Source organism: Salvia hispanica, chromosome 1 (assembly GCF_023119035.1).
Source record: "Salvia hispanica cultivar TCC Black 2014 chromosome 1, UniMelb_Shisp_WGS_1.0, whole genome shotgun sequence".
Classification (NCBI taxonomy): domain Eukaryota; kingdom Viridiplantae; phylum Streptophyta; class Magnoliopsida; order Lamiales; family Lamiaceae; genus Salvia; species Salvia hispanica.
Genome location: NC_062965.1, coordinates 15,127,307 through 15,194,816, shown reverse-complemented (window position 1 = coordinate 15,194,816; position 67,510 = coordinate 15,127,307). Strand labels below are relative to the sequence as shown.

General features: G+C 34.6%; 11 protein-coding genes, 1 long non-coding RNA gene and 2 other non-coding genes across 20 annotated transcripts in view; 3 read left to right on the top strand and 11 right to left on the bottom strand.

Moving 5' to 3' along the window:
* LOC125201029 (peroxisomal membrane protein PMP22-like) overlaps positions 1–688 on the top strand; it is a 2,188-nt gene extending 1,500 nt beyond the window's left edge. Inside the window, exons 5-7 of the mRNA XM_048098902.1 lie at positions 164–234; positions 321–406; positions 492–688. Coding sequence (XP_047954859.1) covers positions 164–234; positions 321–406; positions 492–543 — 209 coding nt within the window. The 3' untranslated portion in view covers positions 544–688. The remainder of the gene's footprint in view (positions 1–163; positions 235–320; positions 407–491) is intronic.
* Positions 689–1,142: 454 nt separating this feature from the next.
* Positions 1,143–3,646, top strand: LOC125201028 (B-cell receptor-associated protein 31-like). The gene is made up of 2 exons (XM_048098900.1): positions 1,143–1,546; positions 3,059–3,646. Exons 1-2 carry the CDS (start codon positions 1,261–1,263, stop codon positions 3,439–3,441), a joined length of 669 nt encoding a protein of 222 aa, XP_047954857.1. The 5' UTR covers positions 1,143–1,260; the 3' UTR covers positions 3,442–3,646.
* Positions 3,647–4,360: 714 nt separating this feature from the next.
* On the bottom strand, positions 4,361–6,524 carry LOC125217084 (S-type anion channel SLAH4-like). Its single transcript, XM_048118912.1, has 2 exons — positions 5,666–6,524; positions 4,361–4,874 (listed from the first exon to the last, which is right to left on the bottom strand). Exons 1-2 carry the CDS (start codon positions 6,500–6,502, stop codon positions 4,620–4,622), a joined length of 1,092 nt encoding a protein of 363 aa, XP_047974869.1. The 5' UTR covers positions 6,503–6,524; the 3' UTR covers positions 4,361–4,619.
* An 813-nt stretch (positions 6,525–7,337) lies between these two features.
* Positions 7,338–7,408, bottom strand: TRNAG-GCC. Its single transcript has one exon. It is a non-coding gene; the product is annotated as a tRNA-Gly (tRNA).
* A 369-nt stretch (positions 7,409–7,777) lies between these two features.
* Positions 7,778–12,662, bottom strand: LOC125201082 (aspartic proteinase-like). 3 transcript variants are annotated; one of them, XM_048098994.1, is made up of 15 exons: positions 12,440–12,662; positions 11,327–11,703; positions 11,177–11,237; positions 10,665–10,759; positions 10,472–10,584; positions 10,105–10,273; positions 9,981–10,020; positions 9,767–9,831; positions 9,203–9,316; positions 9,022–9,086; positions 8,702–8,855; positions 8,502–8,621; positions 8,197–8,285; positions 7,987–8,108; positions 7,778–7,904 (listed from the first exon to the last, which is right to left on the bottom strand). In XM_048098994.1, exons 1-14 carry the CDS (start codon positions 12,645–12,647, stop codon positions 8,024–8,026), a joined length of 1,755 nt encoding a protein of 584 aa, XP_047954951.1. In that variant the 5' UTR covers positions 12,648–12,662; the 3' UTR covers positions 7,778–7,904; positions 7,987–8,023. The 3 variants fall into 3 exon arrangements, with proteins under 3 accessions (XP_047954951.1, XP_047954952.1, XP_047954950.1); XM_048098995.1 differs by having other exon boundaries at positions 7,778–7,964; positions 8,047–8,108; XM_048098993.1 differs by having other exon boundaries at positions 7,778–8,108.
* Positions 12,663–16,646: 3,984 nt separating this feature from the next.
* Positions 16,647–19,011, bottom strand: LOC125201568 (probable WRKY transcription factor 31). Its single transcript, XM_048099740.1, has 5 exons — positions 18,618–19,011; positions 18,404–18,493; positions 18,093–18,242; positions 17,716–18,000; positions 16,647–17,586 (listed from the first exon to the last, which is right to left on the bottom strand). The coding sequence occupies exons 1-5, from the start codon at positions 18,840–18,842 to the stop codon at positions 16,885–16,887; spliced, it is 1,452 nt and encodes a 483-aa protein (XP_047955697.1). The 5' UTR covers positions 18,843–19,011; the 3' UTR covers positions 16,647–16,884.
* A 19,336-nt stretch (positions 19,012–38,347) lies between these two features.
* On the bottom strand, positions 38,348–41,689 carry LOC125201083 (protein THYLAKOID ASSEMBLY 8-like, chloroplastic). Of its 2 annotated transcripts, XR_007172841.1 has the most exons (4): positions 41,228–41,689; positions 39,965–40,355; positions 38,910–39,337; positions 38,348–38,804 (listed from the first exon to the last, which is right to left on the bottom strand). XR_007172841.1 is itself a non-coding variant. In XM_048099000.1 (3 exons), exons 1-2 carry the CDS (start codon positions 41,627–41,629, stop codon positions 39,966–39,968), a joined length of 792 nt encoding a protein of 263 aa, XP_047954957.1. In that variant the 5' UTR covers positions 41,630–41,689; the 3' UTR covers positions 38,348–39,337; position 39,965. The 2 variants fall into 2 exon arrangements, 1 of the variants encoding a protein (XP_047954957.1); XM_048099000.1 differs by having other exon boundaries at positions 38,348–39,337.
* Positions 41,690–42,047: 358 nt separating this feature from the next.
* On the bottom strand, positions 42,048–42,884 carry LOC125200983 (cytochrome b561 and DOMON domain-containing protein At3g25290-like). 2 transcript variants are annotated; one of them, XM_048098840.1, is made up of 3 exons: positions 42,725–42,884; positions 42,416–42,655; positions 42,048–42,355 (listed from the first exon to the last, which is right to left on the bottom strand). In XM_048098840.1, the coding sequence occupies exons 1-3, from the start codon at positions 42,869–42,871 to the stop codon at positions 42,125–42,127; spliced, it is 618 nt and encodes a 205-aa protein (XP_047954797.1). In that variant the 5' UTR covers positions 42,872–42,884; the 3' UTR covers positions 42,048–42,124. The 2 variants fall into 2 exon arrangements, with proteins under 2 accessions (XP_047954797.1, XP_047954805.1); XM_048098848.1 differs by having other exon boundaries at positions 42,048–42,348.
* Positions 42,885–43,189: 305 nt separating this feature from the next.
* Positions 43,190–47,945, bottom strand: LOC125201458 (EH domain-containing protein 1-like). Of its 2 annotated transcripts, none has more exons than XM_048099579.1 (16): positions 47,775–47,945; positions 47,594–47,673; positions 46,906–46,974; positions 46,749–46,806; positions 46,420–46,475; positions 46,299–46,341; positions 46,155–46,216; positions 45,755–45,880; positions 45,533–45,635; positions 45,353–45,402; positions 44,836–44,964; positions 44,497–44,748; positions 44,312–44,391; positions 43,857–43,983; positions 43,615–43,758; positions 43,190–43,535 (listed from the first exon to the last, which is right to left on the bottom strand). In XM_048099579.1, the coding sequence occupies exons 1-16, from the start codon at positions 47,857–47,859 to the stop codon at positions 43,350–43,352; spliced, it is 1,650 nt and encodes a 549-aa protein (XP_047955536.1). In that variant the 5' UTR covers positions 47,860–47,945; the 3' UTR covers positions 43,190–43,349. The 2 variants fall into 2 exon arrangements, with proteins under 2 accessions (XP_047955536.1, XP_047955537.1); XM_048099580.1 differs by having other exon boundaries at positions 45,755–45,874.
* A 1,276-nt stretch (positions 47,946–49,221) lies between these two features.
* LOC125208268 lies at positions 49,222–50,150 on the bottom strand. Its single transcript, XR_007174078.1, has 3 exons — positions 49,959–50,150; positions 49,484–49,681; positions 49,222–49,370 (listed from the first exon to the last, which is right to left on the bottom strand). It is a non-coding gene; the product is annotated as an uncharacterized LOC125208268 (long non-coding RNA).
* Positions 50,151–50,764: 614 nt separating this feature from the next.
* Positions 50,765–53,000, bottom strand: LOC125218338. The gene is made up of 4 exons (XM_048119991.1): positions 52,406–53,000; positions 51,788–52,237; positions 51,213–51,501; positions 50,765–51,140 (listed from the first exon to the last, which is right to left on the bottom strand). The coding sequence occupies exons 1-4, from the start codon at positions 52,823–52,825 to the stop codon at positions 51,004–51,006; spliced, it is 1,296 nt and encodes a 431-aa protein (XP_047975948.1). The 5' UTR covers positions 52,826–53,000; the 3' UTR covers positions 50,765–51,003.
* A 1,384-nt stretch (positions 53,001–54,384) lies between these two features.
* LOC125202789 (ubiquinol oxidase 4, chloroplastic/chromoplastic) lies at positions 54,385–57,480 on the top strand. 2 transcript variants are annotated; one of them, XM_048101254.1, is made up of 9 exons: positions 54,385–54,708; positions 54,975–55,179; positions 55,368–55,461; positions 55,808–55,923; positions 56,277–56,385; positions 56,667–56,735; positions 56,853–56,924; positions 57,009–57,056; positions 57,141–57,480. In XM_048101254.1, the coding sequence occupies exons 1-9, from the start codon at positions 54,548–54,550 to the stop codon at positions 57,362–57,364; spliced, it is 1,098 nt and encodes a 365-aa protein (XP_047957211.1). In that variant the 5' UTR covers positions 54,385–54,547; the 3' UTR covers positions 57,365–57,480. The 2 variants fall into 2 exon arrangements, with proteins under 2 accessions (XP_047957211.1, XP_047957212.1); XM_048101255.1 differs by having other exon boundaries at positions 54,386–54,708; positions 54,978–55,179.
* Positions 57,481–59,485: 2,005 nt separating this feature from the next.
* On the bottom strand, positions 59,486–61,784 carry LOC125205384 (tyrosine-protein phosphatase DSP1-like). The gene is made up of 5 exons (XM_048104279.1): positions 61,362–61,784; positions 60,659–60,752; positions 60,120–60,177; positions 60,000–60,043; positions 59,486–59,920 (listed from the first exon to the last, which is right to left on the bottom strand). Exons 1-5 carry the CDS (start codon positions 61,586–61,588, stop codon positions 59,741–59,743), a joined length of 603 nt encoding a protein of 200 aa, XP_047960236.1. The 5' UTR covers positions 61,589–61,784; the 3' UTR covers positions 59,486–59,740.
* A 2,685-nt stretch (positions 61,785–64,469) lies between these two features.
* Positions 64,470–64,595, bottom strand: LOC125202908. The gene has a single exon (XR_007173238.1). It is a non-coding gene; the product is annotated as a small nucleolar RNA snoR111 (small nucleolar RNA).
* Positions 64,596–67,510: the final 2,915 nt, after the last annotated feature.

The following is a 67,510-nucleotide window of genomic DNA, read 5'->3' as shown; positions in this document are numbered from 1 at the left end:
TACAATTCCCCGTTGTTATGGCTCCTTAGCGAAATACTGTCGAATTGCACAAGAATCAAGTTAGATGGTAGGAACATACGAATCTCACAAAATGGTGAACGAGAACGCATATAATTTGTATTCCGTGTACGATTTGATTAACTTGTATTTATAATTTGCACAGGGAGGTCCTGGTTCCAGACAAAATCTAAAATCAAGAAAGAATATCCGACTGTCCAGTATACTTCGTGGACAGTAAGTGAAGTTTGAAGTTAAACGTTTTGGTTTTAATGTTATGCTGTTAATTCATTGAGAAAGGCTTAAATATTTGATTTATGCAGTTCTGGCCTGTGGTTGGATGGGTGAATCATCAGTATGTGCCACTGCAGTTCCGTGTTATTCTCCAAAGTGTCGTTGCTTGTTTCTGGTACGGTATATTTGCTCGTCCGATCCCGGAGAGGGATGTGTTTCCATCAATGTTTCTTATTCTCATTTTGTTGTATGATTTACAGGGGAATATTTCTGAATCTAAGAGCCAAGTCTCTTGCAATTGCTAAACCTTGAGGAGATGAGGAAGTTATGTTGTTTGGTTTGGAAATTGTCACCTTGTTTAGCGTAGTCTATTATTTCTGCACTGAAAACTATAATATGTATTGTTTGAGCCATGGTGTTTTAAAACTAATTAAAATTATTCCTATATTATGTTGAATCGATCGACTATGAAAATTGCAATATTCTTGAAGCAAGAACAACACATCTTATGGAAAAAAATATTAATAATCTCTCAAAATCGCAACCTTATTATATACTATATGCAAATTGTTTGTATTTGTATTTAGGTTGTGATTTTATGACATTAAATTAAACTATGCACGTAGTTGTTGTTTTTTTCAAAATTTGACATGACTTTTATTGGATAAAGAATAATTACATATTGAAATGCAGAGTATATTGTAGTAGTATTCAAATTATGAGTTTAAATTGAATAGTAATTAGTAAAAGAATAATGGTGAAGTTCTGAATGACCGAAATCCAATTAAAATATAAACACCAAACGAGGGAAATACTAGAATCATAAAAAATTATTAATACGGGGATGAATTTGCAAATAAGAAGAAAGAAAGCCCCAATTCCCAAATAGCATAAAGAGGGCAAAAACGAATTTCAATTTTGAAACATGGATCCGTCTAATCAAAACCCCATTTCCCTTTCTCCGATTCTCCTCTCAATATGACTTTGCTGAAATTCGTGTGAAAATTGAAGAAATTGCAGAAGAAAAAGATGATCCAGTTGCTTTTCGGCCTTATATTTGCGGAGATGGCGCTGATCGTGGCGTTCGTGTTTAAGACTCCGCTGAGGAAGCTGGTCGTGATGGGGCTGGACCGCCTCAAGCGCGGCCGCGGACCGATCGTCGTCAAGACCGTCGCCGCCACTGTCTTCGTTCTCATGGTGGCCACCGTCTACAATGCGGTTGCGATTCAGAGGCGTTGGATCCAGGATGAGGCTGAAGTTAATCCTACCGATCAGGTCATCCTCGCCACGCGCCTTCTCGAAGCTTCTCTCATGGGTGAGAATTTCCTCTAATTGGATCCTTCTTATGTTTTCTCTAAAATTCCCAACTACGAACGCTTTATTTTCTGATTTGGATTTCGTAACTTTGTACGATTTCTCGGAGGATCAATTTCTGGGAATGGCTACGCTGAGGAAAAACAAAGAGCATAACTTATTGATGTTTATATTCAATTGTTCTTTTCTGTATGCACACTTTGTGAACCGGATTTCCTGTTCATCAACATATATTGTGTCTTTGTATGCCGTGAAATAACTCATTTTTCGGAATTGGTTGTGATGGTCTATGATGTTTTAGGTATAGCAATGGTTTCATGGTGCATCCTTCGAATTTCCTTTTTAAGGTTTTGATTTTGAACTAGAGTGTAAGATTGTGGATTTTAGAGGTCTCGTATGAGTGGAGGTTTTCTTTGTTCGATTAAGACAGTGTGCGGGTGTGAATTTGTATAGCATCCGGCCTTTCGGTAATAGGAAATGCCTTAGTTGGACTTTTATGGAAAATGTCATGCAATGACAGTTCAACTTAAACTGGCATGTGATCTGAATTGGTATACGACGTGCATTGTTTCATTAGCATAATGTAATCTAGTTCATTAGAGCAATGGCAGATGGCTAGCATGAATGTTTCTTATCCATGAATTATGTGCATGGATTGGGGGGACTAGGTGCAATGCTATATGGCTAATGATGTTGAGTTGAATAAAAACTTAATCTGGTTAGGGTCATCGATTTTCCTTGATGGGATCTTTGGCAATAAGTTTAAGTAACCAGCCTGCTTATTTTTATTCACTGGAAGTTGATATTAGCATAAGATCAAAATAATCTTTTGGTGCATACTGGAAAGTGGAAACAGAGTGATGTGAAGATGTAGGTGCTTAATTTATTGGTTAGTTTGCAGTATGCAGTTAACAGTAATCCAATAGGCGTCATGAATGGCTTGTTTTCAATTTGAGGTACCTTGACTTGTATTCTGATCTTGAAACTGAATGTTTTAAGCCGGGCATAATCGTATCACTATGCTCATATTTAGTTAATCTTAAGGACCTGAGAATGGACCTTGTATTTGGTATGCTCATCTTTACTTTAGGACCCAAATACTGACGATATAAAATTGATATTCTGAAAATAAACTCACTGTTTTATTGGTATTCGTTAGTTTGGTAGCAGTAAATATTGCCTCATAATTCGTGGAAGTGTATAATTTTGATGTTCTTAAATTTTTAAATGTTCTGAAGGTTCTTGGCTAATCCATGTTCTGGGACCACCATTATAAAAAATGGTGAACTTTACCTTCCTTTAGGCCTACCAACCTGCCATTTCAATTCTCTTTCACTTGAAAGCTAACATCAACACATTCTCCATGTTATTGTGGAAGGGTTTCTATACTTTTCACTTTAAGCATGCTCTCTTAACTGTCTTAACACATGCTATTACCTGGTTAAAAATTCATTCCATATTCTGGAATTTATTTACTTTCCCAAGAATTTAATATACATCAATTCTGGTGCAGGATTCTCCCTATTCCTCGCCCTGATGGTCGACAGGCTGCATCACTACATCCGGGAACTGCGTATAAGGAGGAAGAGCGCGGAAGCTGTTAAGAAACAAAATCGAGTGTTTGATGATAACAGGTCTCCAGCACCCGAGGAAATCAAAGTACTGGAAGACGAAATGAGTAAACTGCGTGGGATGATAAGTAGGCTGGAGAAACATCTTGCTGAAAAGAGTAAAGAGGCAAGCAGTGCAGAAGCCAATGCGGTGGCCTTGAAGAAGCAATCGGAAGGCTTTCTTCTTGAATACGACCGCTTGCTTGAAGAAAACCAAAACCTTCGAAGCCAACTTCAGTCTCTCGATCGACATTTTTCCTTTTCTGATAGCAAAAAAGTGATGTGAGGCATCGTTCTAGATATTGTGGCTTTCTTTTTTTTGGGTTTTTGGCACGCACTTGTGTTATACTATAGCAGCAGTTTCCCTCCACCTTCCAAGAAAGAGTCTCCAGTAGAAGAGGCTCCATTTTTTGTTTACCTTTTCTTGTTTTAGTCATTTCTACAATGAACAAATACAGATACCCAAAAATGTTAAAAGTCTTTTTATGAGATATCTTTACAATCAAACAATTTTATTTTGTATTAGTATATTTCTATAAGTGCATATGCAACGGCATAGGGCCAGCCAGTTCCGTGGGGACGTAATGAAAAGGCCATGATCAATTAAGGGAAGTGGCGAGTAAGGGATGCACATTGTGGATGAGTAGTAGGTTATCTCCAACCATTTTACACCAAAGTCAAACTAATTTTTAGTACATGTCACATTAAAAAGTGGTTTTACTCCAAGCATTTACACTAAATTCAAATTTTACATCATTTTTTAGTATGCATTAGCACCACCATATTTGGTGTTGTTCTATAAAAAATCCAAAATGGGTTTGGATTTGGTGTATGGTTGGAGAAATTTTCTATACCAAAAATGAGTTTTGGTGTATGGTTGGAGATAGTTTAACTTTGTAATTTTTAATTTCTACATTCTTAAGCTCATTAGTGTAGTAGATTTCTCTTGTTCTTTTGCCGTTGCTTGATCATCAATAGCAAGTTTTGCTATATTTGATTTTGTACATATTCAAGATGATGGTTGGATTTGAATGACACAAATATAGTATAATACTACTATATTATTGATTGTGTTGAGTGAATAGCATACGGATGTGTTATTTGCCTTGTGTGATTATTGTGATATGAGCTGGAATTTCAGAGCTGTTAACATGTTTATGGCCTAAGAATATCAAATAATGCAATTCTTGTTGAAATATCCAATGTATGAAATAAAACCCTTTCATTCTTTTTATAGGAGTAGAAAATAATAACATGTCTCTTTGATTTATGTACAGATTTTTGTAGTTGGTCTTTGGAGGCATGAAGAGGTGATTCTGCATGAAAAGGTGATTCTCCAAGTGTGAACATGAAAGTGTGTTACTGGTGGAAAGTAAGTGGTGATGACATTACACTTAATTTCTTATTAATTAACAAAATTTAGATAGTCAAAGAGGTAGGGCTAATCAAAGTACATGTTGATGTTCAAGTGAAACTGAGAGAAGAATCATTTTGTCTGAGAAGCCTATCAGTATTTAGAGCTGTGAGTATGAGCATTGCCACAAAAACCAACAAAGAGAGTGAAGAAAGTAGTAGCATAAGCCCACCCGCCGCCACACCCGTCACTTCTTCCGCGTACTGCGTTGATGCCACCGCCACGAAGCTAATGGGAAACGAGTACGCCCACCATGCCACGCTGAACTTCTTTATCGATTTCTTGAAATACGCCGGCCGACACATCTGTTCTCAGATCACACATATACGTACGAATTAGCAATCAGTCTCGTCTCTCAGTCTATGATATGATATGTTATGAGCACGAATGGACACATTGTACATACGAGGTCACGAGGATGGGCTTCATCTTTCTTTATATTTTCTACTATCAAATTTGGTAAATTTTTATATTCAGTCCTTACTAAATTGACGTAACTGAAGACCAAATTGCTAGAGGTTATAGGATTAAAAAGTACTGAAATTGCACGGGGAAAGAAAAAATAAAGAAACTTCATTGTTATATGAGTTTGTCTGATGAAGGAAAAGAATAGACGCAGAAAAAAATATTGGCAAATTGTCGGAAAACCCTCAAGTTTGTTTATTCGCAACTTTAAAAAATACTCCATCCGTCTGCGAATAAGAGTCTCATTTATTTCCATCACGGGTTTCGAAATATGAATGGAATAATTTAGTAGAATGTGGGGCATAGTAGCATTGTAAAAATGAACAGAGATTCCTATTCGTGGACGGACCGAAATAGAAAAATGGACTCCTATTTGAAAAGTGGGAGGAGGTAGCCAATAATATCATTATTTGAAAATTTTCTCGATCATAAATTTGCATGGCGCCGGATTTTCGATTTTCGTCATGGAATAATTGAGAAAATTTTCAAAGTTATGATATGTAGTAATTGATTATTTTTCAAAAATGGGAGGATTGATTTGAAAATTTTTCAAATTTGATGGTTTTTCCGACAATTTTCCCCAGAGAATGGAGTTGCGACAAATATTTTTTCATGCGAATGCGACACTCACCAACGACGCGAGAAGGAAGAGCGAGAGGAAGAAGAGCATTTTGCATGCCACCCCAAACCCCCCCGAAATCGCGCTCCACGCCAGGCACGCCGCGCTCGGCGTGCCAAAAAACAAAAAGGAAACGGGCCTCAGCGCGGCCCGAAACCCGGTCAAACGCTGATACAGCGTTATAAACACGACCACATAATGCACCAACCCGACCGCAAAGAGGCAGAGCGCGGTCTCCCTCCACCCGGCCGCGGCCGCGGCCCACGCGCCCACGAAGTTCCCCACCATCGGCAGGTGGCTGGTGGGGTTCGCCACGGCCGACAGCGGCCGCTTCTCGCTCGTGAACCACTGCCCGTACAGCTTGATGTCAAGCGCCACGATGGGCGCCACGAGCGCCCACAGCAGGGCCTCGTGCGGGAGGCGCACCAGGACCCGCTGTGGCGTGGCGCGGAGGAGGAGGAGCCACGAGATCCACGGGACGAAGAGGAAGTTGACCGCCACGCGGTCCGAGTACTCGGCCTTCACGAGCCACAGATGGAACACACACCTCAAAATGTAGAGGGTTGAAATTAGGGTGAGGGTGCATAGAGAGAGCCAAGTCATCAGCACGGCCCATGGGCCAAGGATGCGATCCGCCACGACGAAATTAAAATTAAAATTTGATTTTAATTTCGTCGTGGCATGATCGTCGATTAAGGTGTTGAGAAGCACGGCTTGGGCGCCGAGGGAAAGGGAGATTGTGAAGTAGCCTGCATTGACTCTTGTTAGAACTGACGAAGCCGAAGCAGCTGCTGCTTCGGCTTCGTCGCCTTTGCGATTTTCGACAACAATGTCGATGGAGTTCGGCATTGGAGCTCGATTAGTGTTAGTGTTGTTGCCCTAATTGGGAATTTATAGCAATGTTAGGTTTAATTTAATTGAACGAAATGTATTACGTATGCGATTAACTCATGGGAGAATCCACTAAGATAGTGTGTTTTGATATTGGTACAGTTTCTTCGTTGCCTAATTAATAAAGTTAATTAAAGGTGTGATAGGAGATAAGCCACTAATGTCGCCATTACCAACCTAGCTTTTTTACTTTACCTGAATATCCACATTATCAGCATGATTAGGAAATAATGTTTTTCCACCAAAATGGAAATGGATATAATGGATGTTAGACTTTCCTGATTTGGTCATGCATATGCTTATCCACTTATTAGGATAAATTAATCGATTTTTTGTGTCTCGCATACCACTATTACTATATTTGTTTAGTTTTTTTCCGTCAATTTCAATTTTTTGGATTTAAATTTACCTTGCAACGATATAGGGAAATTATATCCAAATGGAATTAAGATTATTTAGTTAAAATAATTAGGCTGCGTGAATTGATAAGATGTGCTTTTGATTATTACTCCTACCATCTAATAATTCTATTGTGCTTAAAATAGTGCGTCATAGTTCAGTTTATTTCCATTTGGAATGAAAAAAATAAAAGCACTCGCACATTAAATGTTCTTCACAATATTACTAGAAATTAGTGGTTAACATAAAAACCACTTAATCATCATAGGAATTTCATTTTATTGTAAAATGTAGATATGGAAAAAATGAAGTACTCAGACACATTATAATTTCAACACATATATCAGAAATTAGCGGTTAACCCAACCACTTGAAACAATCATCATAGTACTTTTGCACCAGCCGGGAATCGAACCCGGGTCTGTACCGTGGCAGGGTACTATTCTACCACTAGACCACTGGTGCTTGACGTTTTCATGCCTCTGTATATGCTATTTCTCGGATAAACCATGGCTGTTCAACACTATCAATCGTGTAGCTTGATTACGAGCCGCTGTCAGGTTTGAGTTCAACATCGAATATAGAGGTTTTACAAGTAATTATCACCATGATAACAATAGTAACTATGAGTGCTCTCTTATTCCGACTTTCCGTTAGCTTCCAATAGCACAACTATGAATGCTCCCCTATTCCGACTTTTCATTAGCTTCCAGTAGCACAACAGACACACGATGGTTTATCTACCCCTAGGCGGATGTATCGACAAAATTATGGAGAATTCAAGTGAAGGCCATTGCGAGAAACAGAAAATGACCAACAAACGTAACAGTAATATACGGAAACAGAAGATCTTCCATACAAGGTTTTAAGCAGAGAGCATGCATTTTTTTTTTACATATTCTGTTCACCAGTCAATCTATGCGATGTCCGCTCTTGGATGTAAAAAAACAAACCATATGTCCATATTAACATTAAAGAGATGATGATGCATGGCTGCTCTAAGCAGCTTCAGCAAATCCAACTCTCTGTTTCCCAAAGTCGACCATATTAACATTAAAGAGATGATGATGCATGGCTGCTCTAAGCAGCTTCAGCAAATCCAACTCTCTGTTTCCCAAAGTCGAACACGGTGTGGTAACGCCCCATAAACATATCTCCCAAGATCCTGCACATCAGTTTCATACCACAAAAGTCACCATCTTGAATCAACAAATCACAAAGAACGTTAATCAATTGGTTGGGAGGAAACGTACCAAAGAGGTCCACGTGGAGGAGGAATGTCGATACCGGTAAAACCACTTATGCACTGAGCTTCATCCCCCTCGCCTACCTTGAGTATGTACTGATTATACCACCATAAAAATACCAATAGTTAGCAACAATTATTCCAAGTGTAGAGAGAAACTGCTAGACTGTTACACTAGCAAAAAAGGCCAATACTTGACATTGTGTGGTAATTACTGATCAAGGATGAAGAAACATAACAAGCAATCATCATATTTAACTAAACACAGAGAGTGCTATATTTGAGAAGCAACTTAAGCAGATGTATACATACCTCTGCTGGAGAGAGATCAAAAACTTTGCCACCAATTGTGAAGGAGATAGTTGGCATGGAGGGAATGGTTGCACAGTCAACAGCTGACTCTCCCATGGGACTTGGGAGTCGCTCGCAAAGCTATGGTGTTATCATGACACAAGTTAACATTAGATGAGAGTAAAAATTAAACAACAAAGTCAACGAATACACAGGCGTACCTCATTGACATAGTTCAAGATGCGCTCTTGAGTTTGGTTTTGTCTGAGTTGATTTTGAATCCAAACAACAGTCATTTCACAGACAGAGCACATTGCATCATTCAAACCAGATGATTTGCCATCTTTTTCATCCACCACACTCTCAATTCCAGCACTATACAGACAAGTGTCAAGAACTTGAGTAAGACACAAAGACCTAACACACTCAAAAGCACTTTCCAGACCAGTAGTTCACATTTAGAGTCAATATACTGGTCCAACACAAGAATGCTCAGACGGGGATGGGGTAAGATGCTAAGCACAAAATTAAAATGATTCACCTCACACCACGGGTTCCATCAAATGTGCATAGACCCACTTGGGAGCATACCTTCTTTGGTTCAGTCTGTCAAATTGAGCAAAGTACATGTGAGGAAGATATAAGGCCCCTTAGGAACTTTAACACTATGTGAGAGTGAGACTAGAGAAATTGCCATGTGAAACTAGATACTTGTTCCTTACCTCTGCCATAAGAAGTTCTATGATCATTTGACCATATTGTCCAACAACAGCCTTGCACTCCTGGCTAACAACTCCAGCAGCCCCAATGGCATGGTTAATCATTGCCACCACAGTCTACAAACATCTCAGAGAACAGAAGCAATCACATGAAAAAGTCCAACAAGCTTCAAACCGTTAAACCAAATTCATCTTTCTCTCGTACATTAGAGAGAGTAAACCTAAAATACTAAGTCTATGGGCTGCAGTGTACTAGCCAAGCACAAATAAAAATTTATCTCTCGATGCTGGTATTAAAAACTGGTGAAGAAAACTAGTAATCTTGCAGCTCACACATCACCACCAAGTGGATCACTGGATATCAAGGACAAACAGAAGCAGAAGAGTAACATAGCCATAGAACACATCAGTTTTCACTCAAACGAAATATACATCACATTTAGAAGCACAATCAGAATGTAAAGGTAGTGCATCTAAATAGATCCAATCATCCAATATTGCAAGAAGTGCAATTTATAATGGAAGACAAACAAAAAGATCAAAATAAATTGTTTGAAACAAGCATACCGTTGGACCAGCAAAGAGAGAAGTTCCAGAGTCCGCAATTGCAGAACATCCACCATTACAGTACCCTATGACACACAATAATAAGCTAAAAGAATTATTCATTGGACAAACACACAATATGAGATTATGCCTGGAAATGGCTGCATAATATCTGTATCATATTCTTTCTACCAAAATGGCTAATGCTGTAAGGGACCACTGAAACAGTACATACCACTTTCTTTTCCATCAATTAGCACATCACCCATGTCAAACTGTAGACAGGACAATCCAGAGTGAAAAACGTATGCAATATCCTAATTAAGCTTTAAATAACAAAACTTCGTGAATAAACCAACCTGCCAGTACCCTTTCTGAGACACGGGAACATATGTATGTTTACCAATATAATGGTGTTGATCAACTCCACCAAAAACTAGTTGACCACCCTCCTCCTCCTTCAAATCTCGGTTGAGCCAAAATGAGAAGACTGGCTCTCTAACGAGACCTTGCTTGACCATGTTGTACCTGGAAGAGATAGAAATAGTTAACTTTAGCATCCCTTAAATGAACGTGACATTGCATAGATGCCAACTATCAAAACCTTATCAATGGGAGCTGAATGACATAGTAACAAGGAAATCCTGGCTCTTGAAACAACCCGTTCAATCACCATAATGCAACCCCAAGCAAACTCAAATAAGAGTAAACAGCAAAATATCATACCACACTGGAGTTGAATTTCCAACTGAGATCTCTTTGAAACCAAGTCCCAGGATGCCATCAAACTTGGCCACCAAAAATGTAACACCAGGTTCTTTCGTTGCCTCAATAAACTCCTGGAATAAGTCAAGGACACCACTGTAAGTAACCGAATCCTACTACCCTCTACAACATAAACTAAAAGAGTAGGGAGGACCTGGTTCTTCACAACTAGGTGGCCGACTTTGACGTTGTCCTCACTGAAGAATCCAGAGATAGCCCCAGTCCCATATTGGATAGCAGCGGATTTTCCTGTAGACCAAAAACAATACAGAAGATTTTTATTTTATCTCTGTGCATAACCTACATTATGTCACATTGCAGACTAATGCATACCAATATCATGATAAAATCCTATTAACTGATACAAATCCATGGAACTTGTTAATAGGTCGAAGGGAAATAGCAATGGTACAATGCAAATAAAAACAGATTACCAAGTACAAAGGAATGAAGGATTCTCCAGAAATAAGTACATGCCATATGTAGTTACATCCAAAGAAAATTTATCAAGTATCAACAGCACCATGTTTTAGTCCGAAAATTAGCAATGCATCAGAACAAATTAACTTCTTAAAGTATCCAATATCATATGAATCTTTGGCTTAAAAGCACAGGAGAAATACGCAACATGATAATATGAGAATGAAAAAGCAGGGGATAACACACCATTCTTCTTGTAAGTACTTGACTGGCTGGACTTGTACTTGGAGTGGAAAAAACAAGGAACCTACACCAAGTAGCAAAACCCTTTTTATATAGGGGCGTGTTTTCCCTTCTACAAAAACCACTTCAAAATTTTCAATAGTAAAGACTTACAGAAAAGTAACATTTGGCAGAGGGAACCCACAGATTGGAGCTACCCGTGTCAAAGATCACAGTGAATTTCTGTGGGGGAGTACCAATACCAATCTCTCCAAAATACTGGGCATCCATATAGTTCTTCAGCGCAACAATGTCAGTATCTGCAGACTCACCATATTTACCCCGGAAATTGTACTTCCTAATTGTGGCTCTCAATTTGTCTGCATCCTTCGACTCAAGACGAGCAGCAAGTCGATTGTTTTGATCAAACTTCATCTTTTTAAGTCCTATTCTTAGCAATCCATCATCCGATGCAGAAAATGCAAGAGAAAAGAACAGGCTTGAAAGGAAAAAGGTGAAAGCAACAGCTTTATATCGGGTCCCCATTTTACCTGTAACACGGATTAACAAGTTATCTATTGCTCTGCTAAGACGACAGTTATGTAACCACTAGACGATCGAAAAAAGGCCCAAGCAAGCTGCAGCATGCTATATGACGACTGTGTGTATAGTGCATACTCCCTTACAGTTTAGGCTAGTTTTATCAACTTGATAAGCACTTATCTTAGATTCCACATTTCCATGAGACAACTATCAAATCAACCATTCCAACCTACTTTACTCACCATTCAATCAAAGAATTTGTCAATTTTATGAATTTAGTCAGTTTCCCCTTTCACCAGCATACATAAACGCATCAAATAAGAAAGAGTAACAAACTACTACTCCAACATAAGCTAAATTTAGAAAGGGTGAAATGAAAAAAATAAACACTACGACGAACAGAACATTCAAGGACAAAAAATCATAATCCATCACTCAAAAAAAATGAATAATCCATCAGTCCATAAAATCTGTATAATCCATCAGTCCAAATAATCTATAATCAATATTCGTAGTGCATGCGTCGTTTGAATAAGGAAAATCCAAAATCAGAAGGCTGAAATGATCACAAATCGAAAATGGATGATTAAAACCTAACAAAAACCCTTGGATCACATCTGTATTTCTTCTCATTTTCGAAACAGTAACAAAATGTACCTCGCGTATTGAGCAAAATAGAAAAGATAAAATGAAGAATTCTTAACAGAAAGAAGGCATACGAAATACATGAACACACACACTCACCGAGAGGTTGAAGACAGACGAGATGCAAAAGCAATCTAGCAGTGACGAAATGGATGAATGGGGAGGGTGGCGAATAAAGAGGAAGTAACCAAAATATATTTGGAGAAACAGTTACAGTTTCTCGAAAATCGCAGCCGTTAAGAGAAGGCCTCGTACTTTTCCACAGCCGTTGGATTGTTATAGTAAGCTCGCGTGTGTCGCGGCGCATGAAGATTATGATGCGCAGCGCGATCAGAGGCGTCAGATTTGATCGGACGGTGGGAAGTGGGCATGGCACGGGAGGGCCAGGTAGGCCGGTGAAAAGGATGGAATAACGTGAGAGAGGACGACGTCGCATTAGTGGGGGTTACGTGTCACCAAAGCATGCTACGAAGCGTAACACGCGACACTTGGTTTTGGATTTTGGTTTATTCTCTAATTAAGAATGATTTTTCATTTTTGATAATAATTTAATTTTTTTTTACTTTGTTAATTGGGGTATCGTCTAAGTTTGGGTTTGGGGATTCATCTTTGTTTATCGTTTTAGTTTTCACTTTCTATTTAGGTGGGGTCGTGGGGATTGGGAATATCATTACTCCCTCCGTCCCATAAAAGATGTCACACTTGTGGGACAGTACAAGATTTTAGGACATTTTGTTTAGTGTGTTAAATGGAGAGAGAAAATATAATTTTTAAATTCATGTGAGAGATAATTTTTTTCTAAAAGGAAAATGTTATGTCTTTTGTAGGACAAACTAAAAAGGAAAGTGTGAAATCTTTTATAGGAGGGAGGAGTAGTATTTTGCATATAGATAAAAGCAAGAAATAATTTCATTTAGTATAAAGATTCAATTTTATTAAAATTGATTATCAGTTTTTCTTTTCAAGTTACACTGACGAATTAATATTGACGATTTAAATTTTGTTTACAGTGAATATTAAGAATGAATATTTTTTCTTTAAGAGAGAAGATCATGCCAATATATTATACTCCATCAATGATAGTGAAACAAAATGCCACCCATCTCTTTAAAATAGACGACCCGAAATACAATCTTTATATCATTAATTAAAAATGTACATCTTTAGTTAATATTTATTATTTTTAAACTCAACCATATTGTAGTTAATCTGATAAATATTCAGAATTGCATATAATTCCTATATTTTTATACGCATGGCTCATTATCTCGCTATTTTGATCTTTTGATTCTTCTAATCAAGTTGATCATTGTAGTTTATAATGTTGTTGAAAAAGTGTGTTCGTATTGAATATTGATTTTAACTTAAGCGTTGGGCTTTGTAACATTAATGTTAAGGATCTTTGCCTTGTATCTTAGTCGAATATTACTTCAAGTTGAGTTTTGGACTTTAATCGTTAGGCTTAGATATTTTATACCCTACTATTTACATCAAGAAGTCTTGATTTGAATTTAAACTTGTATGAGTACATTTTATGATAGTGTGATTTAATTTTGAATTTATATAGTACTATATTTAATACTCGTGTAAAGAAAGTTTCACTTGAATGTATTATATTGACATTTTATACTAGATGTCTTCGCTAATAATTTAAGCTTTTATCAATAAAAATTATTACTTTTTAGTATTTCTTGTCAATGACAATCATTACTAAATTAAACTCTTATCCTTATCAATGAAAATCATTTCAAGTTTATTATCAATGATAATCATTACTAATTTAGACTCTTATCAGGAGTCGATGATTTAGACTCTTATTAAGATGTAAATTCATGGATTGCATCATCATATAGTAGAAGATGGGGTTAATGATTAAATGTGCGATGCCTCTCCATTTAAACATTCTTAAATATATTTTCCCCCCATCGGTTGTTAATCTTAGAAGATTAAATCTAGTTGGGCTCTGTTAGTGCGAATACACAGCAATATTTGGGCTAATTCACATAGTTAATTTAATATAACTTGGGCCTCAGATATAGATTTGCAGTTTCAATCGTTGCTTGTTCTTTTACTTTAATCTCGTGCTGATATTTCAGTACAGCCCATTTGAGCCTTATTCGGGTCTGCCGTCTTCACCATTTGGACTCTTACTAGCATGAACTTTTAAAATTTTGCAATTTTTTGTAAATCCTTTGATTTTTATCAAATTAAAAACTTGTCATTTGGTTTAACCACATTTATAACTTCTACTAGAGTGATGATGTCTTCAAAATCATTTAGGATTTTATAAAACTCATCCAATTTCTCATTTGCTAGTATACTTGAAGAGCCTGAAATATTTCAACAAATACTAGGGTGATGAGCACCATAATAGAAAGCAAGTAGTATTCTCTCCTACTACATATGTTCTACAGTACTTTTTAGTTTAAACTAGTACGTTTTCACTTTTCTCTGCCCTACTTTGATGACTTCTTATTCTTCAAAGTATCCGCTATTCTTTGTTGTTGTATCAAGATGCTTCCAATTCTTTTCGATGAAGTTCTCGGTATCATATTTTTATTATTACTTTGTCTGAAGTGGCACAAGTAGATTCGTTTACCTAGATTCTGCAATTGAGTCTTCCCCTTTATATGAAAAGTTCAAACCACCGAAATTCCAATGAATATACGATTTATTGGCATAAATTTGAATACTCAACAACAATTAACGTAACTCAATTGAGTTAACAAGCATAGCAAAACTTCATAAAAATGCATTTCAGAATCAAACAAATATGATTAAGGTTGATGGATTTCTGTTGGACTCCCAAACGTGATTATTGCACTAAGTTAGTTTCGTTGCCATTGAATCAAAAATGGGGAAGTGCAAAATTGCAATTAAAGAACACAGAAAAATGGAGAGGCGGCGAGCACGTGGGAATATTAATGTGTAGGTAAGTGGTAAAAGATACTCCTTGTACGGTTGAAAAAGTACGGTAGTATTATTCAAACTTTGAAAAGTGCATTCTTCAACCACCTCCACGGCTCCACCTCTCCCTCCACTTTTTCAACAAGATGCAACTCTTTTTCTTTTCCTCTTTTGAAATACTTCCTCCATTCCAATTAAATTAAATCAAAATATTTGGACATTAAGATTATAAAATTATGTTGAAAAGTAAGAGTTAAAAATAAAGTAGAAAAAATGAATAGAGAGTAAAGTAGGTGTAATGGAATAAAGTAAAAGTAAATGAATTTTTTTTTTGTTAAAAAATGAATTATCCAGCTTAGTTGAGACGTCTCTAAAAAAAATATGACTTAATTTAATGGGGATGGAGAAGTAATTGGTAAATACAAAGAGGTAGAAAGAAAAGCTACTGGAGTATACTAATGGAAAATGAGGTCCACCTTATTACGGAGAAAGATAGACCAAGAGAATAAGTATTGCTTAATTAGTTGTTGGTGACGTCCACATTGATTTGTCGACTTTCATATAATAGAAAAATTTTAAAAATAAATCCAAACTTCATATTATTTGTAATTTATATTCAAGTTACGATATAGACCCGAATTTAATTAAATTTTGCGATTTTAAAAACTATCTCTAATAGTTAATAGATCATACCCTACGCTTCTAATTGACACCACAACCTTTCCACCGATCCGCCGAACTCCTCGACTTAATTATTGCCTCTTAGTACATCTTTCACCAGCTATCAAATCGCCATTTATTTAATTACCTAATCACATGTATAATATTGAATCAATTAGTTTATCACAATCCATTTCAATTTTCAAGTGATCCATGATTATTTTATTTCCTAACAATAAGGTTAGCCGCTAGCTTCGGAGCGAAGTGTCAACAGAGGCAGGAATGCTCACGCCAACACAAATTAAACTAAATTTTAGTCCAAAGCACGAGATTCTCTCTGACATTATTGGATTGGAAAAATTAAATCAGAAGAAGCTACCTTGAAAATTCTCCATAAAAAGTCTTGTTGTTTTGAAGTCTATCCAATTTTTTTTTTCAATGACATCGTTTACGTGTCAAAGTTATGTGGCCGGGAATTTTGACTCTATTCCATTCGATGCAAACAAAATTCCACAAGTAATCCAAAACAAACATTTGAATGCTTTGTTGTTTTGTATAATTTCGATCTCTGGTGGGTCGCACGTATTACCGCGTGGTGTGTATTTGTTCAACCAATCATATATTTTGTAATTATGATTGATTAAACATATTATGTGACAATTTGTTCCGTGTATTGAATTATTACGTTAATTACAGTCCGAAAGTTTGAAACCCATAATATTTAGAGATAAAAACGAAATAATAAGGAAAAGAATGTATTTTTGTGTCCTAAACATTACAATGACAAAACTAATATGGACATGTTAATTCCAGTGTATCTACGCCCAGAATTCTATACCCGAAACAAAAAAAGGAAAAACTATCTGACACGAACTCGGACGAAATTATGACTGTGTAACAACAAATGAAGAACTCGAACACTTCGATTAACTAACACCTTGTCGAAAAAACTTTCTAATTATGTATTTACGTTAGGGTTAGCTATTGTTGTTGTTGTTGTTGTCGTTGTTGCTGCTGGGAGTGTGGTTTCCGTTATTCGCCATGATGGAGGAGATCGCGGCGGCGAGGGCGGCCGTGAAGTTGGGATCGGCCGTGATCGCGGCCGTCGCCGCGCTAACTGTGTCGGTGAAGGACGGCTGAGCCGGCGCCGGCAGCTGCGGCGCTTCGTTGGCGGATTTGGGCATTTGGAGGCCGGAAAACTTGGACTGGTTGTACAGGGGTTGGGCGAAAACCGGAGGCGCGGAGACGGGGAACGGGACTTGGAAGTGCGGCGGCGGCCGTTGGTATTGTAGAGCGTTGGGCGATTGGGTGAGGTCGAGAGTGACGGTGGGGAAAGGGGCTGATGCGGAGATTGTGGCCATGTTTGAGGAGCAAGGGAGGATGGTTCGGGCGAGAAAGTTGGGGTTCATTAGCCCGTCGGCGCTCGGCATCGAGCCGGAGAGGAGCATGCTCGCGGCTGCGGATGTGGTGGACGCCATGGCCATGGCGGCCGGTGGCAACGGGTGGTTGTGCGTTCCCTCGTACGTTGTGATTAAAATTGTCCGATCCTCGGCGCACCTTTGCACTTGTTTGCGGACCGGACACCCGACCGCCATCGTGCAACGGTAGTAGGCTCGGGGGCACGGATTCCCTTTCGCCATTTTTTGGCCGTATTTTCTCCACTGACATCCATCAGATATCTGAATGGCACGAGATTTTAAGAAAAATTATTTAATACATTAAAAAATTTATTTAGAGATGGAAACTTTTAACTAAATATGAAATAGAACGTTTTGAGATAAATTTAAAAGGAAAGATGAATATTATACCATGGGGGCTTCTGAACGAGCTCGGACTGAGACACGGGCCTTCCTCATGGTGGCCTCGATGGATTGTTGATTGGCGTTGGTCGGATTCAATCTCTTCGCTCCCGGGGCCCAGCTTTCGGATTCGGGGCTCTCCTCCCGGCCGGATCTCTTACTCCTCGTCGCGTCGATATTATTCTGAGGCGATCCCGACACCGTTCTTTCTTCCGACACGGAATTCGATTGCTCGGGAGCTAGCTCTAGGAACTGTCTTGCGCCGCCGCCATTCTCCTTCTTCTCTTCGGTGATCTGGGAGAGAAGCATATTTACTATAATTAGCATGGCTGCCATCATCAATCTATAACAATCAATTTTATTTGATGAATGATGATGATGATCACCTCTTGTTCTTGGGTGCTAGCCTTTTGTTGCATCATCGTCATGAGATGCATCTTCAACGATGCGTGGTTGCTGCTGACCTGACTAAGCATCCCTCTCAACCTCTGATTCTCCACATTCATCCTCTCCAATTCAGCTTGAAGCTGTGCTAGCTGAAAAAACACATACCAAAAAAGGAAATTCTCTTGTCAAAACCAATTTAGTGAAGTTGGATGCAATATATACGTGTTATCCAAAAACAAATCCGTTCAGAATATCAAACTAATGTGGAATTGACGATTCTAACAAAATCAAGTCATATAGATCGAATTACCTCACTCTTGGCTCGCTTATCTTCACCCTCGCCATCGTCCACCGTGGACTGGTCGCTTCCGGTATTAGCAGTCACAAGTTGCAAACCAATCTACACAAACGCTTAGACAGATTAGGGGCTGTTTGGTAGAGAAGATAAAGATAAAATTAAAAAAAAATGATAAAAACCATTTTTTTGTGTCCCTTATCTTGGAGTTATCTAATATAGTACTTACGTTAACGTCGAAATCTCTAGCGGCCGACGGTTCAGGGTTCGAGTCTTCGTTCTTGACAAGCGGCTTCTTCGTTTTCTCAGCGAAGAAGTCCACTTCCCGGTGGTCGGGCGACTCTTCTCTGCGGCTCGGAAACATAACCAATCCGCTCCTATGACGATGATCGAAAACGGGCTTGTTTGCAAAAAACTCGGAATTCTCAAGGGTGAGGCCCCATCCTCTGTCCATAAATATAAAATGAGAGAAATATATGTGAGGAAATTAGCTAGAGAAGTCTTTCAAATGAGTGCGATGCACGAGTCTATATAAAAGGATTGGGGGCAGCTGGGAAAGTTGAAAATATGAAGGTGTTATTACGTTGGACTAGAAATTTTATTGGTATGGTTTGATTTTGGAAGATTGAAATGAATGTGAATTGTGAAGTGAGAGTGGGAAAGGGTAATAAACGTAAGGTGGTGCGTCAGTGGGGCCCACGGGGGAAGACTTGGCGAGAGGTTTCGTCCAAATTTCGTCAAGACCAAGTTTGACTCATTCCAATTAAAGCTAACTAAATAATAGAAATGTGGTGAAGACTAAAATGGCAGTAATAAGAATCCACCGGCCCGACCGATGCGGCACTTTACACGTGATGATAATGAAATGAGAGAGAGACAAAGTCAACCGATTTGACCAACTCACCCATCGCCGGTGACTCACGAGTAGTACTACCTAGCTCACTTTGCTCTCTCTTTATGTCAATTATCTAAAGAAATAGGAGTAATAAAATAGATGAAGAGAATAAAAGGGAAAATTTTTGGCAAAATACGAAATGTATCAAACGTTTCAACAAAGAATATTAATCACTTACATTGTGGTAGTTAGAATATTAATTGATTAAATTTAATTAACTAATAAGAATTTCTAATTAAATTTTCAATGGAGAAAATAATAATACAACATAAAGTGTTTCATAACTATAAAATTAGATTAAATTTATTTGGTAAATTTTTAATAATAATAATAGTAGTTATTATTAAGCATGATTTATAACTTAAAACAAAATATATTAATATTTTCTTGATAACTTATTGATTAATAATAATAATAATAATAATGTAATACAATAGCTAAAATAATATTAATAATATGATCATTATAATATGTATTAATCTTGAAACTATAAAAAATATTTAAGAAAAGTTAAACTATTTCCTTTTTTTCAATTCTTACTACATTCATTGTTAGACAAAAAAAATTAATAAACAAACAAACACATGAATTCAAAATTAGGAATCGGATTATTTTTCAGTGTATCAAGATCATGAAAATTGAGGTAGTGATTAATACGGAAATGACCTAATTAAATGTTATAGTTTTGGGTTTTGGCTAATGTGAATTGTTTTCTTTCTTCCAAACATAAGCTATTGAATCTAAACAAATTCACACGCCTAACTCTAGTGCACCACACGATCAATTCGGACAAGGCGGATTTTTTTTTTGTTTTTTTGTTTTTTTATAATTCCCACTTTGGATAAATTAGAATGTCGTAACAACTTCCACACACTTCAACACAAAAAGTCTAATTTCGTAAAATAATTCTCATTATAGATAAATTCGAATGTCGTAACAACTTCCACACACTTCAACATAAAAGTCTAATTTCTTGCGTCAATGAGATACACATACATATCCCGAATTTCAATACATATTATCTATGACATTGTTTAATATAGTTGGAAAATCATTACAACTTTAATTTAAATAAAAAATGAAAAATTGCGTGTGTTGAAATTAATTGATATTATTAAGTCTTTAGTGATAGGTAGTAGTGTGCAAAGCGTAGGTAGTTTGCGGGCAATTAGTAATGTAGCCACTGGTCCACCTCCTTACCTAGACCTCAAATTAAACCTATATATTTAATATTTATTACATTAATTATTCAACTCATGTCTTGATTTACCAAGTAAAGATCTTTTTGTTTTTTTTAATCAACACAATTATATGAAGAAATTTGAAAATAAAACAATTTGATTTCTCATTCGAAGAGAACATGCATTTAAATAGTTTTTAAAAGTTCCATTGAGTTACTTTCATAAAGAAAATGAGAAAAAGCTAGGAAATGTTTAAGAGACATGACATCTTTTTTTTTTTTTGAATTTTTGCTATCTAAGAATTTTGCCAAACTGACCTAGTACTACAGCCTATATAAACTATATATATAGGGGAAACTATCACTCAACACACTAAATTAGACTCCCTAGCAAATAAACTTAATTAGTAATTAATGAAATAATTGAATATTCGATTTTATAAACACTACAAAAAAAGTGCTAATTAGCTGCGGAATTCACCAGCGGAAAATATATGCCGGTATTTGCGGCAGATTGCCGGCAAAAATTCCTCTAGTAAAATTACCTACGGATCACCTGCGGATTTACGGCGAATTTCGGAGGCAATTTTGCGCGGTAACATTACCGTCATATTTACTTGCGGTTGTTTTGTCCGCCAGTAATGGCGGCGGAATATATTCCGCAGTTGAATATTTTTCACATTATTAAAATAATAAAAAATTAAAATAGTGGCATAATACCAGCTGAAAAATGGACCGACAAATATTTCTTAAAAACTAATTAAATTTTCTTAAAATGGACCCTAAACCCTAACTTGAATAATATTTCACCATTTCACAATTTTACCGTCTCTACTCTCTCACTTTCACTCCTGTCGCCGCTAGCCCACCTTCCGCCGCTTCTGTCGTCTCCTCCTCCACTGTCGGCCCCGCCTCCTATCCCGACGCCGGCGCACCTTGCTTCCCCGTTCCACCAACTTTGTAAGTTTTTTTTCCTTTATAATCTATATTGCCGATTAACTTTTTGTTGTACTCACTTTTGTTTCGTATTCTAGGTAGTGGCTGAATTTGATATTGTATATAAACTTTAAAATCATTAACAAAGCGTGCCCTCACTTTTGTTGTACTCACTTTTGTTTCATATTGAATTTTTTGAAAAAGACGTATACTTGAGGAAGAAGAACAACTAGGATTTAGGGCTTAAAGACAAAAAGTAAATCATTACTAGAACTACATAAAAAACGTGTGTCAGGGCATGTTAACGTTTCTCTCTAATTTTTACTATTATTAAATCATATAATCATTACTAATTTTTACTATTATTATATTTAGCCTACCATTCAAGTATGCAATTCATCGTATTACTAGATTATTCCAAATAAATATACTGTACCACTTTTTTTTTTTTAAATTTTATTATTATTATTATTATTATTATTATTATTATTATATATTCATTGTTTTTGGAATTATTGGTTTTATAATGATTTTTTTGAATTAAGTAGTGATTAGTGGTGATCATTCTAAACATGTAATTAACAACTGACTTTATACATGTGCACTTAATGTTTAGATTCTGACTTTCAATGTGTGCAGTGTACTATTCAATATGTATCATCGTCGTCGTGGTGGTTGCAGCCAACCTAGCTCGTCCCCTCGTGCAGAACCAGTTCGAGAAAATGTGCATGAACAATCTTCTGATGATGTGGATCTCGATGAGGATGGACCTGATGGTGATGATGGACCCTTACTGCCTGATGGGAGGAAACAGTTTCAGAGGCATCCATATACCGGGTTTGTAATTGATTATTTATTATTAATGGGGCTTTATTTATTAATTAGTCAATATTATTTGAATGTTATAGGGCATTAATGATACATCCTTCGATGTCGAGGGAGATAACCACAACATTTAAGCGCATTCGACATATCACTGGCTTTACTTGGAAGTTGACACCAAAGGAGATTAAGGATGATTATTATCAAGAATTTCAAGTATAATTTTTAAAAGTGTTATTTGTTGCATTATTAAAAAATGCGTGTGCAATATACTTTGTTTTGTCAAAGGATTTGATTTTAACGAGTTTTTAATTTTCTACAGAAAGCTTATTCCTGGCCTAACTCCTGGGAGCACGATGTTTATAAACTTTGGAAAAATAGGGCAGCAAAAAGATTCTTTCATTTCAGCTCTAAAGAAGATGAAAAATAACAATGTGGGGAGGCCGAGTTATGTTCCAGAAGAAATGTGGAATGGGTTAGTTGAACACTGGAATAAACCCACAGTTAAAGCTAAGTCGGAGGCTGCACGAAGGGCCAGATTTGCAGAGCCTAATGGACCTGGTACTGGATATGTCAGACATTATGGAGGATCAGTGTCTGTGGTTGTAATAGCTCAAAAGATTGTAAGTGTCATATATACATCTATCAAACTTATGGTATATACTAATGTTTGTTTTATTGTCTTTTGATTAATAGGCGAAAGAAAGGAATATTCCCATTGATGAGTGTATGCATGAAGCATTCCTGATACTACACCACAAGAATGGAGAATATACCTACAAGAAGGCTGCTGACTTGGATGTAAGTTTATATACTATGTTATACATATATTCAATTGATTTATCATTTAACATTGGTATCATTTATATTTATTAGGAAAAAGTGAGAGGGATTGTTGCTGAACAAGGCGAGGGAGCAAATTTAAATGAGATCTTCTTGCAAGAGGTTATGAAAGACATGGACAAGAAGAAGAGGATGCTTGGAACTGGTATCCTTGGACCAACCCTCTTGGAGAGTTTCGCTACAAAGACCACGGGTTCGACCAGCAGTCAAGCTGATGTTGAGTGGAAGATTGAGTTGGAAGCTGAGCGCGAGAAAAGAATGAAGCTAGAAGAGGATTTCAAGAGCATGCAAATGATAGTGGAGGAACTCAGGAGCCAACGTTAGTCCCACCAGACGAGTTTATCTATTGCTCGACCTAACTATGACTCTAAAAAAGATAGACTTGATGCATCCCTTATTTTTATATTAACTAAGTATTAGTTTCAAAATTCGCATAATATTATCAAACATTTATGTTACTTGAAAAATTCATTATTGGTTTATCCATTTTGTTTTTGCGTTAAAGGTTGTTAATTTGTTGGTTTATTGGAAACAGGTAATCGGAGTAAAAGGTAGTTGTAACTAGGTAAACAAACAAATAATTAAAATCATAATATGAAGAAATAATTAGCAGCGAATTACCCTCGAAAATATTAATGGCGGATTATATTCCGCCGCTAAATCTAAACTCATCGGTCCAGTTTTTCAGTGACGGAAAACTATCCGCTGGTATTAGCGGCGACAAATTATGCCATTAAACCGCCGCTAAAGTCAAACATTTACCGGCAGAATTTTACCGGCGATAATTACTGGCCGCTAATTTGCCGTTAACAATTAGCGGCAGAAAATATTCTGCAGCAAATTGTTTAGCAACGCAAAAATAGAGGCAACTTCATTCCGCCGCTGATCTGCCGGTAAATCGTTTTACCAGCGGAAATATAAACTTTACCAACGGAATATTCCGCCACTAAATCGCTATTTTTTTGTAGTGAAATATTTCCATGGTCTTCATGAATTTCTTCACCCTTTCTGCAATCGTGCAAGCACCAACCATCTCTTTATAACATATAACATTAATTGTGCATCACGTTTAATAATGTAGATCTGTTTTGTTACAAAGTGCAATGTAAACATTAATTCTATTTATTATGTGAATTGGTAAATTGGTCAATGACTTGAGCAGTTGGGTTATGAGGGTGAACTTAGACTTGTCCCTATTTTTATGATCTTAATAAATAACTTACATCGTTGTCACAAATTGTTTAAGTTAACTTCCATCTAATTTATTTTTTAATCTTCAACTTCTAACGAAATTCAAATTTTATTGAATGCATCGGCGTCCCATTCTGCTTAATTATATTTCTACATTTAATTTATTAATATTGATAGACACTAGCCAACGCCGTCTCGCCACCACCAAACATATGCATACCTAAGTTTTTCTAGGATATTTTCTATTAATACTAATAAAAGGTATTAACAAAAAAAAAATGAGAAGTCTATATAAATTAGTTAATCTATCTTCTTCAACTAAGATTTGTTTATAAATTCAAATTAAAAGAAACTGAGATTTGTTTATATTCAAATTCCATAAGCCATAGTTTGAACTTTTGCCCGAGGGTGCCACATAGCATAGGTAGTTTAATTTATTATATGACCAAATCATTCAACTAAATTAAATTACATTCAGTGACCAAGTAAGAAAATGAAGGTTTGATAATTGATTTATTTAATTTTATTTTTGAAAAATGGTAGAATAGCTGGACTAGTATTATCATTAGGTTGAAACTGATGTTGAAACTTACTCCATTTTATAAACACTTGAAACATCTCATACAGTAATTCGCTGTTGAAGTTTATAAATGGTCTTAAATATGCTTAGCCAACAAACCTCTAAATACTACTCATATAATCACATACGGACAGTTTTCGGGATCAACCCTACCGCCGATCCATAAGTTTCGTTAATCATCCTTCCATCCCATGGTTCTCCCGCCTCCACCCCTAGCCTACTCTTTTCTTTCTATTTCATGATTTATAAACTTTCGGTATGTTGTATGATCGAACTATATGTTAAACAGTTAAAGAACCACAATTTCATGATTCAGATAGATATTAAATCATATAGTAGTATGTTACAAGATCAACACATCTTTTTGGGGTCACTGCATCTATACCATTTAAATTGTGGGGGATTTGTACAATATAGATAGTACTAGTAATTAGATGATTTAATCCATAAATTAAACGAGTAGCACTGCTAAATACAGCTTACACCATGCAAATTATTGTTGAGTGCACGTGCTCGTGCATGTTTGATTAAACATGTTATAATTGATCAAAAGTTTTGAAAAACCTTTGTTCCCACTTTACTTTTGACTTTTGGTGCTTTATAATTAAAGCAATATTTCATTCATAGAATATTGCACAACGAAGATTTTTCTCCAACTTAGAACATTTTAACTGTTTTTTTAAAACTTAAAAAAATTAATGAAACCAAAAATCAATCATTCTTGAAAAAATTCTACATATCTACTTAAACATTTAAAGACAATTTTATAAAATATATTATTAATTTATTTTATTGAGCATTAATTTAAATCCACATTGATCTCATATTTAAATCTTTCAGACTGATTTCTGTTATATTCACATAACATTTTTTATTTGGATGATCATGGTTGATTGTTGTGTAAATGGATCTACTTCTACATAACCCTATACATATATATATGTAAGTCCATTAATCATTCTTTGAATGAAATCATTCAAACTTTCAACAAACATAATTATATGAGTTACATTCTTTGAAATGTTATTAAAATTTATTTTTAACTTATTTGTCATCTCTCCATATTAGGAGTCTCTTCTCAACAGTATTATCTCTCTTACTTTACTATTTCTCCGCTTTAACTATTTATTACTTCCTCCGTCTCAAGATATTAGACCCACTTCTTTTTGGGCACAGGAATTTAGGAGATGTTGTTTAGCGGTGTAAGTGGAGTTGGTAGTAAAGTAAAATTTTACCATAAGAAATGAGTCAAATATGTTGGGACATTCCAAAGTGGTAAATGAGTCTAATATCTTGGGACGGAGGGAGTATCATTTTTATAAAACGAGTGCACAAAAATGACCGGGACTCCCGACGGACGGAGGGAGTATACATTAATAATCATGGTTGATGTGGTGGTCCAACATCTCGTCCCTTAAGCAACATTTGTTTCCCCAGTTCGATTTTTAAAATATTGGTATTACATGGAGAAGAGAAAATTGATGAGCAATGGCCACATAGAACCTCTTATTAACTACTACTATAATTCAACAAAATGAGCTTTATTTTCGGAGAAAATTATGGGGCGGCTGTTAACTTTTAGTATTCGTTTCCACTATTATTCAACTTTCAAAACACACACACAAGTTTTTTTCCGGTGTCGGCGGAATCAATTCAAAAACCATCTAAGTAAACACTGTTTTTTCTAATAAAGATATGCGAACTTCATTGTTTAGTTAAATTTCTTGACTAATTAATAAAATTCTAACTACTATCATCGTTTTAGAATGGAAATGATGCCATCCGTAGCATGAATATATTCCTAATCTTAACTAATTAATTAGATGTATCGATTTAATTAGTGAAAAGAGAATAAAGGTTACAAAAGGTGGTTCCAATTTAAAAGAGAGGGTACCTTGATTGACCAACAAGATGACCTCATCATCCCCCATTTTCCCTACAAAAGCAATCCTTACCTTTTTCTCTTCTTTTTTTTTTGTTCTCATCATATTCTTGTTTTATTGTTCACACATTGTTTTGCTGTCTATTAATGCTGCTATAAACATTATTAAAATCCCTAAAATATTATAATAGTCACACGATATCTGAATCATGGAAAAGTTTCATCAATGGTCATCCCTTTTCACTAATTGGACTTGGAGTAAATCTAGTTCTCATACTGTACATATGAAATGAATTTATTCAAAGAGAATATTGCAAGAATAGCAATTTGAATTGTTACATTCGTATCACTTTTAAACAGAATTAGCACATATAATCGTATCATATTAAATATTCTCCCATCCAAAAAAATAAACACTCTTTTTATTTTAATTTGTCCCATTAAAATAGTTCACTTCTATTTTTGATAATTTCTTTTTCTATAATGAGGCGAGTCTCATTCTCCACTAGTGATGTTTTAATTAATTTTTTTTATTATCTTTCTTTTACTTTACAAATTGTGAACTAAAACTCGTGTTATCCCAAAAGCCTATTTTTATGGGATGGGTGGAGTATATTCTAGTAATTGCCCCTCTTAGAACATCTGCAACGGAGCCTGCATAGCAGCATCCGGTGGGGTTGGAGAGGGGTGACGTGCGACACCCTTGGCAATTACTACAGCTGAGATGGGTGGCGCGACCATTGGTAGGGACGGATTTGGAAGAAGGGTTGGTCATGTTATCTAAGAAGGGTTGGTCATGTTATCTTTTTCTTAAAAATAATTCAAAAATCAATTTTAAACAAATGACCAATAGGAATTAACATGAAGCCATAATCTAGCTACTTAGACATAAACTATAGTTAATTAATGAGTTAATGTATTGTTTTATATTTTATCAAGTAAATTTGAAATTTGAAATTATTTCATTTTTATATTTTAATTATGTAATTTCAGGAATTGAAAAAATTAAGCACTTTGAGTTCTTTTTAAATTTACAAATATGAAGTAGGAGTATAATTTAAACAAACAATAAATCTATGTGACCAAATTTTGTACAACCAAATTCTTGTTTATTTGACAAAAAAATAGGTTTATTTATGAATTTAATTAAAATATTAGATACATATATAGTACATGGAAAGTGCATGATATTGTAGTTATATATTTATGATTTTTTATAATTTTTTTATTTTTTTAGAATTATATATATGTAACTAGTGCCTACTTTAATTCAAATTTTAAAAATAATAGAAAGAAAATTCAAATATAAATATAAAAAATGAGGTTAAAGGCTAATAAGTCTTTTTAACTTATCCACTTACTATATTTATAATTTTAATATATAACTAATACATCAAATTATTAATATAACTTTATTTTGGTTGTACAAAATTTGGTTGTTTTTTTTTCTTAAACAAATACTCTATTTGGGATGAATAAGAATGAAGAATTGAAATTGTGGAGTTTTGGTTAAAAATATGTGGTGGAGTGTTGGATAAGACGATAATAATGGTTATTATAACGACTACATAGGGATCTGTAACAACAAATCAAATGATAATTTCAGCAAAACGGCGTTAATGTCAAATCAAAATAAAGAAACAAGTGGATTACAAAGAAAATCTCTCGTTTGAGACAAAAGGAGAGTTGACTGAGATTTTGGTTTGACCATAACCAAGCGCCCATGTGGATTACCCATGACGTAGAAAATTTGGGCGTTGGATTGGTTTGGACTTAGGTAGAATTAGATTTTAAAATAGAAATTTTTTTCTTTTTTTCTGTCTTTTAAAATAGAAATTTATATTTTTAAAAATTTCTTTCTCTATATTAAGATACGACTCATTTTCAATAACACACTTTTCTTTCTATTTCTTTCTTAATTTATTAAATTTGTATTAAAACTCATATCGTTTCAAAATGTTTCTATTTTTAAGGGACGAAGGAATATGTGTGTCAATGTACATGTGTAGTGTGTGTGTGTGTTCTGTGTATGTGTGTTTATTGTATGGTGTGTGTAGTGTTTCAAGATGTCCAATATTATAAATATTCAGATTTTCAATCATCTATTTTTGATATGGAATTCAAATCGTGAACTTGGAATTATGATTCAATTCCAAATCCAAATATTTTGTGGTACCAATAATTGGATTTAAAATCGAAGTCTCAAATTCTAATTCCGAAAACTTAATTCCATGATACCAAACGGAGCCCTTTAATATTTAACACAAGTTTCAGAGAAGAGTTTTAGTGTATTGATAGTTTTAACTCCCTCCGTTCCTCCTATTTGATTTGAACACGAGTTTTAAAAAATGTAAAGAAAAAGTGGGTTGAATAATTTGATGGAAATGACCGATCCCACTTATATATAGTAGTTTTATAGTTTTAAAATGTGAGTAGAATAAATTGATGGAATATAAACTCTACTTACTATTTATAATAAAAATAAAATAAAATTCTTATTATAGAACCGATGGGAATAACAATATAGAACTATTAGGGCTAGAGGAAGTACGTGATTAAAACCTTCTAGTAAGACCTTCATTTTAAAGTACAAGACATAATTAATGTTAAAACGCGTGAGGCTAGCTAAGACATGTGTCAAGGGGGAAAAAGGAAATTTATATCTTATAATCATTTCTACGTTTTTTTAAATTAAAAATAAAATGCTTGAAGCCAACATGGAGAAACGAGCAAAAAGTTAAAAAAAAACAGCCAAAATATGTTATTATCATTAGATAAGAACATGATGATGGACCATTAGATACTTTATTATCTTTATTTTGAAAACACGATATATTTTATTGTTAATCATAAGATTACATAACGTCAAAAAAAGCTTGGCGATATAATCTAAATCGTAATTACTAGTATTAATTAATGACTATGCTATGAATGATCGAGAAATTATTTTGGAGTCATGAATGAATGGGAAACTAATTTCAAGTGGCGCTTTTTTTTAATTAAAGCCATAACATTATGTTGGCAAAGTACTATTTAAGTGTGTGCGGATCAAACCCGACTTGGTCTAAAAGTTTGACTGGACTAACCCGATCCGAATTTATTTTTATTAAAAATATAAAATCATAGGCCAAGCTTGAATAATTCCACAAACTTCGATATCATTTCTCTCTATTTCGAACCCTACAAGACCTGAGTTGTTCGCGGATCAAACCCGACCTAGTCTCAAGTTTGATTGGACCAGTCCGTTTCAAATTTAGTTTTATCAAAGAAATAAAAAGAAAGGTCGCTACCTTGAATAACTTCCTCTATATATGACTTGCCAAATAATTCCACAAACTTCTATATCATTTCTCCCTATTTCAAATCCCTACAAGACCTAAAATCGATTTCGTTGATTTTAACTTTTCTTTGAGAGGATCATTATTTTACTAGCATTTTATTGGCCCATGCAATTTGGAAGTACTTAGAAAAATATAAAAAGGTTCAATCAATCATTTTCGTTTTCAATTTCCAACCTATTAATTAATTATGATGAATAATGGTACGTTATGTATTGCTGCTATACAATGTGTATATATACATTGTAGCATGAATTTGTTTCTATAATATAGTAAGTACTAGACTTCAGTGCTAAACAAAGGGAAAGAATTAATTGTAGTAGCATGTACCCTAATATGTAAAATGTTAAAATTTTAGATTTTATAATTGGGAACTTTAATTGTGTCTTTGTATATATATTTAATCCGACACGTTCAATTACTTGTATCCTAGGGCGTCTCATGAAAACAATGTAATTAGCTAGTTGAAACATGATCCCCATGCATTTAGTTGCATATTTGGTTTGATATTGTCCAATTTTAACCAAGTATGCACGTATTTGTTTCAGATCACTTTTAAAAGGTCTTAAATTAATCAGAATCGTGCAATATTTTCAACCTATTTTATTTTCAATGTGGGATGAATTTGCACCCAACAGTAAAGGTAAATAAACATTGCTAGTACTTTATTACACAAAAATCTAAAACCGCAAGCAACAAAGAGGACGACACTGAAATCGAATCATGACATCAATATTCTTCACTGTATCCACACATATTCCTTTTCCCAGATTCATCACTGACCAGAGAGAATACTATCTTATTGGATCCAAGTCAATAAAATAAATTGATTTTCATGAGAATACAACTATCTATGGATGATGGATCTATCCATTTGTCTATATGAATACATAAAATCGGTAGAGAGAAAGTCTTTGTTAAAGCAACTCCCGTGGTCCATGTGAAGAGGAGTCCAAATTGATGAAGCCATTGACTAGGGAGTTACTTTCCTGCACCTAACCTCTCATATTTAAAAAATGACTTTATGTAACTGGATAAATTAAATAAATTAGGATGATAAATGTATCAACAATATCCATTGAAATGTATACTTTTTTATTCGGAATTATTTGGAAATCGTGCACTTCTTGATTGTACATGTGCCAAATATAAACCCAAAATTATTCAATAAAAAAAAATTTGCAGATATTTGAAGCTGCGCTAATAAATCATGTACAAACGTAGTAGTCTAGTAGTAGGTTAGTAAACTATGAGATATTTAGATTTAGATCTATAGTGATCAGTGAAGGACTAATTTAATTTACAATTTGGTGCTGAAATAAATACAACTGCTCAAAATAGTAAATGCGTTTATATTTGAAGACGACGTTGAAATTTATTAATTGCATACATCTGCCACCTAAACTTGGGATCAAATTATTAAATTCTTGATTGGATTTATCTTCACCATGACCTCTCATGTATCTAAAGTCAGCTTTCATAAACGGCCCAATCAATACTACACAATTACTTAATTAAATCATCATAATAAATAGCATAGGCAGTTACTGATATTATTTTTATTGATGAGAAAACAAAGTATTAGTATGAATTATGAAGTTAAAGTTTTCTTTTAGTAATTGTATTTATATTTAATGTAATTTAAAATAGTAAAGATATTAAAGAATTATGCATAGGTATATAATACTCCATATTGCTAGAAGTTACAATGTAAATAAATTATTGTACTATGTTTATTAGCTTCTAGAGTTCTAGTTAATTAATTGGCAAAGTCTAGATTAAAGAAAAATAAAACTAGACCCCCTGAGGATTGATGGGGGAAGTCTTCGTGTGGTTAAAAAACTACTAGTACATAGGCAAGTTATTTTACACAATAGTACAAAATGTACATATTAATTATTTGATTACCACTAAACAAAGTAATTTCTTGTTCTATATAGACAAATGTAATGACCTCGACATATATAGTCCGTGATGGGCCTGTTGTCTCATCATAAATTTCTACGTGCTGTCAAATTACTACTCCCATCTTATATTAGTATATATGAATAACCATTTTCTAGTGACAATTTTCAACTTTATATGTCCAACTACAGTAATGAGTTTGAGTTTGAGTTTGAGTCAAGTCTTATTAAATTCTTATCCTCATTGATTGATACAGTACATTAGATACTCGATAATTTCAGGTTGTATTTGAGTCACCCACGAAATATAATATATTATTATTATTATTATTATTATTATTATTATTATTATTATTATTATTATTATTATTATTATTATTATTATTATTATTTCTTTTTTAAAAAAATTATACTTTAGTTATTCTCTATTGTTCGTGTAATTCAGATTTAAACCGTGTGAATGAGATTTAATTGTGTAATATCATATTTTAATGGTGTATATCATATTCTGGACGCTATCTTGGTATCATTGTGGCGTGTCAACTCATATTATATCGTGTCGTTAACGGATCGTATTTGGGTTTAAAGGTAGCAAGTCTAGTTCGTGTCAGGGTTGAAAATTTTATTAATAAATCGAGTTCGTGTTAGGTCTTATTTTGTTAGATCGCCATCAGATTGAACCGACAGCAATCCAACCCACACAATATGCCACCTCTACCATTTTCAATTAATAAATGAGAACCTGCCTAATAAACTTACTTTGTTAAGCCAGATTTTTACAACCCACATTTAGAAATAGTAATTTTTTATATTTTCAGAGTTTAGTATGGAATGGTGAAAAATTATGGTTTTGAAGAAATTGATTGTAAATTTGAAAGTGAAAGAATATCATGTAGGGTTAAAAATTCAACATGAGTGCCCATCAAAGACAATTTTAAGTAAGTGTTAGATAATGAAAATGATCGTTATTGAAGTTGAGCAATTTTCTTGCTTGAGGTCAATTTTGTACATAGAATTGGTAATATAATTCCATGCATGTTACCATCACTAAATTGACAACGTACCCCAAGATTTTGACTCACAAGAAAATTTGTACGTTATTTTGTCACGGTATTCAAGTTTAAAAAGATCAACGATTTATTTCAATAAAATAGAAAGAAAAAAAAAATCAACGATAAGAATTAGTATAAAATTAATTGCCTTCGGCCCTCTCACATTTATTGAATAGTTGAATCCTATGAATCGTGTGAAATCTTGAATTAATAATATTCATTACCTTATAATAACAATCACCACTTCTTATATCGAATATCACAAATTAATAAATGGCTAATAACTGGAAAATATATCAATTGTAGTTCAATTCAATGGGACTGTAATATATGCAAAAACTAATAGTGTCAAAACTGTTGAATTAACAAATAGTTCATTTATTAAAATGAATTCCGTATAAAATAAACTAAAATGGATTAAAACTGAATTAAAATTGTTCCAAAATGAACTAAAAATGAAGGGCTCGACTGTTCGCTAGAAATTAGTTCGACACGGATTATAATTCTTAATTGGGATCTTTGACATTAATTATAACGGAAATATTGATGAATACAGTGGTAAAGATTTAAATTGACTTATAATTATCCTTATATAAAAAGAGAGCGTAGTATTATTTTTTAGGTGGAGAGAGCATATTATATGATTCAAAAAGGACTAAATTGGAGATTTCTTTGGAGAGGAAAAAAGTCACGGGTTTAATGGGCCTAGGGCCCATCTAATTCAATGGTCAAACAAGACTAGCTTCAACTTGCCAACACTTGAAAAGTATGAAATGCTATTTTCTTTAGAAGAAAAGAGTTTTTTTCTTTTTTCTTTTAATGTAGAAAAATACTATAAAACTAGTGGTTTCTGGAAATATTTGGGGTGCTTCCAGGCAGTTGTGGAAAAAGGAATAATAATTGAGTACATTTCTTATTAATCTACTCTTGATAATTAAGTTTGTGGTCCATATATATGTCAACAGCATAATGTATATTTTTCTTTGTTTGGACTTTTATTATGTGGATATTTTTATTTTTCTTTGTCGTACATCGTTCTTCCATGAAGACTACGATTTTATATATTTTTGGTAACTTTTATTTGTCCATGAAAAGTATGATTTTTCTTTCATCGGATTGATTTATGAATTTAGGGTGCATTTACTTTTAGTAACAATACAAATTGATAAAACACGAGATAGATATAGTGTTTTAAGGATTGCTAAAATAAATGTAAAAGATATATTAATATAGTAAAGAAAGTGATGGATTAGCCAAAACTATAGTAGTAGTATTTTATCTACGCTTTCTATCACTCAAAGGGGTATGGATCAAGTAAAAATAGATCAAATGATAGGAGTTATCAAGGTCTTAGAAATTAGACTATCTTATAACTTCGATCCTTCAAAGTAAAATCAACTTCTTAAAGCCAAATTAGAAATTAGAAAATTCTCTCTTCTACCAATGTTTTTCCTCACTTAAATATATTAGTATATTTTTAGTCACACATAAGCACTAATCTTTTTATGAAAGCCTTCGATATATTGGTATGAGGGAAGTCTTAATACACCAATACTAACCACAAAATATTCACTTTTTCATACTATAAATTTGTAGTGAAGATAACAATCAAATACTACTAAGTATGTTTCATTAACATGCAAGTCTAGAATATCAAATCATCATCTCAGCAAAAACAGCCCAATAATAATTTAAATAAGGCCTCTTAAATGATGGGCTGAGACAAAATGTCGGAATTATGGGAGTATGTAATATTATGTGTCTCTGGCTGTTCCCTATTTCACATTCTCATGAAATCCATTTTATTATGCTACAAAAAAATAATACTATAGTACTATATGATATCACCAATCATGGTGGAATCACCCCCACGAACGAAATCGTTTGAGATTCTGATTTCATGTGTAATGCGATTATAATTAGTCGTGTAGTAGTATTCAAACATCCACATATCTATGGGAAGTAATAAAAAATAAAATGCAAAAGAGGGAAATTTGGCAAATAATACCTCGAATATCAAAGTATATTATTAAAGCATCTCCAATGCAAATAGGCTAGCCATAGGTCAGCCACTCTCTCTCCCTGCCACGTCAGCAGCATTAAAAATTCACCTGCCACATCAGATTTAGGCCAGCCATAGGCTAGCCATAGGCCAGCCGCAATAAAAATAATTAAAAATATACTACATTTACGGAATTAAAATTACGATTAAATTACCGAATTAAATTTACGAGACATATACGGAAAAATTCATTAATTTTATTTAAATAAAAAAAAAAGTACATTAACTAAAAATCAAAAAAATTACATAATAAAAAAAATCCGGGCTTCCACACACGAGCCACCGCCCCACTCTACTCCTCACTAATTTATTAAAAAAATACATTAAAAAATGTTAGTATGCCTTGAATCTGTTATAGTTTGCCGCTAGCCACCCGACGGTATGACATGTTTCTGTTTTAGGTCTAAATTTTGTATTGGGCTAGTTGTTGTTGTCCATCGCTAGATGTTGCTCTTGTACAAAAATTTAGAGATAGAGAAAATCGCGTTTATATAGTTTTTCAAAAATTAAAAAAAAGAATTAAAAAAAACATTTAAAAAAAGAATTAAAAAAAATAAAAAAACGAATTAAAAAAAATTTAAAAAATAGCACTTGGCCGATCGCTGGCCGAACCAGCACGCCACAATGCCGGCCTGCGCATCGGCCAGCGCGTCACGATCGGCCAGCCCACGCCGAAATTTTAGCCGATTTCCCGCTGGCCGCCTCCAATGGTTCGGCTAGCCGGTCGCTAGCCGACCATTGGAGATGCTCTTAGGGCGAATGTATGGTTTAAAGAATTTTATGTAATTATTTAAATATGATCAAATATAACTAGTGCTACATTTCGAGTGATATTAAAATTGGACAACTAATTAATTGACCAAATTACATTTATTTCCTTGTTGCGTTAAAGAATATAAATACCATTTCACAGAAAAAATTGTATAATGAAACATCATGCAAAAATTATTGTTCTCACACATGTATGAAAGTATATTGCGTCCATATAGAAACAATAATTCAACTTTATTATTTTGATTGGTTCATCAAAATTAGTAGTATGTTTTTTATTGATAGAAAATTGTATCACTAGTCTCTCTATCCACTTCATCGTACTAAAATTCATATCGTCTACAAATAAGACTATTTTAAATAGACGAGTGAAATATAAGATAAGGATATATTTTGTTTCATCCAAGGATATATTTTGTATCATCCCTTTTCATAAGGTATATACTTTTCTATTTTAGTACTACTTTTTTTATTAATAGTTCCGTTTCGGATAGTTTATCGAAGTGGTGTGTTTATTTTTCATAATTATTTTCGTAATGTCTGTATAATTAATGTTTTAAAAAGAATTAAATGTCATTATCCACTCATTAGGATTTTGTTAATCTTCAATAGCTAGGCAATAGCAAACAAAAGACAACTTAGAAAATGGCACCGGCTATCGAATGCTGTGTAACCTGTAAAGTGATTATTTACTGATCCATATGCTAAATAGTTTCGTTTATTAAACTGTTTAGTGGGCCAAATAAATTAATTAATGAAATTATATACTACTATAAGGTAATCATAGCAATGATCAACAAAAAAGAAGTAAGTGAAACAGACCCATTGAATTATAATCACATCCGCTATTTTAATAGTGTTAAATTTCGATAGAAATGAAATTTGCTGATTCATATGCTAAATAGTTTCGGCTTTAAAACTGTTTAGTGGGCCAAATAAATTTGATTATGTAAGGTTATTATATAGCATTATAAAAAAAAGGTAAGTAGAACAGACGCATTGATTTATAATCATATCCACTATTTTAATAAGTATTAAACTTGGATAGAAATGAAATATGCTGATTCATATGCTAAACAGTTTCAATTTTAGAACTGTTTAGTGGGCCAAATAAATTAATTAATCGAATTATATGTAAGGTAATTATAGCATTGATTAAAAAAAAAAAGTAAGTGGACCCTTGAATCATAATCGTGCTCGCTATTTTATTAAATTCGATAGAAATGAAATATGTTGATTCATATCATCATATGCTAAATAGTTTCATTTTTAAAACTGTTTAGTGGGCCAAACAAATAAGTTAATCAAATTATATCATTATATGTTAGATAATTATAGCATTGATAAAAAAAAAAGGTAAGTGGAACAGACCCATTTGAATTATTAATCATACCCACTATTTTAATACTCTTAATTTAATTAGACCAATTTCATTTTCTTGGATCTAGAAAGAATTTATCACTACTTCCGTTTCAATCTTATTGATCTTATATTTTATACGAAAACAAGTTATTATCCGAAGTTTGTAAATTGTATAGTTCAGATTATTTTACTTTGATTGAAACTAATTGTAAAAAAAATTAAGAATCTAAATTTATATAGTAAGTAAGTAGTAGTATTTAAATATATACTAAAAAAATCAGAAATAATATCAAAAGTTCGTAAATATTTACTTAATTAAATTAGACAAGTTTATATAAGGTGTACGGCTAATGCACGAACAATCCGAGTGATTAAAGTAATCCACATAGGAAAATCACAACCAAATCATACAATAATTTAAAATATTTACACCGGAAAATCCTAATTTAATAAATAAAAAGCGATGGCAGACATAGAGAACACAACACGCCTCTATTATAGCACCGGAAATCGCGGCCACTAACCTAACTAGATTGCCACTTCATAACAATATCTCTAATTACCAAAAAAATTTTAAAAAAATAATATTCTTAATAATTGTTTAAAACAGAATAAAATCAGCCTGAAAATGAATCTCATCGTATCAAAATGAATTCATCGTATCGAAATGGCACGTGGTTTGTTCAATGTTTTTATCGAAATACGAAGCAAATATTTGTATTTGCAACTTGCAAATACAAATCCAAATCATGCATAGTTGGCACTATCCTCTATTTTGATTCATGTAATCTCAGTGATTTGGTCTGTATAATTTTGACTCAATTTTCTATATTCACTTCTGAAATTCCATTACGCTTCCTTCCTTCCAACACTATAGGAGAAGAATATTTCAAACTTTCTTCAAGTGTGTCTCATATCATGTGAATCTAATTATAAAATAATTTGTTTTTAGACTAATCTTGATTTTGATTGCACATAATTCACATAGGATTAAGTGAACGGACCCTGATAAATGTACATACATATTTACATTAAAAATAAATTTATAAATGTGAAAATATATCTTTTTTCTAAGTGGGTGAGAATATAGAAAATCAGATGTAGAATTAAGTGAAATAAAAAATCTGATGAGCACCAAAAGTCAAAAAAGCTATAACTAGTAAGATCAGTAGTAGTGTTGGGAAATCCATAAAGATCATATTTCAATAACCCAAGAAATAACAGTTGACTTAGGTAGCATGATTGCCCCTTCTGCTGTATATAAAGGCAATCACTCAAACCCATTTTCCTATCTTCCTCATCAAAACAACTTACACTTCAAACCCAACTCTCCAGTTGCAGAAAGCACAAGATAACCAGATGATTTGTATGTATGCAGACTCCCATTTATGCACATTCACCTTCATCCTATGTACCTGCATATGGATCCCACTCCACCGTACGACTCAATTGCTCGCCAAAATCCTGGCCTTCCTCGTCAACCCCCACCATCAACTCCCGGACGAGACTCCTTCCTGCAATCTCGATCTCCCAGTTTCACATTTTCGCGATGTGGACAATGAGGAGGAGGTGGAGGAGGAAGAAATGTGTTCAATTTGCTTGGTGGAGTTCGAGAAGAAAGATTTGGTTAACAAGTTAGTGAGGTGTGGGCACACGTTTCACGTGGAGTGCATGGAGAAATGGCTCGAGACGTGTCAATTCACCTGCCCCTTGTGCAGATCGCGCCTGCTGCGCCACCCTAGTTCTACTCTGCCTCATTGCCATTCCTAAGCCTTCCTTTTATTCACATGTATATAAGCTCATTTTGACTAAGGAAAGGATGCTTTTTTTCTTCTTTATTCAATGTTTGGGCTTTGCATTTTCAATTTTGGTGAATATAGGATTACAACAAGGAAACATACACCAGACATCGTTGTAAATGGCGCATTAGAAATCAGCTACTGCTATTTTTGGGCTCGCCCCCTAAAGAAGTTGACAGTTCACAATGTTGCCTAATTACATACACATGCTAAGATATAGTAAAGGCAAAACCTGGATCCACTTGTTCATTCGATGAGCAAAAGTTCTTCTCTTGTTTGCATAATGTAGCGGAGTTGGAGCAGGTTCAAGCAGAACAGAGCACGCCAAATTCCTGAACCAAAATACAGTCAGTAACTCAAACAGAAACCACAAGCAAATCATACATAATCAGAAAACGGATTACTCTGTTCATGTATCATATACTACTTGCGCTGTTTGTATATAATTTTTACTTTCCTTTGGAATTATTTATATCCAGTTTGAGCTGGGATTATATCTCTTGTATGAAAACAAGAAACAAACCAAATAATAGAAATGTTTGATGCATATAAATGAGAAAAGGATGGGAGATCTAGTACCTGGGGTAAAGAAAAGAAGGCAGCAACCTACCAATTAATTTGAGTTTGCAACCTTGTCCAAATTTATGCTATTATTTTTAGGTCTTTGCATAATCAAATCTTGGTCTATTAAAGGATGCTATCATATACTCCATTATCTTCAAAACAGAAAAAACTTAATACAAAGTGACCAGATAGTTGTAAGAGACTACTCTGAACATATACAGCAAACAAGAAACTTTTTTATAAACAGAAAACCAGGTGTCAAAAGACTCTTAGCAAAGTTTTTCTGATAACGTCCTACTCAATCAGGGTTTACTGCAAAAACAAAGCAGCATCCACTCACCAAAAGCTAAAGAATAAATAAACATAGTGTACCACTACAGCGACAACGCACAAACCTCATCGTAATCCAAAAATCTCTTCAGGAGGATCATAAACACGTTGATCAGGAAATATTTCCTCAAAATCTTGCTTGACCTTGTTCCTCAACAAGGGATGCGGAAGTAGCCCCTTCAGTAATATCCTAAATGGCAACTGCTCAGGAAGATCTGGAGACTTTTTCATATCCTCGTAGACATTCATGGCGTCGGCAGGAGAACCATACTGTAAGAAACCACGAATAACTTCTGTATAAGTCTGGGAGTCAGGAAACAGATCTTCCTGTCTCATACTTTGCCACAAATCCATCGCATCCTCCATCTTTTTCCGTCTAGCCAATGCAACAATCAAATCCTTATAAAGGTAAACATCAGGTTTGTACCAGTCTTGTTTCTTAATCACCTTAAACATCTGAAAATACCACAAATTTCAGAGTGGTCAGACAAAAAGGCAGAAGCAGATGCCAATATGTAATGTATATGAGTTACCAAAGCAGCACATGAAATTCGAATAGAGTCCATGAACTTGATCAGTAGGACACATAAACTCACATAAGCAATGACAATTTCTATTCTGTTCAAATTCCTACTCTCTGTTTCCTCACTATTTGAACATGAGGCACACTCTGATGCATCCACCCTACTTAAAACCTAATTGAGGATTCATAAATCCTGATTCTGGTGGATGAACAGAAGTTTTTGCCTTTGAACATAACGATATAAACTTACATAACGATATTCTCCGTTTCATCACTAGTTGACCATAAACACAAAAACACACATACGAAATGTCATTTTCTATTCTGTTTTGATTTCCTATTCTCTGTTTCCTCACTATTCAAACACGGGGCACATTCTGGTGCATCCACCCTACCTTAATCCTAATTGAGGATTCATAAATCCTGATTCGGGCGAATGAACACAAGTTTTTGCAGTTTTTGCCTTTGAACATAACTATATAAACTTACCTAACCGATGCCTCAGAAATCATGATTCCAATGCATATTTAAGCAATCAGTAAAGATATTAACTTCAATAAACTAAATAGCTTCAAAATCAATAGATATATGTCAGGTCAGAGATACAACAAATGCAAGCCAATTGCAAAACCAAATTAAGCAAGCACGAACACAACCAATACAATAACATGTGAATTGCACATCACAATGCAAATAGACAACCACTTTCGCTAGGAAACTCGACGTATGAGCACAAGGAAACAGTGACACTACAATGTACAACCAGCAATGCACGAGGTACAACCAAAATCAAAATTCAATTCACCTTGACGGCGAGAGACACCTCCCCCTGGCGCTCGAGCTCAGTAAGAACGGCGACCATATCCATTTTCAGAAGCCTGAGCACGTGCGTCTTGATGAATTTATCAAGCTTTTCGTTTTCGTCTTTGAATCGTTTCATGCCTAATATGACGAAGAGCGCCTCCTTCCCGATGAGCTTCTTCCCTCTCCACAGCGGGCCTCTAGGCCTTCCGTCGTGGTAGGCCCGGCCGCAGCCCAATTTCGGCCCGAAAGCATCACTGATGGTTGATTGTGTTGGGGGTGGAGAAAATAGAGGAGCCGTAATGGAGCTGCGCAGGGATTTCGAGAATAAGGAGCGGTTGGAAAAGAGGTATGCGGCGGCGATACATCGCGCCCTAGATCTTGAAACTATGCCGCCGATTTGCATTCTCCGGTGGAGTAGCGGAGAAAGGGTTTAAGGGAAAGACCGAAATTGGGGTTTTGACCTTCAAATCGTTAATTCGATTTATTAATAAAAATAATGTAAATTGTTTTAACCGATTTACTTCATCCTTTATTACTAGGAGTACTATCTAAGAATTATTTAAAGAGTTTGCTTCACCATTTTTCCTTTGTTTTTTTTATTTTTTGCCAAATGTGGTTTTGAATTTTGATGCAATTACATTCATAATTAAATGTTGCAATTAAGCTTAAGAGAGTGGTGATACTAATCATACTACTACGCAGTGGTTCATCATATAAATCTCAAGTTCCTTTACTTGTAAAATTCCATACTAATAACTAGATAAAGTTCATGAATACATTGCAAATTTTGTTGAATTGAATGAAGATGCATAGAATAAAACTGAAACATCACCGTTTTCTACTCTCCTTAAATAAAAAAATACACTTTCATGCTATCAAATAGCAAGGTGTGAAGAATCTATACATATATCCATCTGAGAATCTCAAGAGCTAGAGCAATCACACCCAAAACTCCCAAAACAGCACCATAAACAAAATCCCATGTCTTGGGCGTCTTCTGATTGCCAATACCTTGAAATATATTTACAATGATGAGAACAATGAGGGCATAGCCGAGTACGTTATGATAGATGATCCAATATCTCCGGCCTTCGTGTTCCTCATCCGGCTGCAAACACATGCCTAACAACTGATCCAATGTGAACAAATGTCTCTGAATACAAGACTAACTAATGTTCATGTTTTTTACCTGAAGAGTAGCCAGTGCAAATATTAAAGTTCCAAGAATCCCATGGCTGCTCATATGGTGATGTTCATTCTTGATGGTTATTCCGATACCCCATCCGAGCGTGCCAAGAATGAACCCTGAGAACTGGGACATGATGTGAAGATTGTACCAATCGTTGCTTGATTCTTTAAAGTATCGTGCAATGATTGCGCCTATCGGCAAGAGGACTCCCCACCCCATGATGTTTACAGCTCCATGGATCTGTCATTGATTGATGTGATCAGATTGGAGGGGTTTGATAGATGTTTTTATCAATCAAAAGTAGCTTACTCTTCTCAAGGCGCGATGCTTGTAGTACTGGTGCTGCTTCGATGGCCAGGCTCCAGTGATCCCGTTGCTTCGATTCTCCAGAGATGCGTTGTTCTTGAGTTGCTCTTGGTGGTTGTGGTGAAGTGAAGGTAGAGCCTCAGCACACATTGTGGAAAGTAGTAGTAAGATACAAGGGAAATTCATGCTAATATGATTTACTCTGTTGTTGCCTTTCTGTAAACTTTGAAGTTGAACACAACTATGTATTGACAGCTACTGCTGTGTACAGTAGAGCCATCTCTTATGCTTTTGTAATAAAAATAGTGTGATATCCTTTACTTGTTTGAGAGGGAAAATGTTTGTCAGCCAATCATTTAGATCATAATGCTGTCTGATTTTATTCCAATCTTCAGCATCTCTCTTTTCCTACAACCTCCTAATATAGAAACTCAACACTTTTATCAGGTAACTTTTCACATAAGCACGGAAGAAATGAAACATATATTCTGTCAATCTTTTCATCCTCATAGTGATTTGTCTTATGTTTATAAAAAACCAACAACATAGAAAGAGATATTATGTCTTGAGCTGCGTAATACATCTCCGAGTTACAACTTCAAGCCTTCTTGAAGATTTCCTACCGGCCCTAGTCGTATATGTTCCTGAAGTTTTTCAATAGCTCCGGAATATCATAGCCGAGCATGTCGTCCACAGCTTGAATCATCTTTGGCTTCAACTTTTCAAAGTCGTCGATGTTGTAGCGACTCAAGACCTCCCTAAATTGTTCCACGTTTGGAAAGTCTCCGGCTGGGAGATGGTGTTCTCTTTGAATCTACACACAAGATTTGTGTCACAAAGAATTCAAGTGCATTTTGGTGGGAAGCAGAGAGGGAAAAATGGATTAGACGTACCTTTTCGAATTCACCCTCAAGATTATCCATTAGTCGTCGTTGAGCCTTAGATTTGCCCATTAACGCAGGCATCTCTTTCTTGAGATGGCTAATGATATAAGCATGGATCTTGGCCGCTCTAGCGCGTTTCACAAACTCGTTAATCTGGCAACATATTTTTAAAAGAAAAACAACTAGTGGTATTAGATTACATTACCAAACCAAAAAGAGAAATGAATTGAGGTATTTAAAGATCTACTTACCCGGCGATCACAAGCCTTTTTGGGTATATCGATCAAGTCTACAAGGAGGTCATCTTGCTCTTTCTCAAACAGTTCCTTTCCTACAGGGCCAGTAGCTGCTTCGTTCACAGGCTTGTCATTAAACGATCTGGTAGAATCATGTATAAAAGATCAATCAAGAACTGAAAAAGTGACATTTTGGTTATAGACCTAATCCAAGATGTAGAAGACGAAGACTTATAAGTCAATGAGTAGAAAAAAGAAAGACCTTTGGAAAGAAGAAGACTAATGTCAATGGAAGCATATACCACAGATGGACCAAAATGTAGTTTTTTAGAGAGCACAGACCACATAATATTAGTTTGCTGCGAGTCCAACCATTGATCATTTAATCGTATCATGTTTTTGAAATAAGATTGGAATTCAATAAGAGAGTGTCAAATTAGCCAAAAAAAAAGTTCAATAGATGACCCTACCCAATATAGACCCGGGATACTTCTGGAGTATTCAGAACTTTTCCAAGTGACCACATCAAAGCACCGTAGACTCGCATTAACTGCAAGTGAATCAAAAGGTTCTTCGGTTAAACTAAATGAGAAAAACATATATAGTCATAGTGAAACTTGTAGAAAATAATCAACTCTGATTAGTAAGAACTTGCCTGTTGTGTGTCAACTTGATCTGCTTTGTTCAGAACAACACGTATCTTATCATCGTGACCATGAAGGGATGAAATTACACGTTTGAACTCATCACTGATGTCAAGCTTATGGGGATCGAAGAGGAGGAGTATTAAGTCACATTTTGCGGCAAACCATGATATGACACCTGTGAAATCATAGCTTCTCTGTGTCCGTTGCTTTTCTCCAGATAAAACCCCAGGAGTATCCACAAATGTTATATGTTGAAGCAGCTACAACCAAATAAAGTTGCATCAAATAAATTGAGGAAAGCTTGATTTGATATAATGATACACATTAGCATGACAGAAAAAACTTACTGGATGTGGCATTTGGGAACACTCAAACTTGGACAAAAATGATCCACCGAAAGTAGTCAAACCAGTAAATGGCAAGTCAGCATGAACAGCAATAGTGTTTCCCGGGATGCTCCTCTCATCCGGCCCAGACTGAAGACATCAACAAGAAGTGTGTCAAACATAACACAAATTGAATAGAAAAAAGCAACTTAACAACACAAACAACATACTGCACCTAAACTTTAATTGATTAACAAAAATCTAGCCAAAAAAAATCAATCAATTTGAAAATGTGAACATACTCTATTAGGATCATGTTTCTAGCTGCCATAACAAATATGCATAAAAAATGAGAAACAGTACATTTTAAGATTACAAATAGAGAAACAAGCACAATTCTACTTTTGAAGAAGATGACCATGAATTTCAATTCTACTGTTTCTTAGCATGCATAAAATCACATCTTACACCAGTTTTAGATTCAATCAAGGAAGACATAAAAAATTATATATAGAAACAGATCATGATTTTCGTGTACCATGACAACAATAAATCGGTCAGTAGTCGGTTCAGGTCCAATATGAGCCCCTATAAAGAAAGAATAAAACATGTTTAGTAGAAATAGAAAGCATGTTTAAGCATAAATGAATAAAAATACAGGAGCAATTATAAATTTTATTAGTATCATTTACTGTAACATAAAATAAGCGTATTTAACCTGGGTAGCTGGATTGGAGCAGGTGCTTTATGAATGTTGTTTTCCCAGTTGAATACTGACCCAAAAGCATGACCATCGGTTTTGCATCAAAATCACTAGTAGTCTTGAAAGTAGAGATAGTACAAGCATGGTCAGCCAATGTCTCTCATAAAATAATGAATAAAAAACTTGCATACAAGAAAAGAAATAACAATGTGTATCTTTGTTGTATAAATGACTCACCAAAAGTGGGGATGCAAAATCATTAAAACGGTACATAGCTTCCAGTGGCTTCAGCTTCTCATTGTACAACATCTTCAAGCCATCAACCACTGAAGTGACTGAATTGAGGGAAGTATGGTTCTGTAACTTAATAAAAGCAACAAGTCAGCCTACTCTTCAAGGTTGAATGGGCATATGTGCACAAGCAAGACACGCAACATGATAGAAACTCTATACACACTTTAAGTTAATATTCCATTCACAAATCCACTATGACTTGAGAAATCAAAATCGTTAACTATTTCAAATTGCCTGTAGCTAAAATTGTTTAGCATAGTGCCATCACATATATGGTTATTCACCAGTTTTGATGCAGGAGGGAGAATGATAAACACAACAAGGTTACTCCAAATGCAGTTACCTTCTTACTAGACTTTGTGCCAAACGAACTCATTGGTTTTGGTGGAGCTTGATGGATGTTACCTGCAATATAGTGTTAGCGATATTTTTCGGAAGAATGCTAGTAGTATCATATTGACAAACTGAATTTAAAGCCGTCACTGACCATTGGTTTCAGAATTTTTGTTTGATGCTTGATAAGTCTTGTTCTGGGTAAGAGATGTAAAATAAATGTTATTGGAGCATACTACTTTCTATCACGAAAGCAAGAAGTTTAGTGTACTTACTTCCATAAAGGCATTCAAACCTGCCATCTGTGGAGGATCCAGTGTCTCCAAATAGCCTGCAAGAGCTGTAGGTAAGAAATCTTGGAATAATGAAAATGAGAAAAAGAAAAGAAGTTTTCATGGAAGATATCTCTTATCATCAATCATCACTTAGCAATTATATAACCAAAATTCAGACTGCTGCATCTATTAAAATGCAGTTCTCAGCAGAAAGAAGAAAGAATAAATACAAATAAAATGAATATAACGAATAACATAATGCTGGCTTAATTGTTCCAGTAGTACTAACTATATTACTTTGATGAAAGGTAACATGTTTCTCCACTTGCCTGTTCTTTTAAGGATATCTGAGTTTAGTTCATTTCCTTCTTGTGCAAAGGATATGAGCTGGCAAAGGAATCATTTAACAAAATAACAGAATATGAGTTATCAGGAATCATGCATAACTTTTTTAATCTCAAAGTGTTTTTCTTAATTGACTAGAACCTGCATTGCAGTGATGAATTCCTTCGGACCTAGATATCCTTGTCGCTTGGAATCAGCAATTGCCCAGACCTAAAATTACAACAATGCAAAATAATGATGATACAAAGAGGAAAACTGCAGGGTAGAAACACAGTAATACTACAAAAGACTGATGAGAAATGAGCAATAGCTGATCTCTCAGATACAGGCTGCCGGCTGGTCAAAAAAATTCAAAAGAAAGCGGATAATGTTTTCTTTCATTTATATAAGATAAGTGGGGAAACTTACATGATCATTTCAGAAAGAAGAAAAGAGCTCTACACATTCCGTATTCCTTACTGATATCTAGAGTATGCATATAAATACTATACCAATTTTCATCTCTAATAAATTGAAGACTAGACAAACAAACGGAATTTTCTGTAAATGGTGAAAGTAGAAGCTCTTTCAATCTGCACAAGATAGATATGAGAACTAATGCTTTTTTTGTGAAGTTCGTTCAATAGTTTCTAGAAAATCACAAAACTCTTGCGCTACATCCAGCAACTAAAATCGAAAATCACAAACTCTAGCGCTTCATCCACCTAAAATATTAATAATACCTAAAATCGATACTCACACCTCAATAAGCATAATCATTATTCACAATAAATCAAACAAAACGGAGAAAATTGAAAAAAAATGAGGAGCTCGTATCAGTATACTAAACCTGCTTGAGCTCAGGTTTCGCTAAACCCGACATGGCAAAGAAACTCGTCGCATCATTTCCAGTTAACCGGCCGTCTCGATCTGTAAACACAAAAAAACTGAATTACACGGCTAATATTCCATAAACGGAAACATTGCAACTAGGAAATAAAACAAATTTTAGAAAAGGAAAGAAGCAGAACCTGAATCGGCAAAGTTAAACCAAGTTTGATACATTTTGTGTTGCTCTTTGGAATACAAGTTTATCGAGCCTGAATCGATTTCCATTTCTCCGGCGAGAATTTGAATTGCTTGCTGGTGATAAAATTTGTGAATTTGAAAACCGTGAAAGAGGGAATTCAGTAACCAATATTATGGACCATCCTCTCTCTCTTCCCTGTAGTTCGATTAGTCCAATTTTATACAGTTTAAACAAAACTCGTGTTGCTAGCTATGATTACATAAAACTCAAATAACTAAAATTTTGAATTGTTATGATTATAATAATAAATTAATAATTATTTGTAATCGTGCTTTTATTATGAAAACCTTAATATAATTATTTCAATTACGAATCATAATAATAAATTAATAATTATATTCTCGATTAATAACTTAGTATTAAATAAATCTTATTGTTATTTTAATTAATAAACTTCAATCATTGTGTCATTTAGTTAATTAAATTTAATTGATTAATATGTGTTCAAAATTCAAATAACTTTCCTTCATCAATATTACTTTCTGTACAAACAAACAAGCTCTTATATAATGTATGTTGGAATCTTATCCTAATGTAAATGTTCCTATGTAAATTCACCTCAAAGAAAATCTGTATAACACATGTTAAAATATCTACGTATTAAAGTAATATCATGCGTAGTAACGCAATTACATATATTATATATAGAATTTTGTCGTGTATAGCATGAGATAAACTTTTAATTACTTGGAATATTTGAAAAATCTAAAGATTGCGATTCCCCCCACAATTAAGATTTTAAAATTTACTACTATATATCTTACGTATTTGGAGTAATCTTTTTGGCATGCCATTTTGACTTTTTTTTATAGTATCATTTGAATGTTGATAAACAAACATTTAAATTTGGATACCGTTAGTTTTCCACCAGAGTTAAGATTTTGATGCGAATTGTCTCTTGTCATTGATGATTGGTTTGTCAATTTTTTATTTTGGTATTACGATAAGTGTTTAATAAGTATTTTTTTGTATGTTTTTTAATTTTCTACAAATAGATACTATACCAATTTTAGTCTATTTGTAGAAATTTCAATTTTTATTTACATCTCACACTTTTATGAATCCCAATACACATTTTGTTATATTTTCTATTTTTCAATTTGTGTATAATATTTATATGATTATCATTTTTTTAAAAATTATAATCATCATACGTTGCTTAAAACAATTAAAAAAATGACATAGTATAATGTTTTGGTTGGATGATTGGAATAATAAAATGTGTCATCAATCATTTTATTAAAACAAAGAGAGAGATAGAAGGATAGAATTAATTAAATGGTAATAATTAGTATGGTCACTGTTTGAGATTAAAAAAGGTCTAAAATAATTGTATGCTTAAAACCAGTTTAATAAGCTGAAAAAAAATCAGACAGCTATGACCCACGTAAATTGGACTTTGATCAAATACAGTTTCTAAAAGAAAATTTCAAATTTGAACCGTTTCTGCAATAGTCCCTCAAATTTGAAACTTTCCCTCAACATTTGTTGCATTACAACACCAACATTTGCTTCTCAAAACAGCCAGCAAACATTTCTGCACATTACAAAAAAAAAAATAATTCCAATACTTATATATATTTGTCTTCTCATCACAGATATATAGTTGAATCGATTTCTTTTGTGGTAAACATGCAAAGAAAGCAATACCCTTCTCGTCTTCTTTCCCTGGCTAGCTTGGTGATTGGTGGTAGATTGTAGTAGCACTTGCACAAAGGGAAACTTGACTGGGGCTGTGTGTAATTTTTCCTCCTCCACTCTCTTGAATTTCCCCGTAAATATTTCGCCTGATCCCAGAGCATTTTCATCTCATTGCCCGAATTTCGGAACAAACGTTGATTCGTGAGACTGACGCAATAATTTAACTTTGTTAGATCAACACTTGCTATAAGAGTTATCAGACCTAAAATGTGTGCTTTTATTATTTTGTCTTATCTTATTAATTTGTTAGATCAACACTTCTCTGCCAAACGAATCCTAAATAAATGTATTTAATTTGTGTTTATGTTGTAGAGAAGGTACAAATAGAAACAAGAAGATCTAATACTCTATTATATTTGTCTTCTCATCACAGAAACATAGTTTAATCGATTTCTTTTTCGGTAAATATGCAAAGAAAGCATACCGTTCTCATCTTATTTCCCTGGCTAGCTTGGTGATTGGTGGTAAATTGTAGTGGCACTTGCACAAAGGAAAACTTGACCGGGGCTGAGTGTACTTTTTCCTCATTCACTTTGTTGAATTTCACCGTAAATCCTTCTCCTGATCTCAGAGCATTTTCTTCCCATTGCCGGAATTTCGCAGCAGTCGCTGATTCGTGAGACTAATGCAATAATTTAATTTTGTTAGATCAACACTTCTATAAGAGTTATCGAATCTAAAATGTGTATTTTTATTATTTTGTCTTATCTTATTAATTTGTTAGATCAATACTGCTCTGCCAAACAAACCCTAAATAAATGTTTAAATTGGGTTTTATGTTGTAGAGAAGGTACAAAGGGAAACACTTACAGCCATGGATCCTTAACTAATGATTGCTAATTTGCCTCTTGTTTCTGAGTTTGAGTCTAGACACAATTAACACTAATCGATAGAGAGAAAAGACGAAACAAAAGAAAGAAAAAACCCGTAGTTTGCAGGCGTTGGCTGGATGTTTTAAGGTTTTGTCCGAAAAAAAAAGAAGTAATAGCGGCATTTAATTACAGATTAAAAGAACAAGATTTCTCTGTATTTAAATAAATACTAAAGTACACCTCTATAATTATGCATGTATGGTAATTGGTAAGTAACCAAATAGTTTCACTTTATATATTCTTCTCCAAATTAATAGTAATGCAATATAGAAAAATCAAATATCATCTGAGAATTACGAGCACCCCACAATCATATGCATGTAATTTTATTATAAATAACCAATATTTGAGTACTATGTGGTCTAAATATATGTACAATATATTGGACAATAGTGTATCACATATCACACAAAAAGTAATACAACCATGTAATACAATTATCATCTTTAGAGAAAGTTAAATATACCATGTTATTTCACTACAAACAAAATCAAAGCCTCACAACACTTCTTCTAACACTAAGTACCCTTGAGAAATAAAGCAGTAATTTCACAAAAACTGAACCTCACCATTTGAAATAGTAACTCCTAATTAAAATTATGAAATCCCAATAGTCTTGTTCAAGATCCAAAGTGTGAGAGAAAGCTGTATGGCAAATATTGTGTGCAGCCAAGTTCTATCCAGCATAAATCCATACACTGTGATTCCAGCTTTATTGTGCTCAAAATATGTCACTGCATCAACATCATCAAATTCAAAAGAATCAAAACACACATGTATAATTAAATATTGTACTACAAACATACCTAGAGCTTGCCTCCTCTGGTAAGAAATAGTATTGACATAAATTGGAACCAAGTTGGTGTTATCCAACACATCATCCCCATCTCCCTCTTCATTATCCGTATCCCAATCTGCCGCGGCCGGAGCAATCTGACCAGGAGGAGTCACATCGTCCACTTCATCGAACGAGCTTATCGTGGCGCAGGCATGCCATTTTGCCGCTAGAGACGTAACTGATTGCGCCTTGTGCGTGATCTTCGCAGCACTTCGAAGGCAGATGAAGAGCCCCGTCACCAACGTGATCGAACACAGCTGCAACAATCAAATCTGCTACTATTAGATTTGTCATTTTCTCCCGTCCCTGAATAATTGTCCAATTTCTTCTTTTACTACTTTTGGTAATATACGTCACATTCCTAACTTTATCTCACTCACATTTTATTATATATATAAAGCTAATATATAAAAGTTGGACCCATGTTCCACTAACTTTTTACACCTGATTTTCGATCACAATTCTTAAAACCCGAGCAAGTTCAAAGTGAGCCTCTTATTTGCGGACAGACAAAGTACTAAAGAGAAGAAGACGTAGAGTTACCGAGAGTTCCCCTGCTGTGGCGATGTTAACGTTGGATTTAGGCTCTGTGATAACAAGCAACGAAGCGAACTGGCTTATGGTGACGAGGATCAAAGTGGATAGGATGAAGAGGCGAAAACGGTGGCTTATGATGCGGAGGTTTCTTCTGATGCTGAGATGCTCAACCAAGATGGCTGCCACGTCGGACTCTGTTTCGAAGAGCTGAGCGAACTCGTCGAGCCTGAGGAGCTGGAGATAGCAGGTGAGGCGGAAGAGGACGCAGACGAGGAAGCAGATTGAGACGCGGTATAGCCACGAGCACATGAGGAGGATGCAGATGATAAACTTGCTCAAGTAGATGTTGTACAGATATGGAATCTGGTTTCCTCCTGTGCTGAACCACCATATTTTGTATGCGGTATCCGCCATGAAACAAGGGAGCACGAACACCGATAAAAGCTTCATCGATGTCTGGTGAAAACCACGTCCCATATCAGGAAATAAGTAAAGCTGACAGTAGTATATAATTACTGTCTCAACTAGTAATAAATACAGTTGAACTGTATTTGACAGTCAAATTCTCAAAATCAAAGACTTTAGTTGACAGTCATACTGATGTGGAGTTCTGGTGAGACTTACATGAAGCTGGTGAGCATAGCCGTGGCGGACCTTTTCAGATTCTTCAGACAACCTAGTGAGGAACAGGAACCTGCGGAGGCCGTATTTTCGTGCGAAGGAAGAGATGCTGAGGAAGGAGATGGTGGCGAAGAGGGAGAGGGAGAGCTGAGTGATGGCATTGAAGGGCCTCTGGTGGCTGGGATCGCTGTCGGAGCAGGAGAATACCAAGTGGGATACGAGGGGGAAGCCGATGTTGAGGACGAAAAACACGGACCACGACAGCCAAGCTCGCCACAGACTAGAATAATCTAGAAACACCCATTTCAGACCCGATCCGTAGCTCTTCGTCTCGATATTCGCTTCGTTCCAGGAATCTCGCCGCGAGAGATTCGGTTTTGGTTTGTTATTCGGCAGTAGAATCTCTACTACTTCATCCTCCATCTTCCCCAACTATGGAAATATTTGTATTTTTTTAATGGATTCTAAATTATTGTTATTTAAAGCATTATGCTAATCAAGGTTTGTTTTGATCGACGAATGAGAGAGTAAAGAGAAATCGAGGTGGCGAATTGAGTTGAGAGTTTGTCGAGTTGATTGGAGTAAATGTTAGGAGTAATTTATTGCGTTTGGGGATTATTTGAAAGCTAATTTAATTATTTTCAAAGATGACATGAAAATGATGTTCAGTTTGTCTAAAACCAAGAGGAGAAAGCACTAGTACTATAATTCACGGATTGCATGGTGACAAAGATGAGAGTGGCGTTGGGGTAACAATGGTTAGTTGGATGATGACACGTGCTCAATTATTTAAGGTTGATTTTCCGACAATGACTACTGTTAACTTAAACAAGTGTATGGTCGCTGTATATATGAAATATGATCCACGAGTATAAATATCCAGGTGCCTGATATCACATAAGTATCATATCATGTAATCATGTTCATTATAATTGCAACATACTTTTGTTTTTAAATATTTTGCCCAAAAAATTGCAAGATTTGGTCAATTTAAGGTGGCATTTACTATAAAGTTGAAAATGATTCAATAGTATTATACTCTCATATTCCACGATAATCGTCACTCTTAATGTGGACACGAATTTTAAGAAATTTAAATAAAAGTTGGTATGAGAAGTTAGTGTAATATGAGATTCATTTTTTGCCATAAAATTCCATCCCACATTGGAGTAACATTTAGACTTTACCATATTTGCACATAAAATTTTACCCCATTATTCACTAAAATTACACTCAAATATCATTATTTATATTAAAATAAATCAAAACAAAAATAAAAAACTAAAAAGTCAAAGAGGGACTCACCTTCAACCAACTCACTTCATTTTATTACACACTCCATCATCTCACTCCACCATCTCATTTCATTTATTACACACTCCACCTCTCATTTCATTAATTACACACTTTACCAATTCATTAAAACCCGTACCATTACTAAATGTTACTACAAATGTGGGACGGATGTAATATTAATTTTGTAATAAAATGTGAGTTAAATGAATTAGTGGAATGTGAGATCTACTTATCAATTATAGTAAATATGAAGTATGACAATTATTATGGGATGGATCAAAATGGAAAAAAAGTGACAATTATTATGAGACGAAGGGAGTAACATATTGTATTTTTGCAATTATTCCATCTACTCAGTCACATTGATCAGAACATTTTGTCATTTAGACAATTGCGAAAAAAATGTACAAGTCATAATATAACCGGTTAATTTCCAAATTAGTAATTTTTTCAGTAATTTGTAAATAATCATATTTTTATTTCCATGCAACTCTTATCTTCGTACAATTAATAAATTAAGAAATCATAGTTATATGAACATTAGTGTTAAAACATAAGGCCCAGTAATTTCCAGATCATAGGCCAATAATAACCAGAAAAGCCCATAAGTGAAGCCTGAATTGGGGCTTTGGCGGCGATCAAATATCTGGATATAAAAAGACAAAAGTATAATATATTCCGAGGTGTCACCCCCAATATTCGTACTTCATTTGTGTGACATTGATTGAGCTTTTTTCAATTTTGGTAGCAGAAGCAGAATTGATATCTGATTCGCACCTCGCTTGAATATATAGGTGACCCACTTTAGATGAGCAAGCTAGGATAGACTCTAGAGGCAAGAAGCAAGGAATGGCGAATTCCATTTCTCCCCTCCACGTTTCACCAATTCCGATTTCGCCGCCCTTTCTCCGCAAATCCAACGCTTTCGGATTCTCTTCTGTTTCCGTAAACCCTCTTCGCCTGCCTTCCAATTTCAATCTTCGCTCTGCCTCGCAACCACGCCCCTCCGGGTATGGAATTTTAGCTTCCTTCATTTCATTTTTTGGTTGTGTAATTGATTTGCTCTAGTTGGGGTTTTGGGGGTTGCTGATTGAAATTCTTAGTTGACTGATTTGTAGCTCGATTTCCAGTTATATTAAACAAGGAAGCTTGATTTGTATATAGAAAGGGGAAATGAATCTTTATCATCTGATGTAGTATAATTCAATTTTGTGACAGTATCACTGATTGGCACTATGTGAACTGTGTGTTGACTGTGTCCTTCTTTATTTGAAAGTAGAAGGTTGGTTAGAGTTGTAGCTACAATATTGCAAGAGGATGAAGAGAAAGTGGTAGTGGAGGAATCATTTAATCCGAAAGGTTTCCCGGAGAAGGAAAAGGAAGGGACATTTGGCGCGTCGCCGAGTGATGGTGCCCCGCCCTCCAGTGGTTTGGAGAAGTGGACTATAAAATTGGAGCAGTCTATCAATATTCTTCTCACAGTGAGTATATATTGATATACATTTACTAATGTTTATGCTGTTGATCTGAATAATCGAAGATATGTGTAATTGAGTATGATAGTTGAATTATTCTTTTGAGCGTCATCTAACTCAAGTCTTGTGCGGAGTACTATTTATGGCATTGTTTTCTGTGTTCAGGTTATGATTACGTTCGTTTACAATTTCAGGAATCGGTGATAAAGATCCTCGACACTTTGTACCATGATCGTGATTATGCAAGGTTTTATGTTCTTGAAACCATTGCAAGGGTTCCTTATTTTGGTAATGACTCTGTGCACTTCATAGGTGTTGATTTTGTAGATTGAACTCTTTGGTTCAATTCTCAAAACGATTAAAACTTCACGATTTTGGTTGTTAGTGTCTCCTTACTTGTGTTTGACACTACTTAAAATGTGTCGGGATTCAGATGCTTGAATGAAGATAATATATCTATTTTATTATGTTCAGCTAAAGAGCAGAGTACTGAATATGCAATTTCATCAGTGATGTGTTAGAGATGGCACTCTTGACAACTTACATTACAAAAAGCAGTTTGCAGATTGTGAATATTTAATTTCATTCATTTTTCTTTGCCTAATGAGAAGTTGGGGATCTTCTGTTATGGCAGCTTTCGTGTCAGTGTTGCACATGTACGAGAGTTTTGGATGGTGGCGACGAGCTGACTACTTGAAAGTTCACTTTGCTGAGAGTTGGAATGAGATGCATCATTTGCTTATTATGGAAGTAATATTCCTCTACTTGCTTTCTTTATTTGTTATTTGCCATTTGGTCTTACTGTGTATTTGTTCGTCTTAATAAGATGCATCCATTGATATGTCCTAAGTGATGTTGAGAAAATGCACTTGTTTGTAGTTCACATAATTTTTATGTACAGCTTGTCTATTTATTTGAGTACGCTATCAACCTAGTCTCTCATTTATTACAGCTTGTCTATTTCTTACCTTCATTTTTCTGTTCACTATTATCATTTTCTTTGTTTGCTTGAGCCTTTTGGTAAGGTCAATTGGACAGAGTAATTGGTTTAATCTCTTAAGCCTCCTTAACTGAGTTAAAATTTTCTTTGTTTCTCTTCGCAGGAATTAGGGGGGAATTCTTGGTGGGTTGATAGGTTCCTTGCTCAACACATTGCGGCCTTTTACTATTTTATGACTGTGTTTATATACATATTGAGTCCAAGAATGGCATGTAAGTGTTTGATGCTAACAATTTGTTTATACCTGGCCATGAATTAGCTTCATGTCTAACTTTAATGTGCGAGCACTTGAACTTCCATATGATCTCTGAAAACATGTTTTAGTTTAGCGGGTTCCCCTAGAGCTCAGACCAGATGATCTTAAACGATTTATAAAGTCTCACAACCTTTCACTTACTCTCGACTCTCATATCTATACCCTCATATATATGACATCTTCTTCATTGAAAAGGCTTCTTGGTTAAGTTTTACTAACATCGGTTAATGTCTGCAGATCACTTCTCAGAATGCGTGGAGAGTCATGCTTTTGAAACTTACGACAAGTTTATCAAGAGCCAAGGAGGTATGCAGTCATAACAAGATAGTCTTCTTACCTCTGCTTTATGCTCCCCATAATTGTTGAGTAATTTGCAATACAGTCATACAACTGACGTTTATTGTCATATACGTCCATCTGTAGACGAGTTGAAGAGACTGCCTGCGCCTGAAGTTGCAGTGAGATACTACACCGGAGATGACATGTACTTGTTTGGTAAGTATACTTTCGGATATCCCTCCTTCGCAAGCTGCACTCATTAAGTTTCACCATTTTGAAAGTGTTGCGTCACTTTGTCAGATGAATTCCAAACCTCAAGACCTCCCAATACTCGGCGACCAAAGATAGGTGAGGATAGTAATACACGTTTTATGCTATTTTCACTGAAATTGTATACGTATATAAAGAAGCTATCTTGTTTCTTGATTCCAGACAATCTGTATGATGTATTTTGCAACATAAGAGAAGATGAAGCGGAACATTGCAAGACGATGAAGGCATGCCAAACCCATGGTAATCTCCAATCACCTCACTCTTGCACCGGTGATGCTTTGGAAGATGACACAGGCTGTATTCTGCCTGAAGCCGACTGCGCAGGCCTTGCCGATTGTATAAAGAAATCTATTACGGAACCACCACCTGCCACCAAAATATGACCTGCTAACCCGGAAAATCGGATTATTAGGATACAAATAAGTAAATCTTCATAGAAAATGATATGTACTTATGTTCATCTATCCTTTCATTATAGAAGAAAACCAATTCACTGTTCCGTCTCTGCTGCAAAACTCTTCTCTCACATTATTCATGCTCTCTGAGTCTTATCTGAGCAAAAAAAATTTGTCTAATAATGAGTGTTTATTTTAGAATTTTGTGAAAAGTTGCAGGTTCTGTCCATAACTAATGTTTGGTCTCTCCTTTTCATTTTGGTTCATTAAAGTATTAGTTTATTTTCAGTTTTAGTAACATGATCCACTAATTTGTCTCCAATCTGTCCATTCATCTCATAATAGCCTTAATTTTTTTTTTCTAATAGGAATACTTTATTGAAAACCACTCATCTAATAATAACCTAATTTTATATATATATATATATATATATATATATATATATATATATAGGGATATACTAAGATGACAACCCTCTTTATTGTAACACCATATCACCATTTTAGGCCATTGGATCTAAAAATCGTGTGCTTGTCATGCTGCCACGTGTAAAAATACGGAGGGGTAAAATAGGAAATTTTTAATTTTACGTTACCAGATTGCAGTGTTGTTCATTGAATATTGCAATCTTACTACAACAATATTGCAGTTTACCACGACTGCAATATCTAATACAGATATTTGCAAACCCGTGTTTTTTCACGAAACTTAATCCTAGGCGTCTATAGATGAGATCTAACGGACTATATTGGTGGTATGATGTTATCCTATCTATGGTGGCACCCTAGTGCACCCCTATATATATATATATTTAATACTTCATTAATTTTATGTTAAAACTTGTGCTGTACAAATCTATGCATTCGATGGTGCGCATTATTGCTCTCACGGATGCTTTAACTATGTGATTGTGACCCATCGACTATCTAATTCTATGCTAAATTATCACTATAATCAGTAAATGCACAATTAAATACGACATATAACAAACTATTTTCTGAAAAAGATACTACTACTCAGACTGCACTAAACTAAATTTAATTTGAGAAAGTATCACGAATTTAGGAATTCAAGTTTTAAGAGCAACTCAAAGCTCAGAGATATCCAAAACAATTTTTTTTTCACGTGGATAAAAACATCTGAAACATATAATATGAAATAAAATGGAGTATATAATTAAATAAATTGAAATTAAACCATAAATATTACGTTCCGTACTCATTTTGAAACAAAACATACTCTCTCCGTTGTAGCTCATTATTGACTTGTTTCTAGCACGTGTTTTGAGAAAATAATACTAATAAATAGTTAAAAGTGTAGTTTATACATTATTATTTTTCTCACTTTACTTTCTATATGTGCTGAAAACAAGTCAATCACTTGAGTTGGGACGGAGGTAGTGATTTGGGGCGGAGGGAGTACCTAATATAGTAACAAATTTGATACAAATACCATAGTTCGGTAACCAACTATGTAATTAACACTCCATCCAAAATAGTGGATATTTTGAATAAGACTGATTATCATAATAAAGTTGATTCATGGGATAGAAATTCAGATAAAGTTAACTCACGGATGTGATTTAGAGATAGGAAGCCATCTGTTAAAAAGCTGGATAAAGTTAACTTGAGGAATGTGATTTATTAGTAGGTATTCAACCATTGACAATGCCTTGTTCATAAAACCAAAAAAGTTGGATAAGAGTTACTATCCAAAAAGCATAGGTTGAATGGAATTGGACAAACACTTTCTGTTAGAACTTTGACCAGATACCCCACGAAAATGTTGAACAATATTTGAATTAGGTTTTTGACAAAGACAGGTAGTATAATATATTTGCATGTTTTGAACTGGAAATTAGTTCATGATGTATGTGTAACAGATTCAAGATACTATTCTTGTCAAATTAGGATTGTTGGGTATCTCTTTTTTTTCTTTTCTGGATCTTGAGTCGGTCACATGTAAGATTTCACAAAAAAAGAACCATATTATTTGAACTTATCTAAATCAACTACCTAAAATTTCTTCATTGAGGTTGATTCAAATTCATTGAGTCTGTTTTTGTACACAATATGAATGAAATATATGTACATTGTCACATGCTGCGATTTGGATTAATAACAGAACATTCTTAATCATTGCAGCACAGCTGAAAAAATGTGGCCAACAATGACGAACGGGATCAATGGATTCATTTTGATAGTAATGAGCTATATAGCCTATAACTCCCGAAAAATGGAGAAGAAAAAAATACGAAAAGTAGTATATCTCTCCTCTAAAATGGATTATCCCAGAAGAGTGGGGTGTTTTAAAGAAAGTGCATTGATCTCTCGCATCAGGATGAATCACGGTCTTGGGTAACGTTATATGTATGGAGGCGAGGTCGCCAGCTTCTTTATTCTGGAAATGTCGAACAACTCAATGAATCTCTGATCTGTAACTCTAGCCTTATCAGCAGCAAACCTCTGATACTCGTCAAAAATTGAAGCCAGGCACCAATTTTGGCACTTCCTAAGACATCCCACGAGGCAACCAGTCCGGTGCTGCATTCAACGAAGGCAGATACATTGAGAAACCAATACATCATGAATAGTTAGTAAGAGAGCTATAATATACAAGTACCTTTCCTCGCTTGCAGTGAATTAGGAGCGGGTAGTTTCTTTCATCTGCAGAGGATGTTTGATTGATTAAAGAGAATTCAAATCATTGTAAATATACATCTAGATTCAGAAGTAGACATACCTACTAGCACTCTCAGTGCAGAAAGAATTAAATCCTCTGGAATGTTTATGAATAGCTCCTGCATATAATAGTTGTATGTAAGAACAAATAATTACTCAAGGCAAATGATACGTGCTATTTAGGCTACTTGTGAATCTTAGAGACAATGTCTAGTTCGTACTCGTACAAGTCAAAAACATTTTGAATTGAAAACAATCTTCCTTCAGTATATAACCACTTGATCCTTGTGTCAAAGGGTTCTAAATAACCAAGAAAGCTATATAGTTGGATTTCGCAAATGAGAACAGCTAAACACAAATGGGGATAGACTGATAGCCAACATACAAAAACTTAGAAGATCAGAACCTGCACCATCACACCTTATTTCATCAGACAGTACAGAAGACATTTTGAACATATCAAATAACATTCACTATAGCACTCCTTCGGAAAAGAAACGAATTCACACATATTTTTCTGTATTTCTATCTTCAAACCAAATTATCCACCCCAACGACGCCCTGCAGACATAAATTATGTGCAATTTGAATAAAAACTACCTTAGATCCTTCAAGGCCGAACTGAAAAAGACGAATTCCGTTCGCATTGAGAAACTGCATATTATCTTCAGGATAAGGCTCCGGACACAAGTATCTTCAATATCACAAAAGTTTTACATCAATATCTATAAATAACAGTTATAAAAGAAAGCAGAACTGCTCATTTACCCACCATACCATAGGCACGAATTAACATACCTCCCACCGAGGTAACGAAACCTCGTAGGAGAATCAATCTACCTGAGCAACTACGTTATCAATTAAGTTAAACTTCCACATATACTTTCTCCCTTAGATATAATTAGATAAGCTTGATTACGTAACAGTGAACAAATTTTATAATCTACAATTTTTGTATATACATCCAACATAAACAAATGTAACATAAGAACAACATGTATATCTGTATACCAGGTTGTAAATTAGCACAGTTAAACAATAAGAGTTCCATAAAACTTTATAATATTAAGATCATTGCTTCCATGCTTTATTTTTCTTTATTAGTACTATAAAATTTAAGAAAAAAAACACAATCGGTTCAATTCGGATGAACATATTATTGTCGAATTAAGATGTTAGGAAGTTTAATTGGTCAAATTAAGATGTTAGGAAGTTTAGCTTAATCGAAATTGGGCGTTAATTCGTGCCCAAAGCCGGTAGGGCAGTATTCTGGAAATAAAAGAGGGATTATAATTGAGCTTACATGATCGATCGGAGGCCTAGGGTTTTGAGGAACGGAAAGTTAGCAGAGTCGGGGAATCCGGAGCGGTATATTCCGTCATCCACCATAGAAAAGTTGAGCGGCGGCACGAATAGGTGCTCTTCAGCCTTGGCGTCGGCGGCGGCGGATATCCCCGGCGGCATATCGGCGGCGTGAGAGGGTTGGATGGTTTTGAGGCACATTGGACCGCGGCAATTGTGGATGCTCATATCAGTCACGCACGCCCAAAATCGGTTGATCGGAGTGTGGAGAATAGGATGGACAGATCACAGATGCGTTGAGATTATGAGGAGAGAGAAATGAAATTGAGGAGGAATAGGATTTGGATTTGGGAAAAATATAGAGAGGGTTTGATTCGTTGGAATCTTTGAAGATCCAATCGTCAAAATAGATGACTACGGAATGTTCAATCGCGGCTGCGCCTCAGGGTCAGGGGCTTTTTATTAACTTTTGCTTTTTTCCGTGAGTATCTTGTTAATTTCTTAAATCTTGATTTTTAAATTTTATTTACCTCCTTATTTTATTCTCACAAACTTTTTTTTTTCACTTCTTTATTTTTTTTTCTTTCTCATATTTAATCTATCTTACTTAATTCTTTAATATCAACTTCTTAAATCACATTCCAAAATAACCTCATCACTCGTAATGAGACGAAATAAATATTTTCAATAAATCTATGGATAAAGTATAAACCACACAGATTTTAATGAGAAAATAAAGTGAATAAAGATTAACGTGTGAGTATGAGAAAAAAATAGATAAAATAAAAAAGATAAAATATGAATTATATACTATACTAATTTAAAAGAAATTTTTTATTTTTAGATGAAACTATTTTTTTAGAATATCTTAAATGAAAAGATTGCACTGATTTTAATGGATGGAAGGAGTGTACTTCATCAATTCATTTTACTTACTCCCTCCGACCCACATAATTTTATCCAATATTCTATTTTGGGTCGTCCCACATAATTTTACTCATTTCACTTTTACCATTTTTGGTAATGGATCTCATATTCCACTAATTCATTCCTACTCACATTATATTATAAAACCAATACTTTAAAAGTAGGACCCACATCCCACCAACTATTTTAACTCACTTTCCATTACATTTCTTAAAACCCGTGCCGGATCAAGTAAAATTATGTAGGACGGAGGGAGTATATTTTATTATTAATTTAATATACTATAAAATTAAAATTTAGATTCTACTGATTTTTCTACTCACTACTTTTTACAAAATTAAATAATTTATTAAAACTTGAATCAGTAAAAAATGAGATACTACTAATATCGTAAGAATTGAATACTACTAATATCGTAAGAATTGAATACTACTACCTAGTTTCTACTTTGGCGGTTACTTTCGCTCTCACGTTGCTCGTGTGCCTCTAATAAGATCCGTAGAAAGGGTCAAATGCGACAACTTAATTACCTTCCTCTCTTGCTATCATATTTAAATTTAAGATATTTAGAATAATTAGATATTGCATTTGATTTATAGTACTACCTCCGTCTTACAATAAGTGTCACATCTTATCATTTAGGTCCGTCCTACAACAAGAATCACATTTAATTTAAACATAAATGATAAATAGACCTCATATTTCCACCAACCAATTCTACTCACATTTAATTACTCCCTCATTCCCAAGTTACTTGAATCGTATTCCATTTTTTGTTGTCCAAGTTACTTGAGTCAATTATCTTCTTAGCTAAAAATATGACACTTACTTTATTCCTTCATTTACTTTACCTTCTCTCTCATCTCTCTCTTACTTTATTCTCTCTTCTACATTATTTAACTCTCTAAACACAACCTTTTTTTAATTCTGTGCCGAAAAGAAACACCAAATAACGTGGGATGGAGGGATTATAATTATATAAATGAGACTCATAATCCACTAACTTATTCAACCATTTTTCTTTACCTTTCTTAAAACATATACCACGCACACTAAATATGACACTTGGATTCAACCCACATTTCATTACATCTCTCCCATATTTCTTTACATCTCTTATAAACATGCAGCAGCTAGCAATAAATGTGGCATTTAATATGAGAAAGAGGTAGTGGTACACTGGTACTGCAGTAATAGTACTTGCTATTACTGTTGTTGACATCCGATCATTCTTCAAAATTTATCCCATGGTAGACTGAAAAACATTCATTCAGTGAAAAGTAATTTTATTTTTTTATTTTAATTCATTCATCAGAATTATTAATATTTTATTTAAGAATAAATTTCCGAAAAATTACTCTCTTAGTAAGAATTAGTATTCTTTTATTAGTCTATACCTAAACCCTAATTTCAGAAAATTATGAATTGTTCTCCAACATAAGCATCACTAGTAAAAACCCCAGACTTTATCATGTTTCTCAAACATTAAATATTTACAAAATATTCAAATTTCATGTTCCATATCCGTAATTAAAGTCCAATTTAAATAATTCAAAATATCCATGATATAAAGTCCGATTAAGCTGTTTCGCCAATTTCGAGTTTGTTGGTTTTTTTTAACACCGGATTCAAATTTGTTAGTATATTAAACAACGCCATGTGTTGGTACTTTATACACTGGATTCTAATTTGAGACTTAATAATAAAATAAATCCAATCACAAAGTTAATTATTATTAGTGGTTTAATTTTTTCAACCAGAAACACAATTTACTAATATTCCATTTGTTATTATATCATATTACCACCAAAACAAAACACGTGTAGACAAGTTCAAAATTTGCAAGTGAATCTATATTGAATCAAATCATATTTTGTTAACCTTAGGAGGGTAAACCTTGAATCGAGAGGAAGAGGTCAAAATAAAATTGAAATTTTTATAGGAAAAGAGAAATTTTGTTTAACAAAAAGGGAGTATAAGCTTTCAAACCCAATATCCAGTCAAAATCGTATGCACAACTGAAATGAAATTCATCAAAATATATGACTACATATTTTAGATCTAAGAATAATTTGTCGGTTTCATTTAAAGTAGCAATGGAATTCCGAAGCGGCAGAAAGAAGCCATTTCGTCAAAAATCAATCGAAATTAAAATGTGTAAATCGTGCAAAATATTCGAAAAATGTGGACGAGCAACAATCGAATCGTCAATGGAGAAAATGACGAATGAAACGATATCTCGCCGGCCTCTTTATACCTCTTCCTCAAAGACGAGACGGAATCAAAATACCGTCCCGTTCATCAATTATAAGTAGAGGAGATTCGGAAAAAAATAAAAAGATTACAAATAAACAATTTACGAAAATTAACAGCTTTTGAATGAACACGAAGTGGACGGAGTACGATTTGATGATGGTGGAGAATGAACGCAGGTTTTAAATAGAGGATTCTGCAAGAACCCTAAACTTGCTATTTACGATAATGCCCCTCCAAACAAGCCCACTCTCTGCGGCCCAAAAGAGTTTGGGCCTTCAAAATTATTGAGATTATGACTCGTAATGAGAAGTTATTTATATTGTGTTTGAATATTACTACTAGAATTTAATTGTAAATTAACTAATATTTTAATTAAATAATAAATTAGAAAATATGGCTATATTTTCTTCTAGTAAATGAAATAGGATTCCTTAAGTTAAGTATTTAGGACTGGAGAGTTGAGATAATAATAACATGGCATATAAAATATGATTCATAGTTTGAATAGTTATTTTTTTTTAGTTACTTATAAATTGAGATGATGGAGTATATAATAATAATAATAATAATAATAATAATAATAATAATAATAATAAGATTTTAGTTGCACATAGTTAGATAGAGAAGTGATCAATTGCTAACTAATAAGCAATCCCAAACTAAGACTAAATTTTTGCAATTAGATTAGAAGATTTAGTGGTTGAAATAATGCCACATGAATTATGTTTTTAATTAAAAAATTAATAAATAAAATAAGAGGGTATTAATGTCAGTTCTCTCTCATTAAAATCATCTTAAAACTTTAAATTTACGTAACTCTCTCGATTTAAATTATTTTTTCGCAAAAAATATATCAATTAAAGATAATTTTATAAGGATTCCAACGAGATCTCAATTATATATGTTCCGACGAAGTTGGATGATGAAATTTGATATTTTTTATTTTAGTTTTCGTAAATGTTGAAAACCAGATTTTTATCAACAAATAGAACAAAAAATCTCAATAAAACCATGTAAAAATCTCAACAAATATGTATTGATATTTTCTTGTACTAGTGTTGATATTCTTATGTCATATTATTGATATTTGCAATACACTATGTTGATATAAAAAAAACATTCACGAAAGTTATCATATGATAACATAATGACGATATTACCCTTTTGTTGATATTTTGTCTACTATTTATTGAGGTCGTAAGATTTAATCTCATCCACTTATTTTAAAATCTAAAGGTGGAGATTTGGTCTTGATTTTGGATTAGGGTGCTATAAGCATTAGAATAGGACCCTAGTTAGATATTGTAACATGCCAAAATTGGCCCTAGATGGAATTTGCAATTCTGATTAGGAAATTGAACAAAAGTGCTTTTTTATGGGTTTGGTGGAATCAAAACACAAGGAGCTTCTAGAGAGGAAAGTTAGAAGCGGGTGGGGGCATGCAGAGTGTGAATGGGAACATGCAGTAGCTATTGATAATAGTGGAGGAGTTATCACTTGCTGGGACAAGAATAAGTTTGAGAAAGTGGGGAGTTTGAAGGGAGACAGATGGGTCCTCGTTCAAGGTGTTCTCAAAGAGTGATCTTTTCAGTGCGAGATCTTGGTAGTTTATGCCCCTAATTATCGAGTGGAACGAAAACAGATGTGGGATGAGTTGCTTGGCATCCGGAATGGATCATCATTTCCCTTATTGGTGATGGGAGATTTCAATGAAGTTAGAAATGTAGATGAACGGATCAGTGGAGCGAGTTGTGTTGGGAGTATATCAGAATTCACAGACTGGAGTGATAAGATGATGGTGGAAGATTTGCCACTGATGGGAAGAAAGTTCATGTGGGCAAGGGGAGCCTCCAGAAGCAGACTCGACAGAATCTTTATTGATCAAGAGTGGAGCTTTAGATTCCCAGATTTGATCCTCAAAGCCCTACCAAACTCAGTTTCAGACCATTCCCCTATTTCACTTTCATTAGTGAAGCAGTGCCCGGAAAGACGATCTTTTAGAAACTTGGATGCGTGGTTTTCACACCCCGGTTTTTCTAGAATGGTGAAGGAAGAATGGAAACGCTTAGGGGACATGCCAATCAATAGGAAACTGATGGCGCTACATCAACCTATTAGACGATGGAATAAAGTTAGTTTCGGTAACATTGAGGCTAACATTAAGAAATTTGAGGAGAATCAGCTAAAGGTGCAGGCCACACTTGATAATGGAGATGGAGATGAGTGCGACCTCGCAAAATTAATGGCAATCGAGGCTCAACATAACAAGTGGATGGACAGAAAAGCGAGCTATTGGCAACAGATAGCAAGAGACAAGTGGATCAAATCTGGAGATAAGAACACCAAGTATTTTCATGCTGTGGCAATTGGAAAAAGGAGATTCAAGCGAATCGAGCAAGTTAAAAGTGGGAACAGAATGTTAAAGAAGCCGCGGGCAATCAAGATGGAAATACTAAAGTTCTACAAGGAGCTCTACAGACAGGAACCGATGCCAAATATCCACATCAGGAATGGATTACTCCCCAAACTTTCGCAGATTCAATCTCAAATGCTTGAGAGGAGACCATCCAGAGAGGAAATCATCTCAGCCCTCCAGGATTGCGATGGTTCCAAAGCACCTGGATATGACGGGTTCAATCTCAAGTTCGTGAAAGAGATGTGGCAGGACATCAGACAAGAGGTATGCGACTTCATCTTTGACTTCTTTGATAGTGGGATGCTGCCAAGGGAAGTTATTCGCACTTGGGTGACATTAATCTCAAAAATTGAAGGGGCTGTTGAGATTAAAGATTTTAGACCGATTAGTATGATTGGAAGCCTCTATAAGCTAATCGCTAAGGTTTTGGCAAGAAGACTTGCAACAGTTTTGCCAAATCTGATCGGGGAAACACAGTCAGCTTTTGTTAAGGGGCGACAAATTCTGGATGGGGCTTTGATAGCTAATGAGGTAGTTTGGTGGATGAAGAA

Bases quoted from the DNA above. Each gene is read 5' to 3' on its own strand.
- LOC125201028 (XM_048098900.1), top strand. From the start codon at position 1,261: ATGATCCAGTTGCTTTTCGGCCTTATATTTGCGGAGATGGCGCTGATC. The intron at 1,547-3,058 runs GTGAGAATTTCC...ATTCTGGTGCAG, and splicing joins TCTCGAAGCTTCTCTCATGG to GATTCTCCCTATTCCTCGCC.
- LOC125217084 (XM_048118912.1), bottom strand. From the start codon at position 6,502: ATGCCGAACTCCATCGACATTGTTGTCGAAAATCGCAAAGGCGACGAA. The intron at 4,875-5,665 runs GTGAGTGTCGCA...ATCTGAGAACAG, and splicing joins TCTTCCTTCTCGCGTCGTTG to ATGTGTCGGCCGGCGTATTT.
- LOC125201082 (XM_048098993.1), bottom strand. From the start codon at position 12,647: ATGCGCCGCGACACACGCGAGCTTACTATAACAATCCAACGGCTGTGG. The intron at 10,760-11,176 runs GTGTGTTATCCC...TTTGGTCTACAG, and splicing joins AAGTACTTACAAGAAGAATG to GAAAATCCGCTGCTATCCAA. The intron at 8,856-9,021 runs GTGAATCATTTT...TTGTCTGTATAG, and splicing joins GATGGAACCCGTGGTGTGAG to TGCTGGAATTGAGAGTGTGG.
- LOC125201568 (XM_048099740.1), bottom strand. From the start codon at position 18,842: ATGGACAGAGGATGGGGCCTCACCCTTGAGAATTCCGAGTTTTTTGCA. The intron at 18,243-18,403 runs GTAATTCGATCT...GTGTTTTTTCAG, and splicing joins ATAAGCGAGCCAAGAGTGAG to CTAGCACAGCTTCAAGCTGA. The intron at 18,001-18,092 runs GTGATCATCATC...CTTCTCTCCCAG, and splicing joins CTAGCACCCAAGAACAAGAG to ATCACCGAAGAGAAGAAGGA.
- LOC125201083 (XM_048099000.1), bottom strand. From the start codon at position 41,629: ATGCAAATCGGCGGCATAGTTTCAAGATCTAGGGCGCGATGTATCGCC. The intron at 40,356-41,227 runs GTGAATTGAATT...TGGTATTTTCAG, and splicing joins AGGTGTCTCTCGCCGTCAAG to ATGTTTAAGGTGATTAAGAA.
- LOC125200983 (XM_048098840.1), bottom strand. From the start codon at position 42,871: ATGTGTGCTGAGGCTCTACCTTCACTTCACCACAACCACCAAGAGCAA. The intron at 42,656-42,724 runs GTAAGCTACTTT...AATCAATGACAG, and splicing joins AGCATCGCGCCTTGAGAAGA to ATCCATGGAGCTGTAAACAT. The intron at 42,356-42,415 runs GTAAAAAACATG...ACATTGGATCAG, and splicing joins TTGCACTGGCTACTCTTCAG to TTGTTAGGCATGTGTTTGCA.
- LOC125201458 (XM_048099579.1), bottom strand. From the start codon at position 47,859: ATGGAAATCGATTCAGGCTCGATAAACTTGTATTCCAAAGAGCAACAC. The intron at 45,403-45,532 runs GTTAAATACGCT...CTTTCTTTATAG, and splicing joins GCTCCAATCCAGCTACCCAG to GGGCTCATATTGGACCTGAA. The intron at 43,984-44,311 runs GTAGGGTCATCT...TGATTCTACCAG, and splicing joins GTATCCCGGGTCTATATTGG to ATCGTTTAATGACAAGCCTG.
- LOC125218338 (XM_048119991.1), bottom strand. From the start codon at position 52,825: ATGGAGGATGAAGTAGTAGAGATTCTACTGCCGAATAACAAACCAAAA. The intron at 52,238-52,405 runs GTAAGTCTCACC...GGTTTTCACCAG, and splicing joins GCTATGCTCACCAGCTTCAT to ACATCGATGAAGCTTTTATC. The intron at 51,502-51,787 runs GTAACTCTACGT...TGATTGTTGCAG, and splicing joins CCACAGCAGGGGAACTCTCG to CTGTGTTCGATCACGTTGGT.
- LOC125202789 (XM_048101254.1), top strand. From the start codon at position 54,548: ATGGCGAATTCCATTTCTCCCCTCCACGTTTCACCAATTCCGATTTCG. The intron at 54,709-54,974 runs GTATGGAATTTT...TTTATTTGAAAG, and splicing joins TCGCAACCACGCCCCTCCGG to TAGAAGGTTGGTTAGAGTTG. The intron at 55,924-56,276 runs GTAATATTCCTC...TTCTCTTCGCAG, and splicing joins ATCATTTGCTTATTATGGAA to GAATTAGGGGGGAATTCTTG.
- LOC125205384 (XM_048104279.1), bottom strand. From the start codon at position 61,588: ATGAGCATCCACAATTGCCGCGGTCCAATGTGCCTCAAAACCATCCAA. The intron at 60,178-60,658 runs GTAGTTTTTATT...TATTATATGCAG, and splicing joins TCGGCCTTGAAGGATCTAAG to GAGCTATTCATAAACATTCC. The intron at 60,044-60,119 runs GTATGTCTACTT...CATCCTCTGCAG, and splicing joins TGCACTGAGAGTGCTAGTAG to ATGAAAGAAACTACCCGCTC.